General features: G+C 36.3%; 4 protein-coding genes and 1 non-coding gene across 5 annotated transcripts; 1 reads left to right on the forward strand and 4 right to left on the reverse strand.

Moving 5' to 3' along the window:
- Positions 1 to 22,103: 22,103 nt before the first annotated feature.
- LOC107759160 (large ribosomal subunit protein eL21x/eL21w) lies at positions 22,104 to 23,747 on the forward strand. Its single transcript, XM_016577031.2, has 2 exons — positions 22,104 to 22,423; positions 23,322 to 23,747. The coding sequence occupies exons 1-2, from the start codon at positions 22,187 to 22,189 to the stop codon at positions 23,577 to 23,579; spliced, it is 495 nt and encodes a 164-aa protein (XP_016432517.1). The 5' UTR covers positions 22,104 to 22,186; the 3' UTR covers positions 23,580 to 23,747.
- A 618-nt stretch (positions 23,748 to 24,365) lies between these two features.
- On the reverse strand, positions 24,366 to 27,942 carry LOC107759162 (putative protein kinase At2g41970). The gene is made up of 8 exons (XM_016577034.2): positions 27,701 to 27,942; positions 27,226 to 27,434; positions 26,367 to 26,617; positions 26,157 to 26,283; positions 25,739 to 26,012; positions 25,254 to 25,386; positions 25,088 to 25,174; positions 24,366 to 24,952 (listed from the first exon to the last, which is right to left on the reverse strand). Exons 2-8 carry the CDS (start codon positions 27,323 to 27,325, stop codon positions 24,827 to 24,829), a joined length of 1,098 nt encoding a protein of 365 aa, XP_016432520.1. The 5' UTR covers positions 27,326 to 27,434; positions 27,701 to 27,942; the 3' UTR covers positions 24,366 to 24,826.
- A 5,917-nt stretch (positions 27,943 to 33,859) lies between these two features.
- On the reverse strand, positions 33,860 to 37,950 carry LOC107759158 (E3 ubiquitin-protein ligase SINAT2-like). The gene is made up of 3 exons (XM_016577029.2): positions 37,600 to 37,950; positions 34,922 to 35,308; positions 33,860 to 34,379 (listed from the first exon to the last, which is right to left on the reverse strand). Exons 1-3 carry the CDS (start codon positions 37,798 to 37,800, stop codon positions 34,056 to 34,058), a joined length of 912 nt encoding a protein of 303 aa, XP_016432515.2. The 5' UTR covers positions 37,801 to 37,950; the 3' UTR covers positions 33,860 to 34,055.
- A 3,123-nt stretch (positions 37,951 to 41,073) lies between these two features.
- On the reverse strand, positions 41,074 to 47,499 carry LOC107759159 (DNA-3-methyladenine glycosylase). Its single transcript, XM_075253865.1, has 6 exons — positions 47,067 to 47,499; positions 46,845 to 46,916; positions 45,998 to 46,121; positions 43,300 to 43,370; positions 41,562 to 41,619; positions 41,074 to 41,493 (listed from the first exon to the last, which is right to left on the reverse strand). Exons 1-6 carry the CDS (start codon positions 47,382 to 47,384, stop codon positions 41,330 to 41,332), a joined length of 807 nt encoding a protein of 268 aa, XP_075109966.1. The 5' UTR covers positions 47,385 to 47,499; the 3' UTR covers positions 41,074 to 41,329.
- Positions 47,500 to 52,715: 5,216 nt separating this feature from the next.
- On the reverse strand, positions 52,716 to 52,797 carry TRNAS-GCU (transfer RNA serine (anticodon GCU)). Its single transcript has one exon. It is a non-coding gene; the product is annotated as a tRNA-Ser (tRNA).
- Between the last annotated feature and the right edge of the window lie 19,292 nt (positions 52,798 to 72,089).

A 72,089-nucleotide genomic window follows, 5' to 3' on the forward strand; every position in this document is an offset into this window, starting at 1 on the left:
CCTCTACCCCTTGTAGGAGCTGCCACTGGGGGCTCTGGTTGTTGCGCAGCTAAAGATATGGTGTGTGTTCTCGCCATATGTGAGAGAACATAATAGAAGTGTCCAATTAGCAATGATAGAATAAAATCGCATGTGTTATGCCCCGCAATATTACGCCGATATTATGACTTGCAGTGTTACATTACGATAATGTTACACTTCATAATATTACATTACGACGATGTTACACCCTGTAGTATTATACGTGGAATTGTCGTAAGATAATTGACCTCAGTTCAAGGACAAGATTATTTTGAGATTATAAGCATTATGTTATTTCAAAAAAGTGATGAGTAAATTCGTGAAGGTGAGAGGGTAAGTAAATCGAAGAAAATGAACTTTCGTCAAAGCTTGGCAATTTGGGATAAAATACGGTCTGAGCTATAATACTCGATATTTAAAGATTAGTACCATACAAGGTACTACATGACCATAATAGTAAGATGTACAAGGTATGTTAAAAATGAGTAGCATTTTAAGTAATTTGAGATAATTCTTAATTATGTGGGTGATTGGTTAATTATTGAATAATGGGATATTACCCCATTAATTAAGGAATTATATTGGATAGAGATTAAGGGCATGAGGTGGCAGCCTCCCATGCAAATTGAAATGACTCATGATACAAAATGAAAGGTGGCATCTAAAGTATCATACTAATAACACTTATGTAAAGACTACGAAGACATTAAAAGTTTAGATTGTGGTCTTCATTGGCCTTAAATTAATCAAGGTAAGCTTATAAGTTTTCTTCCTAAATCCAAACATATACAAGAACAGAAGTTAATCTCACTCCAACAATAACGGACATTAATCTTGAAACAAAACAATTTCGACGAGATTTCTTAGTACCGTAGCAACGTGAAATTTTGTGATTCTAAAGGAGTATGACGCAACCTTTTCCAAGAATATCATACGAATTTTTCCCTACTCTAGGTATGTTAAGGCTATCCCTTCTTTCCTTTTGGCATGATCTATAAGACACAAACGAAACGAGCAAATGCACAACTTTCATAAATGAATCTATTCATAGAAGTATTAGAGGTGCCTATGTTCTTGAATTCCCATATGTCTTATTGTTCTATCGTCTGTTCATGGGTCTCATAAAATACATAAGTTGAAAAAATTTACTTCATGATATTAATCAGAGGCATAATGGTCTTATGACACTCCGAAAGATTTTATTGACGTACTTCTCATGCATTGTATTCATTTATACATGTACATTGACCCATGACCAGATGGTGTTATTGTGAGCACGTGATTTTTGCCCGACTAAAATATTCCTACAAAATTCATGAAATAGGATTTTTTCTAATTATCTTAATTATTATAGAATTGTAGGAATTTCTGATTGTTTGCATTTAGTTGCATGTTTAACATTCTAAAATCGTGAGAAAATACCAAAACAAATGTTCAACATTTTCATTGCATAGCATTTCTAGATTTTGATTGCATTTAGGACTTAATTGCATGAGTTAATTGCATCAATAAACGAAAAATCAAATATATATTGGTTCGTCCTTGCACTTTAGTTTTAATTGTCGTTTAGTAATTTTTCTTTCATTAGTTTTTAGTTAATTAATTATTTTAATGTTAGAAATAGATAATTATTTTAAATTCTACATATTAGGTTTTATTTAGGACTTAGTTTAGGATTTTAATAAATTCTATGGGTTTTAAATCAAGAAAAATAAAGAAAAAGCGAGAAAGAAGAGGGAAATTCTGTTGGATCCTAAATTTAGGCCAAACAATTTCAGAGCCCAAAAAATTACCCCATCCGCTAGACCCAACTAACCCAAAACCGGTCCAGCTCGCCTCTAATCACCCAAACGACGTCGTTCAGTAGCGCTCTATCAAACTGTATCATCAGAATATTGGCCAATACATCATGTTTACTTTTGTATATGCTAAATGTTCTGCACTTGAGAGGCTGGAATTGTGGGATAATCTGTACTATCTTGCAAGTGATATGGAGTTGCCTTGGGTAGTTGGTGGTGATTTCAATGTTGTGCTACATGAAGACGAGAAGATTGGGAGACTTCTAGGTCACCTTCCAGAGTATGAAAACTTTGCTTTCTATGTGAACTCTTGCGGGCTGTTTGATGTAGGCTACAAAGGAAGTCCATTCACCTGGTGGAATGGTAGACCAAATGCTGAGTGTATTTTCAAGAGGCTGGACAGTGTTTTTGTGAACATACCATTTTAGAATTTATTCCCAGCCATTGATATTGAACATCTTTTTAGGATTGGATCAGATCAGGCTCCTCTATTCATGAGTTGTAGTGACCAAGTTACTAACTTCATCAAGCCTTTTAAGTTTTGAACTTTTGGACAAAACATGAATCATTTAAGGAGGTGGTTAAGCAGAACTAGATTGCTGACTCCATTGGAGATCCTTATCTCATGTTCAAGCAAAAACTGAAGTGGGTGAAGATTGCTCTATCTAAGTGGAGCAAGGAGACATATGGAGACATGTTTAAACAGCTTTCTATTAGGGAAGACATTGTGAGGATGAAGGAGATGTTATTTGAATAAGAACCAACTATGGAGAACAGAATAGTCCTTCAAAAAACACAAGATGAACTGAAGAGATACTTAAGCATTAAGGAACAATATTGGAACTTGAAGGCTAGGATGACATGGTTTTCTGAAGGAGATAGGAATACAAGATATTTTTCACAATCATGTCAATGGCAAGAGATAGAAGTTAGAACTAAAAAGAATACAAAATGGAGAAGGAGCCAAGGTTGAAAGCCAAGATGATATGGTTGTTGCTGCTGTGGAATTCTATTAGAGGCAATTCACCAAAGAAGATGATCTTACTAACTTCACATTACTTGATAATGTTCCTGCCATGGTAATTATGGAATAAATTGTGGAACTATGTAGGTATCCTACTCTTGAAGAAATCAAGGGTGCAGTGTTTGAACTTAGTGGAGATAGTGCTAGTAGTCCTAATGGATTTATTGGAGTTTTCTATCAAGAGTGTTGGGACATCGTTGGCATAGATATTCATAGTATGGTATTGCACTTCTATGGGGAGCTCTACTACCTAAATCTATCACACACACTAATTTAGTGTTATTTCTTAAGAAGCCGATGGTTCAACTTTCTCAAATCTGAGGACTATAAGCTTGAGAAACTTAATTAATAAGGTGATTTATAGAGTACAACATGATATACTAGAGAATTTTTTGCCTTCCTTGATATTCTCCAATCAGTCTGGCTTTGTGAAGGGAAGAAGCGAAATGACCCGACCAGTTGTTTTGAGCTCTAGCGTGTCGTTCAGTGGTTTGAGGTCATGATCAGCTTCACTTCAGGTATTATGACCTGTAGGCATAGTCGGAAATGAAATTCAGGAAGTTCGGAGTTGTTTGGAAAGAAAATTCTCATTTCGGAACTTAAAGTTGGAAGAACCTAACTAAGGGTTGATTTTGAGTAAATGACATCGGAATCAAGATTTGAAGGTTCCAACGGGTTCGTATGATGATTTTGGACTTGGACGTATGTCCGGATTGTGTTTTGGATGGCCCGGGAGCATTTTAGCGCCTATTGTAGAAGTTAGCATTTTGGGAAGACTTTTATGAATTTGGGTTGTAGTGTATTTTAATGTTTTCGATGTGTTTGGGATATAGAGCCTTGGAAAAGCTTCGTATGATGATTCTGTTATTAGGAGCGCATCCGGAAGTGGATTCGGAGGCCCCTAGGTCATTTTGGAGTCATTTGGCTAAGGTTAGAAATTTGAAGATTTTGAGAAGTTTGACCGGAGGTGGACTTTTAATATCGGGGTCGTATTCCAATTTCGGAAGTTAGAGTATGTTTGTTATGTCGAATATGACTTGTGTGTAAAATTTGAGGTCAATCGGACGTGAGTTGATAGATTTCGGCATCGAATGTAGAAGTTTGAAGTTATAAAGTTCATTAAGCTTGAATTGGGGTGAAATTCATGATTTTGATGTTGTTTGATGTGATTTGAGGCCTCGAGCAGGTCTGTATTATGTTATGGGACTCGTTTGTATGATTGGATGGGGTCCCGGGGGCCTCGGGTGTGTTTCGGGGTGGTTCCGGATCATTTGGAGCTATTTTGGAACTGTTGATTTTGGTGTCTGGTTTTCTTCTTCACGAAGACGAAGGAAGTCCCGCGTTCGTGAAGAGGAAATTATTGGTCTGTTGGGTTTGGTCTTCGCGAATGCAAGCTAGTAGAAGCGAACGCGAGTCAAGAGCTGGACAAGCCTTCGCGAACGTGGCCAAGGCGACGCGAACGCGGAGAAGAAAGGAGGGAGTTGGACCTAAGGCCATTTGGCCTATGCGTTCAGGGAACGCGAACGCGAAGGGGCGGGTCAGCTGGCCTTCGCGAGCGCGATCAAAAGGTCACGAACATGAAGAGAGAATTTTGGGCGCAAGGTTATAGAGCTTCAAGAACGCAAGGGTTGTGCCGCATTCACGAAGAAGGTCGCCTGGGCAGTGTATAAGTTTGCAAAAAATAGGTTTTGGCTCATTTTATCTCAAATCTTTCATGGGAGCGGAGCTAATGGCGATTTTGGAGGAGTTTCTTCATTACCCATCACTAGGTAAGTTATTTCTTCCCATTTGCGAGTTAAATACAAGAATTATACATGGATTAGAACATCAAAATTAGTAGAAATTTGGGGTTTTGGTGGAAAAAACTAGAATTGGTATTTTTGGATTTTGACCATGAAATTGGACATGGAATTTGGAATAAATCATATATTTGAGTTCATGGGATTATGGGTAAAGTTTATCTTCGAAAATTTTCGAAATCCAGGCACGTGGGCCCAAGGGTTATTTTTATCGACTTTTTGATCGGGGTTAGAAATTATTATAAATTGGATTATAATGAGCATTTGAGTATATATTAATAGGTTTGCATAAATATTAGCTAGTTTTGGAGCGTTAAGCATCGATTCGAGTTGTTTGAAGGGCTCGGAAGCCGGTTATGGAACTTTGGAGCGAGGTAAATCTCCTTTCTAACCTTGTAAGAGGGAATTTAGCCCATAGCTGAAATAAATCAATATGTGCTCCTATTTGTATGGGCTGTGTACGCATGAGGTGATGAGACTCTGTGCATAGCTACTATTATGCTTAAGTTCAGGTAGTCTAGGACCCAAAATCATGCTTTACTAGTAATATTTGCAATCTTGTTGTCAATTTAAAATGTTTAAATCATATCGAACTTTGTAAATAAATTTCCAAAAGGATAGACATTGTTTTCTTGATTTTTAAAAGAGAAATTGCATTTTCCTTGGATAATGGCCCCTTGATGAATTCTTGATTGACTGATTGAATGTGTCTATCTTTTGTGGAATGGGTCAAACACCTAGGTAGATTAAATAGATGTATCTATGGTTCGCGTCATTCGACCTTTTGGCAGTGCACAGTTTAAATATTATGTTGGATCGGGTCGTACGACCTCAACATGATTTGTGCATGCTTGTATTGCTTGCCTTGAAATTTATAAATAATAATATTGCCTCCCTGGTCTGAGATAATTGATAAATGATGAAATATGAATTTGTAAATCTCTTATTACCAAAAATATTGCTTACTCGCTTCATGATTTCTTTGAGTTTACTGTTGTTTTTAATAAATCCACGACTAATTATATTATTGATGGCCATAGTAAGTGTCAGAGTCGACCTCTCGTTACTACTTCTTCGAGATTAGACTGGGTACGCGTTGTGTTCGTACTCATACTACACTTGCTGTATATTTTGTTGTACAGGCACATGTATGTTCAGTGGCCTTGTGGGCGCAGCGGCATGATTGATACGGGGACTTAGGTGGGTTGCATCTTATGAGATGATCCGTAGCTAGCAGAGTCTGCTTCCGAGTATTTGTTCTTTCTTTGCTATCCAATTTGTATTCCGAATAGTTATTGTATTTCATTTTATTTCCTAGTAATTGCTCATGCACTTGTGACATCGGGTTATGGGATGATTATGGGATATTCAGTATTGCAATTGTAAACACTTTTATTTATTCTGTAAAGATTATATTTTTACTTATTACATTGAAGGAAATTTACGATTTGAGAAATATTAAAATGAGAATTTAATTAACTATTTAGTATTGGCTAGCCTGACAGAGGTATCCAGTGCCATCACGACCTTTAATGGATTTGGGGTCTTGACAACATGGTATATGAGCACTAGGTTCACTTAGGTTTCACGAGTCATGAACAATTCTAGTAGAGTCTCGCAAATCGGTGCGGAGACGTCTGTACTTATCTTTGAGAGGCTAAAGGGATGTTAGGAGCACTTTCCTTCTTGATTCTCATCGTGCGATTTGATTCCTTTGAGGCTTATGCCTTCATTTCCTTCCCATTCAATCTATGCGACGTGAAACGCTGGTTATAAATCGGGAATTGAGGAATTGTAATGGTACTACAGATGTGGTGCGGGATGTTTCTCCCTACACAGTTGGCTGGGCTATTGTCGTCGCCTTGCGGAAGGATATTTTATCATTTCAGCTCAGTAGTTGTACTTCTGAGAGCTTTGAGTCTATGCATAGGTTACTATGATGCTCATGAGTTCTAATCGCACGGTATTGATGTGATGGTAGGATACTTGCCTATGTGTCGGGGCAGTGAATGACTTGGAAGGAGATTTACTCAGTGCATGATTTAGTATGAATGTTCAGGTTTGGGTTAATAGAGCAACGAGACTTGGTATTTTCGAGCGTGGTGGAATTTTCATCTGTGATATGGTGTCGTCACCCTTGGTTGAATGTGTTAAGTTTGTCGGTGTTATGGTCTTCTTCAATTTTGCCTTCGGGGCAGGGTATTGTGAAATGGTGCTTGAGATGCGGTTGTTAGAGATAACGGAGTGTAGCAATTTCGAAATCGAATTGGCACTTCTAGTATTGATGGCTAGAGAAAGATTAACTTCTAAGAGGTTTAAAGTTAGTAGCGATCTGTTGCTTCAAGTGCTATAGAGATAGATTTTTACTTAAGCAACCACTGGGCAGCGAAGGATGAGGAAGTACATGTGGGAGGTGCCTTGCGGTGGTTAGATTTTCTAAAAGGACAAGAGTGAGGAACGGGAGTCAAATGGTTGCTTAAAGGAGTGAGTTTGACCAAAGTGGGAGAGTGACAGAGTAGCATATGGGTTTTGCGGTAGGATGACTATACACCCTAAGAAAAGTCTATAGTGATTTGGGATTCAGGGTGGACAGTGACGCGGTATGCAGACTCAATTTAGAATATTGGCTACTAGGCGGCAGGAGATTTGATGCGACAGAAAGGAGTTACTGATATGAAGAAGGATACAACATGACTTAGGTTTGGAAGATATTGTCGCATATTTAGTTGATGTCCATGAGGAGTGAATAGACTTGTGCAGTTGGTGAATGAGCACAGAGTCAGGAAGGGTTACCAACTTTGAAGTGATTGTACCCCGTGCAGCGATATTGGAAGATGTCGGTATGTAATCTTTATAGATGGGTTATCTCCTATGAGCAGGTCAGCGATCGCGTGGTTAACGAAGCTTTGCGAAGAATTCTACTTGCTATCCGATAAGAGGTCGAATATGTGAATGTGGTTAGTGATTCAGAGTGTTCATGGAGGGTCAAATAGAAGGAATTCGAGGAATTTGGCCAGTTGGTTGTGCAAGATCAGTTCAATGATGGATAAAGAATCTTGGCGGGTTCCAGAGTTATGTAACAGTAGCTTCAAGTTAAAGTGGGAGTGTTCCACCACCTACGGTTGGATTGCATGGTCGTCTATTTGTGAGATTTCTAGTTATCAGCATATTGGTGGGATATTATGACTAAGGAAGAGGGTCATCAGTGGTGATTTGGGCAAAGAATTTGAGGGATGTGTGTTATAATTGGCCTTATCAAGTATGTTCAAGCTTGGGGAAGGTTCAGGATTTATGCTTCATGTAGATGTGAGTTACAAGGAAAGTGATTCGACCGGGTGCTTCGTTGAGAGGGTGTTCATGTGCTAGAAGAGCCTTAGAGTTGATTATATTCGGGGCCAATCCAGAGTGGGTGACTCTCAACAACGGTCCTAGTGGATTCAAAAGTTAAAGTATGGTGCCTGTGGATTTCGAGTCCGTAGTATGGTTGAGTATCGAGCTTTTGCAGCTGATTATGAAAAAGGGGCTTGGAGTGTTCTGTGTTATCTCTTCTATGGTGTAACATGAGAGGAATTGGAGAAAATGACTTTGGATTCATAGAGGGATTATCAGAATGGGTGTACCAGTTAAAGATGCAAATATGCGCATAAAAAGAGTATGAGATGGGTTGTGGGTTTTGAGACAATGTGGTCTCGTGAAATGGGGTCACTCAGGACGAGTGTGGATTGAGTTCGCTATGTTATGAATGGAGCCGTTATTATTTCTAAGTCAAGTTAAGAATAAATTGGGAGAAAACGGGTCGACTAGAAATGGTTGATTTGACATGATGATGGCAATGATTAGTTCCTTCAGTGCATTGAGTTATGCATGCAATTTTGGAAGTACGTGCAAGGCTTGATGGTCGCGGTAATTGATTTTATTTGGAGGCATTTAGGTATTATGGTATGTTATGTGTAGATGGATCCCAGAAGGATCATAGGGGTTTAGACCGCTGCCTGAGAATATTATTTTCTGCGGTTATAGAAGTTCAGTCACGTGTTGTAATGATTCTCCTAAAATGAGTTAAGTGAAAGGTTTCTATATGACAAAGTGTTCAATCTATTAGTGGTTCAGTGGTTATGATGAAATCCTTGTACTATCGCATATGGGCATTTTAGGTGCAGTGTGCAGCATGAAATTTGAAAGTTGAGGATCAAGGTTGCGGTTCGGTGTTGACAAGGATGTCACAAGCTCAGATGAGCAGGAAAAGAATTTAGAAGTTTAGAGTAAGCTGGTATTGTCTTCAGCGTCACCTGAGATCGGTGTCTTGTGTAAGAGGCTTTGCGTACTAGTTGCGGATTCTTGATTTGCTTTACAGCATTAGTGCGGCTGGTGGTATGGATGTGCAGACTTGTTACCTGGTGCGGAAGTTCGTAGGAGCGTGTCCCACAAGAAGATTGTATAAGTATGACATGTAGTCACTTGATTGATTGAAGATTGAAACCAAGTATATCACTAATTTGAGAATTTATGCTTGGAGGGTGCTTGGTTCATTTGGTTGTGGACTGTGGAAGTTTGTTTTGGTTATGATGGTTGTTCTTGTGTGTCATGTGGGAAAGGGTTATTATGGACCCTTGAAAGGTTATTAGCCTAGTACGATGCGATCAGAATCAGCTTGAGGTCTGTGGATGGATTCAAATATGAATATAGGCCCTATATTAGGCCAGATGTGTTCATTTCAACATAGCACTCCTTGTGGAGGAGTATTCGGGCGTTGGATGTTATTTCATCATCGGCTATTTCATGTAATACTACATTGTGCCGTGTTTGTTGTGAAACAGCTTGATAAATTTCTTATGTGTTAAGGTTCCATGTAGTGATGGTGTTATGTGAGCAGGATGGCTCTTGAGATTCAAATCATATATCGCACCTTAGTTGTGCTTGAGTTTTGGAGCGTACGGTGCTATTTGTCTCCCCAAGGATGGTATTATGCACTTTGTGCTTGTGGCTGATATTCAGATATTTTGCAGTAATGAGCATTCTAGCTTGGTAAGTATCTCCTTATATAGATTTTATATATGGATCGGGTGGCACACCGCCACAGGTATGTTGTTTGGATCGGGTTGCATGCCGCAACAGTGTGATGTTGAGTACAGTTCCCTATATCTATTTTTGTGTGTTTTGCTTCCCATTTTCTGAAGAAGGTTTATGACATCCTTTAGGTTGTTCAATTAGTTACGTGGGTCGAGTGGCTCTTCCAGAGTTCGTTTTCCCTATGTATCACATTTGAGTTTGTAGGTTGTTGGCACATTATGGCAACATATGAGACTTTTGGCAATGTCTGAAGTAGTTTATTACCTGAGCAGCTTGTAGGGGTGAGACGAGATTATTGGGTCTGGGATCAATGCGATCAAATTTTTGTATGACGTATATTAAAGAGCAAATATAGTTATATGGTTCATAATGAGGCAAAGGTTCTTGTCAAGAGGAGGAACTATATGAATTATTGACTCAGTAGTAGGTCATGAATTTCTACACATCTCTTCCGTCATGGCAGTATCGCAAGAGTTGGAACAGGACTTATATGAGTCACGAGGTATGTTGTGAGCATTAGATTCGTGAAAATTCGGCTATTGTTATCAGAGGATATTATTATAGTCATGTGAGTTATGCAGTGCATAGTGTGGATTCAAAGGTATGCAATCATGTAATAGTGCATCGTGTAGTGATTGATACGGTTATCGGATGATGGAAACAGGCCTGGCAGAAAATTCTGGATGTTCGAATATGGCTCTAAGGCTAATTTGACTAAACAAAAGGGAGAATCTTCATATTTGTTCGAGCAAATGTGCACAATCGAGTTGTGGTAGTACAGGTAGGTGCACAAGGTGTTAAGCAGTGATTTCAGACAACTCCAATGCAATTATTAGCACGTTCAAGGACGAAAGTATGTTTAAGTGGGAGAGAATGTAACGACACGACCGGTCATTTTGAGCTCTAGCGCGTCGTTCAGCGGTTTGAGACCATGAGCAGCTTCACTTTAGGTATTATGACCTGTATGCGTAGTCGGAATTGAAATTCGGGGAGTTCGGAGGTGTTTGGAAAGAGAATTCTCATTTCGGAAGCTTAAAGTTGGAAGAATCGAACTAAGGGTTGATTTTGAGTAAATGACCTCGGAATCTAGATTTGAAGTTTCCAACAGGTTTGTATGATGATTTCGGACTTGGGCGTATGTCCGAATTGGGTTTTGGATGGCTCGGGAGCATTTCGGCGCCTATTGTGAAAGTTAGCATTTTGGAAAGAATTTCATGAATTTGGTTTGCAATGTATTTTAATGTTTTTGATGTTCGTTTGGGATTTCGAGCCTAGGAATAGCTCCATATGGTGATTCAGGTATTGGGAGTGCGTCCGGAAGGGGATTCGGAGGCCAGTGGTTCATTTTGGAGTCATTTGGCTAAAGTTAGAAATTTGAAGGTTTTAAGAAGTTTGACCGGAGGTGGACTTTTTAATATCAGGGTCGGATTTCGATTTTGGAAGTTGGAAGTGGTGCGTAACGTCGAATATGACTTGTGTGCAAAACTTGAGGTCAATCGGATGTGAGTTGATAGGTTTCGGCATCGAATGTAGAAGCTTGAAGTTCTAAAGTTCATTAAGCTTTAAATGGGGTGCGATTCATGATTTTGATGTTGTTTGATGTGATTAGAAGCCTCGAGCAGGTCGGCATTATGTTATGGGACTGGTTTTTGTGATTCGACAGGGTCCCGAGGGCCTTGGGTATGTTTCGGGGTGGTTTCAGATCATTTGGAGCTGTTTTGGAACTGCTGATTCTAGTGTCTGGTTTCCTTCTTCGCGAACACGAAAGAAGTCCCGCGTTCGCGAAGAGGAAATTATGAGGCTGTTGGGTTTGGCCTTCGTGAATGCGAGCCAGTAGATGTGAACGCGAGGCAAGATCTAGACAAGCCTTCGCGAATGCAGCCATTTGGCCTACGCGAACGCATATGAGGAAATGCGAACGCGAAGGGGCGGGTCAGCTGGCCTTCGCGAATGCGATCAATGGGTCGCGAACGCGAAGAGAAAATTCTGGGCGCGAGGTTGTAGAGCTTCGCGAACGCAAGGGTTGTGCCGCATTCACGAAGAAGGTCGCCTGGGTAGTGTATAAGTTTGCAAAAAATGGGTTTTGGCTCATTTTATCTCAAATCTTTCATGGGAGCCGAGCTTAGGGCAGTTTTGGAGGAGTTTCTTCGTTACCCATCACTAGGTAAGTGATTTCTTCCCATTTGTGAGTTAAATACATGAATGATACATGGATTGGAACATGAAAATTAGTAGAAATTTGGAATTTTGGTGGAAAAACTTAGAATTTGTATTTTTGAATTTTGACCACGAAATTGGACATGAAATTTGGAATAAATCATATATTTGAGTTCGTGGGGTTATGGGTAAAGTTTATCTTCGAAAATTTCTGAAATCCGAGCACGTGGGCCCAAGGGTGATTATTATCAACTTTTTGATCGGGGTTAGAAATTGTTATAAATTGGATTATAATGAGCATTTGAGTATATATTAATGGGTTTGCATAATTATTGGCTAGTTTTGGAGCGTTGAGCATCGATTCAAGTTGTTTGAAGGGCTCGAAAGCCGGTTATGGAACTTCGGAGTGAGGTAAGTCTTCTTTCTAATCTTGTAAGAGGGAATTTACCCCATAGGTGAAATAAATCAATATGTGCTCCTATTTGTGGGGGCTACGTATGCACGAGGTGACAAGAGTCCGTGCGTAGCTACTATTATGCTTAAGTTCGGGTAGTCTAGGACCCAAAAATAGGCTTTACTAGTAATATTTGCAATCTTGTTGTCAATTTAAAATGTTTAAATCATATCGAACTTTGTAAATAAATTTCTAAAAGGCTAGACTTTATTTTCTTGACTTTTAAAAGAGAAATTGCTTTTTCCTTGGATAAGTGCCCCTTGATGAATTCTTGATTGACTGATTGAATGTGTTTATCTTTTGTGGAACGAGTCGAACGCCTCGATAAATTAAATAGATGCATCTATGGTTCGCGCCATTCGACCCTCTGGCAGTGCGCAGTTTAAATATTATGTTAGATCGGGTCGTACGACCTCGGCATGATTTGTGCATGCTTGTATTGCTTGCCTTGAAATTTATAAATAATGATATTGCCTCCTTGGTCTGAGGTAAACTGATAAATGATGAAATATGAATTTGGAAATCTCTTATTACCAAAAGGATTGTTTACTCTCTTCATGATTTCTTTGAGCTTACTGCCATTTTTAATAAATCCACGACTAATTATATTATTGATGGCCATAGTAAGTGTCGAATTCGACCTCTCGCCACTACTTCTTCGAGATTAGACTGGATACTTACTGGGTACGCATTATTTTCGTACTCATACTACATTTGTTGTACATTTTGTTGTACAAGCACATGTATGTTCAGTGGCCTTGTGGGCGCAATAGCGTGATTGATACGGGTACTTAGGTGGGTTGCACCTTATAAGACGATCTGCAGCTAGCAGAGTCTCCTTTAGAGTATTTGTGTTTTCTTTTCATTCCAATTTGTATTCCGGACAGTTATTGTATTTCATTTTATTTCCTTATAATTGCTCATGCATTTGTGACACCGGGTTCTGAGATGATTTTGGGATATTCAGTATTGCAATTGTAAACATTTTTATTTATTCTATAAAGATTATCTTTTACTAGTTACATTGAAGGAAATTTACGTTTTCAAAAATATTAAAAATGAAAATTTAATTAACTATTTAGTGTTGGCTAGCCTACCAGAGGTGTCCGGCGCCATCACGACCTTTAATAGATTTGGGTTCGTGACAAGAAGTATATTTGAAAACATTCTCCTCACTCAGGAGATTGTTACTGACATTAAGTTAAGGGGCAAGCCAACAAATGTTGTGATAAAATTGGTAGGGTGTCTTGAAAATACTTGCTTCACGTGTTAAGGAAGATGGGATTTGCTGAGCATTTTATCACCATGATTTGGAATTTGTTGTTTAATAATTGGTACTCAATCTTGGTGAATGGACAATCTTTGGGCTTCTTTCAGTCTACTAGAGGGGTGAAGCAAGGATATCTATTATCTCCTGCATTATTCATACTGTCAGCAGAAGTGTTATCTAGATCATTGAACAAATTGTTTGATGAAAAATGTTTTAGGGGCTTTGGGATGCCAAAGTGGATTGATCCATTGAACCATCTTGCTTATGCTGATGAGACAATAATCTTTGCCTCAGGTCACCCAAAATCATTGAAGAAGATCACGGCAGTGTTGAGTGGGTATGAGAAGATTTCTGGCCAGCTAATCAATAAAGCAAAAAGTTCTTATTATATGCATTCTAAGGTGTCCAGTGCTCTCTTCCTCGTAGTTGGGAATATCACAATCTTTTCTAGAGGTGAATTTCCTTTCACTTATCTAGGCTGTCCAGTTTTCTACACTAGAAGGAGGAAAGACTACTATGAAGATCGCTTCCAAAAGGTGAAGGCTAAGCTACACTTATGAAAAGGAAAGTTATTATCTTATGGTCGTAAGACTACATTAATTAGTAGTGTTCTTCAGAGTATGCCAGTTCACTTGCTATCAATTCTGGACCCTCCCAATAATATCTTGGAACATTTGCATAAGTTATTTGCAAGGTTCTTCTGGAGTACTAAAGAAGAAGGGAGGAGCAGACATTGGTCATTATGGCAGAAGCTTTGTCTACCAAAAGAGGAAGGAAGACTAGGTTTTAGATCGTTGTTTGAAATATCTAGGGCATTATTTGTCAAGATGTGGTGGAGATTCAGAACCACAAATTCCTTGTGGTCAAACTTTATGTGGAACAAAGATACAAAAAGAACTGCCAACTATGGTGCGGTTTAGGGAGGGATCACATGTGTGGAGGAAAATGTTTAATGCTAGGCAAGATGTTGAACATGAAATCTGGTGGGAGATGAAGAGTGGTACTACTAATGTTTGGCATGAAAACTGGACAGGTTTAGGTGCATTATATCATTTAGTGCCACATGATTTTGATATCAATGAAGACTTGTAAGAAGTAGCAGAATTGAGGTAAGGAGAGGACTGGAATGAGATGTTGATTGATCAATCTTTTCTTGAAGGCATTGCAGATCATATTAAACAACAAGTGCAATATGAAGGCAGTGAAGGTCACTGGGATAAACCTTGGTGGAAACCTACAGCTTCAAGTAAGTTTTCTGTGAGTAGTGCTTGTAACTTGTAAGGCATAGGGCAAACCCTAATCCATAATTCAAAAACATGTGGATTAAAAGTGTGTCATTCAAGATTTCATTCTTTCTTTGGAGGGTATGGAGGTTCAAAGTGCCAACAGATGAGATGTGGAGAAGGAAAGGTTACATATATGTCTCTAGGTGTTGGCGTTGTCAAACTACTCAGGAGGAATCCTTTGATCATTTGTTCTTGACTGGCACCACTACTACAAGAGTTTGGAAAATATTCTTAAATGCAACAGGGATTAATACTCAACTAGTACAGGAACATCAAGTAATTAGATCATGGTGGACAACCAAATGTTGTCCTAAGCTAAAGCCATTGTTCCACCCTAGCACCTGCTATTATTGCTTGGAAGTTGTGGAAAATGAGAAACACTAATAGGAATGGAGGTTCAATGTCAGTTCCTAGGGTGATTCATGAGACCAATAAGACATTGTACTTCTTGGCAAGGGTGAGATACAATTGGCTTCCTTATATTCCTTATCTTTGGCCGGACATAATCAAGTTTTTTTAATAATACAAGCCAATTCTAGTGACTAGGAGGGCAACTTGGTCATTTCCTCATATGGGATGGTATAAGTGCAATACATATGGAGCTTCAAAAGGTAATCCTGGTCCTGCTTCTTTTGAATTTTGTGTGAGAGAGACTGTGGAGGTGATCTGGTGTATGCAAAGGCACAACAACTAAAGGAAACAACCAATATTATGGCTGAGGCAAAGGCAATAGAAGAAGGGCTAGCATACTGTATGGCTCATGATCTACACCCTCTCATATTGGAGACAGATTCACTGGGATGAAGAATATAATTGAAGGTGAATGGGATCCACCATGGTGTATTGTGACTGAAGTTAAGAGGATTAAGGAAATGAATGGGCACTTCAATGTGCTATTCCAGCATGTGCAAAGGGAAGGCAACACACTGGCGAATTGTTTTAGCTAACCTAGTTTTTTCTTTTGCAAGTACAATCCAGTTTAATGCTTTCTCTGAACTGCCACGTGCAGGGAGGAGACTACTTAACATTGACAAGGCTCAAATACATAATCTTAGGGTTAGGCTAGCAAAAAGAAAAGCTTATGACTATGATAGATTCTAGCATTATGCTGCCTATTGTTGCAATTCACTTCTGTGTCTGTAGTTTCTGTATATGGTTGGGTTGTTTGCCAGTGGTATCATCATGGTTTTATGCTCAGTCGGGTGGCAGCTCAACTATGTATAGAACATCTAGTGCAAGCAGGCAGGGTACTTCTTTTTCACATGTAAGCTACCATGTTATGTTTCTGCTATATCCTAAGGAATGCTTCTGGAAACTTTATCAAGAAGTCTGGATATACTTAATCATACTGATGATGTCTTATATGCACCTCCAAGAGTGCACTGCATTGCACAATTCTACATGTGTTGGACTACTAATAAAGAGATTACTGCCAAGGGTTCTTGGTGCTTGTATAGAGTCATGCTTCTCTCCAGTGGTATTAGCATGGTTTCATGCTCATTCTGGAAGAGGTGTGGCAATATATGGGTGTTTCTGGCAGTTATGTATCCATGTTACATGGCAGCTTGCAGGTGAACTTGCTACAGGATCAAGGGATACTCAGTAGCTGCATTTGTGCTTAAGGTCAGCTAGAGGCTGGAATCTGCTATTTAGAGTTCGATGGTGCTGCAAATCCACAAAATTTCATGACTACATGCTGCACACACAGTGTTAAGGATTACTGGATGACTTCTAAGGAATCGTGTATTTGGAGGAGATTCACATTTGCCTTTGGAATGCGAAATCCGGTGGCTGGTGAGAGTTTTATAGGTGCTACCGTAAAGGTTTTGCACTTGGCTTGTAGATACACCTACACCATTTTCCTACGGAAGTGCACATCTGCTGCTTATGTAATAGCTAGTTTAATATTTACTAGCATTTTAATAGATTGTAGTTATTTACTTCATGTAGTAGTAGCTAGCCATTTTTGTAAGATTTAACCCTATTTGGGATGTTTATATATATATATATTAAAAGCACGAAGGCCTTTAGCGAAATGTCGTTCGTCTTTTTTACCCTTTTAAAAATAGCTTTCACGCTAGACAAAATTGTCATTTAGTTATTTTCCTTAAATTTAGGAATAGTCATTTAATTGTTAAGATTTCAAAATCAACTAAATTTATATATTGAATTCTTCCTTATTTAAATTATATCATATATTGTAACATATTTGTAAAGGCAAAATAATAACAATAAAAAAAATTCTTATTAAACCATGTAGGAAGGCTTAATATTTAAAACATCAACTAAGACTTTTCCTAATATTGTCCGCTATCTTTTGGCTTAACTTGGGCATCAATCTGCACGTGCATTTCTCATAATCTGTATGCAGTTATTATTTACATGCAAAGTTCAACAAGGAAACTTTAGAATTTTGAAATTAATAAAATATTTGTCATTTAATTATTTTTTTAATATTAACTAAGACTTTTCCTACTATTGTCCGCTATCTTTTGGCTTAACTTGGGCAACAATCTGCACGTGCATTTCTCATAATTTGTATGCGGTTATTATTTACATGCAAAGTTCAATAAGGAAACTTTAGAACTTTGAAATTAATAAAATATTTGTCATTTAATTATTTTTTAATGTTAAGACTTTAAAATTTAAAAAATTATTAATAAATCTTTTATCTAAACTACGTAAGAACTTCTAATATTTAAAATTTTAAAACTGAGTAAGAATTTGTTTGTAAAAATTATTTCGTTATATACAATGCACAAAGTAATTATAGTTTGTCAATCTATAAGGTAGAATTAAAATAGAATCATCTTATTAATCTTGTTAGGAGTGGAATAACTTGTCCAAGACTATACCTTTTAGGATTAAGATCAACTAGGAAATGTTTAAGGCCTGTTTGGAAAGCCACCAGATAATTAAAATTGGTGTAATTACTAGAGTAGTAATTATACAATATTGTAATTATGAGACCTGTTTGTTTGTCATAGTGTAGTTATTGTATAATTACAAGTGTATTGTTTGGTTGCACAAGCGTAATTACATAGTTAGATTAAATTTTAAATATAAAGTTAATTATCAAAAATTGAAAGCTATATTTAACAAATATATGCATTTATAAATAATATTAAATTTGACATTTAAGATAAATATTATTTCTTGAAAGTATATTAATGATAATCATATATTTATAACTAATATTTTTAAAATAATTCATATATATATATATATATATATTAAATTAATAATATTTTATTTTAATCAATTATAAAATTTAAAATTACATATTATGTAAGAACGTCATGGACTACATGATTGATAAAACAATTAATATTTATAAATATAATATCGTAACATTGCTCAAATATTTTACGAAAAAAATAATTTATCAATTCTAACTGAAAAGAATGGCATGCAATCTGAATTAATAAGTAAATACTAAAGCAAATAAAATGTAAGTGAAAATATAACATAAATTCAAAATCAAAAAAAAAAACATTAACATAATACTCTTATGTAAAATTAAAACATAACATAAAATAAGTTTCAACATAATATAAGTAAATATAATTCGAAAGAAAATGAAAACATAAGTCTATAACCTCATTCAACAATGATTCTACTTTAATGACATCACTCATTATATGCTAAGTTTATTAATGATTCATTACTTTTAATATTAGGAGGAGTAGTTTCAAAACTAGAATAATAGCACAATTATGCTAAATGAAGAAAATAAAATAAAAAATATGTGCAACTACATGGAATCACAAAAATAAAGGTTGAATATTATTTAAATATTAAAAAAGTAATCTATCATTTTAACGTAGTTAAGTTTGCATATAACCTGATCCAATAATAAAGTTCAACTTTAATGATATCACTCATTATAAGTCAAGTTTGTGGATGACTTATTCTTTCAAAACTTACGAGGTATAATTTTGTGAAAAAATTAGAATAATAACATAGTTAAGTGTAATAAAAAAATAAAGCAAAATAATTAAGAAAGAAACAAAATATGAGAAGTTATATAGACGAAATTTTTTAAGATTACATACTCATTTATACAGGGTACACGCACAAAACGCGCGTACCCTAAGACTAGTATATATATATATATTATCCATTAGGCATCATGCTTAGTGGTATATTTGCTATAAAAAAGTATTTTACACTTCATATATATATATATATATATATATATATATATATATATATATATATATATATATATATATATATATATATATATATATAGAGAGAATATTTACAAGATATCCAGTAGGTATGTACATTGTATACCTTCGGGGTATATAATTACATACAAAATCATGTTGTGTAATTTATTAATGAGTGAATTTTATAAATGGTTAGAGGCTGGTAATTTGTTTCTCCAAGATAGTCTTGTAAAAATATATTTCTAGAAAAAATAACTGGGACGATGACCTTTTGGGCCACCTATTAGAGTTTAGCCACTATTTAATGCGGAAAAAAAAATTTGGACAAAAATTTCTTCACCTAAAATACATAAAACTCCAGCATAGTATACTGGAGTTTGAATTTTTGAAGTCCGGGAACAAATCATGGAGTTTGAACTAGTAAATATTCAAACTCTAGTAGTCGTTTCTAGAGTTATGAACTCCCGCATACGATGTTGGGGTTTCACATATAGGGAAATTTCAAACTCTAAGAATAATTCCCGAAGCTTGATCTTATAAATATTCAAAGTCTAGGAGCTGCTACTCGAGTTCTCCATATTTTAGCTTGGGGTATTTTTGTCCAAATATTTATTGTGTAAAAAGAGTAGCTAAATGCTAATAGCTTTTTAAATACTAACTAAACTCTAATAGCGGGGGGTTAATTAGCCATTTTCCAATTGAAATTTTTTTCCTTCCTATACACTATTTGAAATTTTATTACCCTCTCTACTCAAGTTTCAATTTAATTATATAGGCATATACAGTTTACCAATTATATACATTTTAGAAATTAAATGAGTATCCCTTTATATTAGGAATTGAATAAGGAATCAATTATTTCTCATCCTTATTTTCTCTCCCTCCTGCACTCTCTCTCTCTCTCTTCATCTCTCTCAATCTCTCATTCTCTATTCTTTCCCCAATTTTTCTTCATCTGATGTTCTCTATTTTTTATCCTTTCATGTTGTATATTTTTTTGGATGGAATTCATCAATGGATATCAATCGTTTTACTATAGAGTTTTAACTTAGCAATTTTCTTTCATGTTGCACAACTGGTGTTCAAATTGAAATTGTTAACCTATAATTTTGAAGGTGTTTGACTCTCCACCATTGACAGCCATTAAAAAGTTTTGAATTTGAATTTGGGTTTTCAAAAACTATTATTTGTTTGGATTGGGTGTTGTTGCAAATAGTTGAAAATATTGTTTAGAGTTTATATCTCAATTTTGAGGGTATTTGGTGAAGATTGGACTTGATTTTGGCTGAATTTAAGATTGTAACTCGAAGAAGAAGAAGATATGACATACAATATACTTACGAAATTGTAGTAAAGTTGTATGAAAGATGAAAAATAGTTGTATAATGTATGAATTATTGTATAAATTTTGTATTTAAGTTATCAATACTATTTTTTTACATAAAATTATTGATATGTATCAAAATTGTATTAAAATAGAAAGTTTTGATTGGAATTTTAGAGAGGAAGAAACACACACCACATACAAAATATATACAAATCAGATACAACATATACAAAAGACATATTGTATAAAATTTGTATGAAAATTATATTTAAATTGTATGATATTGTAGGTATATTTTAACTGGGTAAAAATAATGTATGAAAGTTATAGATAAGTTGTAAATAAGTGTATACTAAATAATTAGTTGTATGAAATTTATTTTTAGTATGCATGTTGTTGTAGATATATCAATTTGTATTAAATTTGTACGAAATTTATTTTTAAATTTGTATGTTGGTGTACCATCAAATTGTTATATTAATTTTAAGTACGATGTATCCATTTTAGTGCTGATTTAAATAGGTTTCTATTAATTTGTGATAGATTAGTGTATTGGGTAAGTTAATCAATCAAGTGAGGCAGAATTCTTTACTGGCTCCGCACGATAGTTATTAACCTCGTAAAATCTTTGGACAAATTTTGATATATATCAACAACTTTATGTAAAAAGATAGTATTGATAACTTAAATACAAATTTTATACGGGATTTATACATTATACAATAATTTTTCAACTTTCATACAACATTCAAATAAAAAATATATATACAACTACAACAGAATACAATTTACATACAATTATACTACAACTTTACTACAATTTTGTAAGTATATTGTATGTCATGTGTTCTTCTTCTTCTTCTTCGAGTTTCAATTTGAAATTCAGTCAAAACCAAGTCTAATCTTCACCAAACACCCTCAAAATTGAGATATAAACTCCAAACAATATTCTCAATTACTTACAATAACACTCAATCCAAACAAATAATGGTTTTTGAAAACACAAATTCGAATTCAAAGCTTTATGATAGATTAGTGTTCGAATCTTCAATTCCTACGACCTTCTTACTAAGTGTTGAATTCATCTCTTGAAAAAGACTATCAAACTGCAGGATAATCCGATTTTCAAGAGAGCACAATATAAACCGAAGTATCACAAGTTTGAATTCAATAACATTCTTGTACAGGGAAGTTCCATACTTAGTGGGCAATGTAAAATAGAAAAGGGCAAACCAGTGATAAACTGGAGGTTACTTCAATAGGTTGATTGACAAAAGACAACTTTTAGGCTTACCTTATTGAGAGAGAAAGACGGTGAGAGGAAGTGATGAAGAAAGAAAGAAAAATTGATGAGAGAGACGGCAGTGAGGAAAGAGGAGAGGAGAGAAAAAAAGGAAAAAGATGTAACTAAATTCCCTAATTTAAGACGCTAATAATAGATTGTATATAATTTGTAAGTAATCCTTGTTTAGAATGGGTAATATACCAAACTAGGACAATTTTGATAAATAAGTTTGAAATAGTATATAGAAAGGAAAAAATAACTTTCCAATTTCTTCCATTTTTCTAGCCTAGCATGAGATTCTGAGATTCTGAAAAGTCAAATTGGACTACGCTTTCCAACAATCCCAATTAAATAAAAGCCCAAATTACCAATTCAAGGGCCCACACATAATCCAGCCCAAACCCATCCAAAACCCTAAATCCACTATATACATTCATCTCTTTAATTTGCCAAGTAGGGTTTCACTTACTCTCTGCACACACACACACACACACACAGAGCGGAGAGAGGCGGAGGAAAATGCCGGCCGGTCATGGATTGAGGTCGCGTACGAGAGATTCATTCTCTCGTGCATTCAGAAAGAAGGGTACCATCCCACTTTCAACCTACTTGAGGACATTCAAAATCGGGGACTATGTTGATGTCAAAGTTAACGGTGCTATTCACAAGGGAATGCCTCACAAGTTCTATCATGGTCGTACTGGCCGTATCTGGAACGTCACCAAACGCGCCGTCGGTGTCGAAGTTAACAAGCAGGTCCTCTCTCTCGCACACACACACATTAATACAAATATGTTTACTCTTCAATTGTTTGTTGATTTGTAGCTTAAAGTAGTTTACTTTATTGATTGCATCTACTTGTGTATGGAGATCTGTTAACAATTTTTAGGGTCTGAAGTAGAATGAGTTTTTTTTATGATTAAAATCAATGAATGAGGATTCATATTGCTGACCATGACTAGTTCGGGAAGTTTGGAATGAGTCATAGTTTTGTTATAAAATTGATGAGAATGTAATAACTGATATTGCATACTAAGCTAATGTGAAACCTCAGCCTTTGTCAATAGAATGCTAAACGGCTGACAATTATTTGGATGCAATTGTTAATAGCGGGAACTAAAATATTTTGAACAGCTCGAGTTATTCATGCTTGAATTCATTTCTTAACAATCCCGTCTTCTTACATAAATAATTTCCAGCATCAAAGAGAAGTTATCAAATGTCAATCAACCAACTATGTTTGATTTCATTTCTAAAAGAATGTAAGTATTATTTTTTAAATTGTGTCCAATGTCGATCAATCAACTATCTTACAACCCCAAACAAATTGGGGTTGATTGTATGAATTCACTGGTTGTGAATGTAATAATGCAAATGGTTGAGATACATATTTTCATTTGATCATGAAAGCGACTTGGTTTTCTCTCCTTTACTAGTGCATTTGCCAGGATAATCAAAGATGTGCTATTTATTTCTGTATTCCTCTTTTTTGGGTATGTGGTTGTGGGGAGTGTGGATATTTATTTACTTGATTTACTAAATTGGAAGTTTAATGGACTGAGGGTATCTTGGATGTCTGCTCTCCTTGTTTTTGTTTTTTACGCTTATGCATTGTGCCTATTTTAAATTTTTTCCTGCTTGTTCTGGATCTCAGGTTCGTAACAAAATCTTAAGAAAGAGAATCCATGTGAGGATTGAACATGTTCAGCTATCCCGATGCACTGAAGAAGTCAAAGAAAGGATTAAGAGGAATGACCAGCTAAAGGCTGAGGCCAAGGCTAGAGGAGAAGTTATCAGCACGAAAAGGCAACCCCTGGGACCCAAACCAGGTTTCATGGTTGAAGGTGCTACATTGGAGACTGTTACCCCCATACCATATGATGTGGTTAACGATTTGAAGGGAGGCTATTGATTTTTCTCTGTTTATGAGCTGGTGATTGTTTGTGCTTTATGAAGTTTAAAGACAGGATTAGTTTTTGGTGTCCCTGCTTTTTAGTTATAAGTTTTGTTTACAATATCAGTTGAGGACTTCATTGAACTTGTTGGCTCTAAATGGAAGTGCAGAATTATCTATTACTACTAGATTTCTATGCATGGACTTGTGTGTTTTCAGTTCAGCTTTTGAACTAATTTGAATTACGCAAAGCGTTGCCTAATATTCATCTAATGAGTATATGAAGCAGATTTGTATGGTTTTCCAGCCTGAGTTAATGTCAAACAAAACCTTTTCCGTAAGCAGCAGAGTATTGCATTGTCTTTTACAGTGTCAGTTTTCTTGTGTTGACTGGTTGTTGTCCTGGCTATAAGGTGACAAACTATGAATTGATTTTTTGCACGAGTTGTAGAGTTCCATTTCAAACAGTGATGATACTTCATAAGCTCTGTTGCAGCCGCCAAGCAGCAACTCTTTGTGAGATTCACATAATTTGTGCTCCTCAAATACCAAACTAATGTATGATCGCCCATCTCCTTTAGGACACTCAAACTTGGGGAAAAATTTCAACGATGTTAGCTCTAATGAATTTTATTGCTAACATTTGAGCCGCTTCAAGTTAGTTATTACTGGCAGTTAAAGATAAATGGAGATTGCAGTATGGGGCAGGTCCCTAAGTGTTTGGATGGTGAATGTGAGTTTAAAAAAATTCTTTGATGAACTATTCAAACTCCAATTGTGCTGCACATGGAAGAAATAGTGAGCTGAAACAAAAGCATGAGGACATGGGATAATTATTCAACAATTATAAGTTCTTCTGTCGTTCTCTTTTCTAATTTACACCATGTTTTCCTTTAGTTGCCATTGCGATGAAAATGGTTGTAGTTGATCAATTAACAACTGATACATTTGAATCATAAATATCGGCCCCTCAGCGTTCAAACTCATTAAAGATAAACTTACTGGTATATAACCAGTAACATGTCACATATAACCTGCTCATGAGAATTTAGACTAGACACAAAAGTTTCAAACTTTTACCCACGCTTCTATCTGTAGAAGCAGAGAGGATGCACTGTGCGAAACCTTAATGCTTCTGCTACGGTTAGGAGGATAGCTCAAGAATATCCTTTTTTCAGAGTTCAAGAACGTCAATCATGCATAGTTTGTCACAGATTTGTTGAGACTCAGAAATATTTGTTCTGCCAATTTTAAGCAGACAGTTCTTATGTATTAGACTCTGGTCCTGCTGGTTTTGCATTGAGAAGTGGTTGCAGTGCCTTGACGACTATTGTCATATTTGGCCGAAAATCTGCCTCATATTGAACACAAAGTGCTGCAACAGCTGCCATCTGAGAGGAAAGTATACATAAAAGCTATAAGTGGAATGAACAGTTAGACAAATATAACATTAAAGATTAATGGATATCCAATACCTCTTTGAACTAGTTTTACTAAGTAATACTAGCAAAGATCAGTAAGAAAACCTTAGCAATTGCTTTTGCAGGATAGTCATTATTTAGCTTTGGATCAACACACTGCTTCACTTTGTCTTCACTCAGTCTTGGAGTTGCCTGCAGAAAATTTTAGAATGAATCAGTAGATTTGTGGCATGAATAAAGTTAATGAGAAAGAGGTAGAATAATAAGGTACCCATGTGACAAGACTCTGTTGTCCTTTGGGCATTGTATGATCTACTGGCTTCCTTCCTGTCAAGAGTTCTAAGAGAACAACTCCAAAACTATAGACATCACTTTTCTGTGTTATCTGTCCTGTCATGGCATACCTGCACAAGGGCATGGTCTTTATATCGATGATCTACTGCTTGTAACAAGTGCTTTAAGTATATTATTATCGTGGTTTTTATCGATAGGAAATTTTCCTTATTAAAGGTAGGGGTAAGTTCTGCGCACACACTACCCTCTCAGACCCTACTACTCCACTTGTGGGATTACAGGGTCTGTTGTTGTTGTTGTTGTTGTTATTGTTGTTGTTGTTGTTGTTGTCGATAGGAAATTTCTTTGTATTTACGATAATGATGAGTTATTTTATAAAGCTTGGTAAACAGAAAGTCTATGTTGAGAAAATAAGGAGGGGTGCGATTGCAAGTTAGAACAAACTCAGAATGCAAGGCTTACTCTGGAGCATGGTAGCCAAATGTCCCCAAAACTCTAGTGGAATGCAGACGAGCTGCTGTATCGGAAGACTGGTTTGTCAAGTTGAAATCAGCAATTTTTGCTGTAAAATCATCAAAGAGAAGTACATTGCTGGATCTGACATCACGATGAACAATAGGTGGCTGAACTTTTTCGTGTAAGTACTCGAGGCCTTTTGCTGCACCATAAGCAATTTTAACTCTCTGATTCCAGGTAAGAACTGGACCTGGCTCAGCACCTTGTACACCTTTTCTACCTACAACAAAACATCCAACAATCAACTATGATCTTGCACACATTTGATGCCTTTTGTATCTAAAGCATTAGTCGTTTGTGCAGCGTACTATTAGTGAAGTTCCGCAATCATGTAAAGTAATTTTAACAGTTCAGTTTGACATACCATGTAATACATCATGTAGAGAGCCCATAGCTGCAAACTCGTATACCAAGATACGATTGTTTGCTTCTAGACAATACCCCATAAGAGTCGCAAAATGCTCATGCTTAAGTCTTGAAACCATTGATAACTGCATAGATAGAAAAAGTAAATTGCATGTAGTATGTCCTTGCCACAAAAAGAAGAGAGAAATGCCATTATTAGGAAATTCACCTGGGCTGTAAAGTCAGAATCTGGTTCTGATGAAGAACTAGTATCCAACTTTTTAATTGCTGCTTGCTGCCCATAGCTTAATTTAGCAAAAAATACGCGTCCATAAGATCCCTCTCCAATCAAAGCTTTCTGACCAAAATTACCAGTCAATTTATTTAGCTCATCCAATGGCACAACCGGTATCTCAATTGGTAAAACTTTCTGCGCAGTTCCAGTTTTTGCACCACCCCTTGGCTCTCCTCTATCACTGGCTACAACACCAAAAAAGCTAAACTTTGATATACAAAATACTGGTTTTAGGAGAAGAAAGGGATGGTTCTTCTTTCAAGCAAAAAGGTCAGCCCGGTGCACTAAGCTCCTGCTATGCGCGGGGTCCGGGGAAAGGTCGGACCATAAGGGTCTATTATACACAACCTTACCCTGTATTTCTGCAAGAGACTTTTTTCACAGCTCGAACCCGTGACCTCCTGGTCACAGTGCAGCAAATTCATGATATCCTGCTAGTTCATGTAGATAAGGCACAAACTTGCATAACAAACAATGTGATGCTATATCTATTTTTTCTAAAGTAATATTCTAGCTTAATATAGGCAGTTTGATCCCAAAACCATAAAGCTATATATAGCTAAGATAATTCTTTCAAGCATATAAAAAGAGAGGGTAGGAGAGCAAATAACATACCCCTACCTGGTGTTTAAATTAAACCTAAATAGTTTAATAGTTGCAAACTAAAATGAGAATATATATCACTTAACCATGATTAAATGATAAAAGTGTATATACAAGATGCATGTCTTTGTAGTTATTGATTTGGAGTAAACATTGGGTCCAGGTAAAAAAAATTCGAGTAGGAGCATACCACCACCGTAGGGATTGCCGGCTCCAGGAGGGGCTGTATTTTGGTTAGACGGCGGACCACCGCTGTATACGTCTTCTTCTCCACCTCCACAACACGACATTGTCGTTCAATTATGGAAGGCACAATCTCTCTTCCCAAATGCTGCTTTTATTAATCCATATAAATTGCAATGCTTCCGTGTAAAATATTATATGCTACGCAGCAATTTCCTATGAAAAATTTAAAAACATATTGTTTAAAATACAGTTCCAACAATTAAAAAAAAATATATGTAACAAAAAACCAATAAGACATATGGAGTATTTAGTCGTTGAAAGCTGACAATCACGAAAGGGAAGCACCGGAGAAAAGAAAATCGTTGTGCTTTATCCCGTTGAACCAAACATGTTAATTTGTTTTAGGTGTTTTACTAACTAATTTACAGAATAATTATAAGGAAAATATTAAAATGATAAATAGGAGAAATATTACGTACCAAATTTTTTATGGAAAACACCAATCTATCTTGGAAAATGAATCTGGAAAAGGGGGAGACGGAAAGGAGATGGAAGATTGAAAAACAAAGAAAAAGGAGAAGGGAGTTGCTTTTCATGGCTGCATTTTTTTTTTTTTTTTTTTTTTTTTTTTTTTTTTTTTTGTTGCTAAATTTCTCTGTTTCTACTATATTATGGATCTTTGGTAGATTTCAAAAAAGGATTTTTCTGTTTTAAACGGGAAAGTCGCATGGACTCATTTAACCGCTAAAAACTAACACATTTCTACATACATACATGAAGTTTTTCCTTTTCCCCTTACTTTTTCGTATTCAAACTATAACAAATGTATTGACAAGGTAAATTACAGTGTTATTTGTAACGATCTGGTCGCTCGTTCTGAGAGTTATAGCCCAATTTTTCCCATCTATGCTTATTTATGTGTTGTTCAGCTGTATTGAATTGTATCGAGTTGGTAGGTTTGGGTTCGGAGTAGTTTTCGAGTGAAATGAACACTTAGTTTCTTAGTTAGAAAGCTAAGTTACAAAAGTCAACCGGAAGTTGACTTATGAGTAAACGAATTCAGATTTGGATTTTTATGATTCGATTAGCTTCGTTGGGTGATTTTAGACTTAGGAGTATGTCCATAATATAATTTGGAGGTCCGTGGTAGAATTAGGCTTGAATTGGCGAAAGTTGGAAGTTTAGAAGTTCTTAGGCTTGAATCCGAGATTGATTTGGTGTTTTGATGTTGTTTTGGGTTTTTCGAAGGTTTGACTAAGTTCGGGTAGTGATATATGACTTGTTGGAATTATTTTTTGAGGTCCCGAGGGCCTTGAGTGAGTTCCGGATAGGTTTGGGTTGTGTCGCGCTCGTTTTTTTTTGTTTTGATGTCGTTTCTTCAAGCATAAATGATATCATATTGAACAAATGAGCTCTGATTTCTGTTTTTGATTGAAGCATTAGATCTGTATCGTAATTACGTACCCGTAGCAACAAAGAATCATCGAATTTGGACATCATATGAGGATTTTATGGTCATTTTACTAAGAATTAGGTTGCCAGATTTTTCAGATTAATTACGAAATTACTATTGACAGCGTATTTAAAAATATGCACTATTTGCAAATATAAAAACCTACATATCTCATTCATTATAAAGTCAAATTGAGTGATTCAAAAGCCTAACTTGGCTAGAATTTCACAAGAAATCCATTAGAGGCATAAAATACGAGTTTCGGGATTGTTTGGCAGGAGAAACGAGTCAAAATAACTGGCAAAAAAATTAGGGGTTGCTCATTCGGTCATATTTTGAGTTGGGGAGCTCGGATTTGGGCGATTTTCACCATAGGGATTGGGATAAGTGTTCTTTACTCGGTTTTAGTTATATTTCATGAATCCATCTTCATTTTTGGGATTTGATTGATGATTTCAAAGTGAAATTGAGGGAGTTAGGGCTTGAGTTTTTGAGAGTTTTAGGTAGGGATTTGAGGGACCAAACGGAGTCCAATTTTGATAAATTTTATATGGATAGACTCGGGAGAGGATGAGGTTTATTATTTTGCCATTTTTGACTGATTCTGAGATGTGGGCCCGAGGCCAAGTTTTGGCCGATTTCGAATTTTTGGCCTATTTTTGTAGTTTTTATTGTGGAATTCGATTCTCTAGCCATGTTGATAATTTTATTCTGATTATAGTTAGATTCGGAGTTTTTAAAGACCGAGTCCAGAGACGAGGGCATCCCAGAGTAGGATTTTACGTTGTTGAGGTAAGTAACAGTTTTAACTCTGGCTTTGAGGGTATAAACCCGGAGAATTTTATATCATGTGATTGTGTGGAGGTAATACCCATGCTAGGTTACGGCCGTGTAGGTGTACACCGCGAGTGATTGAGACTTGGTCCGTCCCGTGAGGCTGTGAGGCCTGATGGCTATCATTTGTGGTTATGTGTTTACTTGTTATTGAACTTGATTGTCTTCATGTTAGCGATCATGCTTAGGCTTTATTCATGCTCACATTATTTGTACTCAGTCATAGAAATTATTGTATATATTTACCTCAGTCTCTATTATTTGCTATATATGTTGTGATACTTGATGTGGGTTGTGTTTCCTTATTTGTTGATGATGGTGAGGCTAGTGAGGTACATGATTGAGTAAGTCCGAGGGCCTGGTTATGCGGATATTGATACCATAGCGCGTGAGTTGTCCGCGTAGCACGTTAGTTGACTGTGCGGGTCCAAGTATTGATACCATAGCGTGTGAGTTATCCGCATAGCGCGTGAGTTGTTCGCGTAGCACGTGAGTTGACCGTGCGGATCTAGGTATTGATATGATGGCACGTGAGTTGTCTGTGCTTAGCGCTTGGGTTTTGGGAGCCCCTCCGGAGTCTATACACACCCCCAATGAGCGCAGAGTATTGAGTGTATTGAGTGTTGAGTGTTGAGTGCTGAGTGCGAGTGCTGAGTGATGGAGTGACTTTGCTGTGAAGTTGCATTTACTTTTGTTATTGCTGCATTTATCTGTTAAATTTTTTGTGCTATTTACTGAGATATGGAATTTACCTGTTTATTCATGTTTATTTTTTTAAAATTGTGAAAATAAATAATGGGACTGTTTTTCTTAGCTTGTCACTACTGCTTAGTTCCTTAGTTATTTCTGTTACTTCTGAGTCAGTTATACCCATACTACACCTTGCACTTTATGTGCAGATTCAGGTGAGTTAGAGTGCGGCGATCGTTGATTTCAGGTCGGCTATCTATGGAGATTGCAAGGTAGCTGTCAGCGTCCGCAGGACCTTGTTACTCCTTTTGTCATTTCTTCTTTTGGACAGTTAGATAGTTTATATATCTTAATTTATAATTTTAAACGCTCATGACTTAGTGACACCCGGATGTTTGGGGCTCGTTTCTGTATTTTTCTATATTATATTTAGAGATGATTTAGTTTATGAGAAATTTAAATGTTGAAATATTTTATTAATTTCTTATAATCGATTTAGTAGTAGTATTTTGGGAAGTAGGCCTTAAAAATCACTTTCAGCATCACCTTGATTTGTGTGCGCAGTCCGGACGCGTAGCCGGAAAGCCATTATGTCAAAAATTTTGAAAAATGATGAATTTTGACTTTAAAATGAATTTAAGTTGACTTTGGTTAATATTATGGCTAAAAGGACCCGGACCCGTGATTTGACGGCCCTGGAGGATCCGTAGGAAAATATGGGACTTGGGCATATGCCGGGAATCGAATTCTGAGGTTCCAAGCCCGAGAAATGATTTTTTTAAAGAAAATTATTTTCTAGAATATTTATGAGTTTTTGAAAATGAAATGTGTTTAAAACTTGATGGTATCGCGCCCGTATTTTGGTTCTAATGCCCGGTACAGGTCTTATATGTGGTTTAAGATAAGTCTATGAAATTTGGTAATAAACGGACTTGAGATGACGTGAATCGGATCGTATTTGAGAAAATTAAAAAATTGGAAGTTCTTAAGAAATTTCATCATTTTGATGTTAAATTCATAGTTGTTGATGTTATTTCAGTGATTTGAATGCACGAGCAAGTCCGTATGATGTTTTTAGGGTGGTGGGCATGTTTGGTTTGGAGCCCCGAGGGCTCAGTTGAGTTTTGGATAGGCCACGGAGTAGAATTGGACTTGGAAAAAATAGCAGGTTTCAGTTGTTCTATTGCAAGCCTACAGGCTTCTCGCAAATGCGAGGGCTGGGTCGCAAATGCGAACTAGCCCAGGCTAGCATTCCCTCGCAAATGCGAGTTTTCCATCGCAAATGCGATGCACCCCCAGTTACTGCTGTATCGCAAATGCGACTTCGCATTTGCGAGAGGTCTATCGCAAATGCGACATTTTGTTCGCAAATGCGAAGGTCTCAGAATTCTGAAGGAATTGCGACATTAGAGACCTGTAAACTCATAACTTAGACAAATTTCAATCATTTTTCACACTCTTTCAAAACCAAAACACCCTAGGTCGATTTTTCAAAGGCAACTTCTTCTCCAAATCAATTGTAAGTCAATTTTAACTTGTTTTCTTCAATCATTAACATCTTAACAACTTTTCACATGATTTCAACTCAAAAATCAATGATTTTCATGGGGGAAATTGAGTGTTTTGGGTGGGACCTAGGCTTTTTAAAAATTGGGGATTTGGACCTCGATTTGAGGTCCGATTTCAAAACAAATTATATATTTGAGTTTGTGGGGGAATGAGTAATCGGGTTTTGGTTCGAACCTCGGGTTTTGACCATGTGGGTCCGGGGGCGATTTTTGACTTTTTGGATAAAACTTTAGAAAACTTATTTTCATGCATTAGAATTGATTCATTTAACGTTTATTGATGTCATTAAGTAACTTGTGGCTAGATACGAGCGAATTAGTGGTGGAATTAAGAGGTAAAACGATAGTAGAGACTTGAATTGTGTTCGTGGCATCGAGGTAAGTGTTTGGTCTAATCTTAGCTTGAGGGATTAAGAGTCGAGTTCTATTTGCTATGTGGTATTTGTCGAGTATGACGTATAGGCATGGTGACGAGTATCTATACGTTGGTGTAAAGCATGCCCGTGAGTCTTATATTGTGATTATTCTGACTTTGTTGTATTATTCATGCTTTGTTGATGATTTCTATTGTTGGGCAAAGTTTGTGGAAATAATTGTGACATTTGAACATTGAGGAACGTTGGATCAAGTTGTATAATAAAATGTGAAAGTATAAGTGGTAATTGAATCTTTTGGAGCATTGGCTCAAGTTGTGAAGTGAGTTGTGAGGTAAAAGTGAGGAAAAGAAGAGAATTATTACGCGGCCTCCCTTGCCGGGATATTGTTGCCATTGATGTTATCTCCCTTGCCGGGATGTTGATGTTCCTTTTGATGTTGTTCCCTTACTAGGACTTGATTGTTGAACTATTGTTTCCTTGTCGGAATTCTTATTGTAATTTCATTTATGCCCTTGCCCTATTATTTGTGATTGTTGTTTGGGTGAGAAAGAGTGTCAAAGTACGCAGGGTGATGTCGTGTATTGTTTTGGTAAGAGTGTGTTAAAGCACGAAGGGTGATGCCGTATATGATTTGTGAGGAAAGAGTGTAAAGCACGAAGGGTGATTTCGTGCCGCATGATGTACCATTCTTTGCCGATTATATTGATTATATGGTGAGGACGAGAGTAAAAGCACGAAGGGTGATGCCGTGCACATTTTCATTACTTGATTGCTTTGGTGAGGACGAGAGTAAAAGCACGAAGGGTGATGTCGTGCACTTATTGATTTCTGATTCTTTATTGATATCTGAGATATGTTGTTTCTTTCAATTACCTGATGTCTTTCTATTCTAAGTTGATAGTTCCCCCGCAGCATGTTACCCCTCACATACTTGACTGTATATTAATGTTCTTCTTTTTCGCTGTATTTAGTTAAATTGCACAGGTTTATTTGGTAGCACTGTGTGCAGATCCCGGAGCAGCGGCTTTTGGACCGTAGATTGGGTGGCTACCTTCAGTCCACGCGGAGATCCAAGGTAGTTCTGCAGGCGTCCGCAGACCCTGGCGTCTCCCTCTATCCCTTTACTTATGTTTCATTTACTTAGTTCAGAAACAGTGTATCTTTTATCTTTTAGACTTTGTATGTAGTATTCTTAGATCGTCTGTGAAACTGTGACACCAGTTCTGAGTGGTCGAGGCTCAAACAGTTGTATGAGATTCATATTTTAGATAGTTTACTGTATTTCTTCCACTTATCGTAATTTCCGCTGTCTATACGTTATTGCTTTATAATTGTTAAAGAATATAAACTGGAAAAAGGGTAATTTGTTCAAACAGTCGGCTTGCCTAGCTCACATTAGTAGGCGTCATCACGACTCCCGATGGTGGAAAATCCGGATCGTGACAGTAGGCTTGTCTTGTAACGCGATAGGCACCATCACGACCATGGTTAGATTTTGGGTCGTGACATTAAAATACATATTTCTTGCCATCAAGCGACAAACAGCTTTTCCAAATCTTGCTTTTAGTCTATCCCACTCTAAAATTTTCATTATCTTCTTAGCTAACACTGATAAATATCCGTTAAAAATAGATTGTCACCACAAGTCCATAACAAATCAGAATCATTCTCAGCGGGTTCATTTTTTCCTATTAATTGGTAAGAAATAACCCAAAGAAGAATAAATTAACTTTATTTCATGCAAATTAGGTAGTGTATACCTTTTACATCAGAGTAGAGTATGACTTATATGCTATCTTCATAAGAGATCCTGAGCTGATATATGATACACAACATATGCAAAAAGGCAAAGGATAACATACTTAAGAGCTCACTGTACAATTAATTGCCTAGGCACTACTAATTAACTTCTCTAATGCTCCTTCCATATACGACCTGTGACTTTCAATGTAAGCTCTTGTCCATTATTCCCACCAGAAAAGAAAAGTGCCAAGCTTCTTGGAATAATAAGTCCATCTTGACAGTCGCGAACTTTTCTGTGGCTGTCTCGGATACTCCTAGGAATACCTTGCCATGTCAATTTACGCCCAAAACCACCAACTTCTAGACTATACTTGAACATTTTGGCTTCATTGTCCTCGCCCATAAATCGTAGAAAGGCCATGTAAACTGGTGTCATACCAAGTGAAAATGCCTCAAAGTGCAAGCAGAACTGTTTTCCATAACAGTCGAAAACCTGCATTGTGTAAAAGATGTCATTGTGCAATCTGGGAGTCGTAACATAGAAATGTAAGGCTTTTATAATGACTCAGGCTCAACTATCAAGGTATTGTCGCTCCGACCTAGCCTTTGAGGCCTCAGTGTTTTGTCCCCTTGGAAGTTAACGCAAAGGGTGCCTCAACTGTTAAATTCCTAAACTCACCCTTTTTAGGCTCCTAACTTTTCCCTCTCATTCCAATGTGGAATTTGCCTAAGGCAAGCTTCACAAATCACAACGGACCCCCTCGAGTTCAACCATTAGCACTCCTTTGGGCTGTTATAGTCTTTCTTTAAACACGAATACAAACATTCACCAACAAATCCATAAAAAGAGAAATAGTCTATTTTCCCCTGAGAGATGAAAGGTGCCAATCTTTTTTAAACTGACTAATAAGGAAATAGTGCTAATCTTTTTGAAACAGAGGGAGTAGCATTTTGAACATCATCAGTTGGAAAACAAGGCATTTGATACATTAAAACAGCATTTACCACTAACTGTTAAAAGTAGCAGAGACTTACTGTGAGCATCCATATTGCATTGTCAACTTCCTCTGGATTTGATTTGACATATCGATGATTGAAGGTACATCCAGTATGCATGTCAACCTTGTGGTCCTCCTTAAGATGTAACATGAGTGTTGGAATGTCCCCTTTTATGGAGCACTCTGATCCAGCATATGGACAATGGTAAGGCCGAAATTTACAACGTTGTTCATGTTTGAGCTTCCGATAGTAGGGTAATATTTTGTGACAGCCAAGATTTTGATGTCTGCAGGGCAATTCCAATGATTCTGCCACTTTCTCCAAGGCTAAACACCTTATGTTTCCAAGTTCAACTTGGCAAGTAGGGCAGAAATTATGTGCTCCAGTCTTGCAGTTGGTGCATAGCGTATGGCCATTTGGACACTACATGGATTATATAATATGAGATACAAAGATTGGAATACAAAATACAAGTGCTTATCTATCAGCAAATAAAGCTATATTTATAGGTCTTCTACAAGCAATCTGTTGTAGAAGTAAGAAACTTCCTCATTATAGGTGATATCTAGAGTTTGTTCAACAGTTACAACATGTTTAGAGCTTATGTCTATACCAGTAGTAAAATACTCCCTTGTGAACTTATTCGCTTTTGGTCCTTGCCAAAAAAGAATGACCATTTTTCATATTTGGAAATAATTTACCTTTATGGAATAATTTATAGTCACACAAAATATATGTGCCTTATTTTTATTACTTCTTAAACTCTGTACCTAGTCAAGTAGGTTACATAAATTGAACAGAAGGAGTATATATGTTTGTCAGTTGGAAATTCAACAAAGAAACAGAGTTTCAAAATTTACCGCTTCCGCACTCAGGTGGATACTTTGGAAAGAAAGAAATTGGAGAAATCTTGCAAATTCTTATTTTAGCCACATATAAACACTCTTTTGTATGCTCTTGGATTACACTTAGTATCCTACTTGTATATGGAGACAGGATTTCAAGTTTATGATTCGGGATTCTAATCGTTTTAAGTTAGTGGATTTTAAATTAATAATTTAAATATGTTTCAATGAATTTTTTAAGACAAATACAAAGTTGGAACCAAAGCTACTAAGTTCGGCCGAACCCGCTCCCCGTACTCTAGCTCCGCCCCTGACTGTATAGATGACCGGGTTCTGTACAGCTATAGTATCTTAATGTGATGTGTTAACCCCAGAATATCCATACTATGCCACAACTATTGTTATAAACCTAATGTGCAGTTTCATAGTGTAACTTCAAATTGTTAGGTGTTTGCTATAATTTTCTTATCATATTTGATTTTCTTATTTGTTGAAGGAAAGAGCAATATAATTACCTTAATTGGGTTTTCCTTTTTGTAGAAGGAAATTATAATTCTCCTATACTTGGCTAGTCTTTTTTCTTGTAGGAAAAGGTTTGGAGTTCTATAAATTGAAGATTCGTCCTTCTCATTCAGTAGCATCCACAATGTAGTCATAGGGGCTTGAGAGTAGTATTTAGGGGGAGAACTTTACGGGACAAGTGTTAGTGTGTCACTTGTGTTTGCCTCTTCGTGAGGTTGTTCTCTCGATATTTTGTACTCTCTTTTTATATAGTGGATTGCTCATCTCCGCGGTGGACGTAGGTTAATTGACCGAACCACGTTAAATGTTTGTGTCTCTTTTGGTATATTTCTCCTTTGTTGTATGATTTATCGTCGTTCAAGGTTTGCTTTGCTAGCTTCCGCATGACACCTGCTTTTTACGGTCCTAACAAGTGGTATTAGAGCGAGGTTCAAGACAGGTTCATCTTGGCGGGTTCAGTTCTAGCCGCAACATATTTGACGATAATCGTGATTTTTGTCTGAGAAATTTGACGGGTGTGCTACGCACGTTGAGACAAACTTTGTGGTGGAGATTTGGAGATGCAACCTGTTGAAGGCTTTGTGAAGAAGATGGATCAAATTTATTTTGTCAAAAAATTCCGGCCAAGGGAGAGAATTGTTAGGTGCTTGCCATAATTTTCTTACCATATTTGATTTTTCTATTTGTTGAAGGAAAGGACAATATAATTACCTTAATTGGGTTTTCCTTTTTGTAGAAGGAAATTATAATTCTCCTATACTTGGCTAGTACTTTTTCTTGTAGGAAAAGGTTTGGAGTTCTATAAATTGAAGATCCGTCCTTCTCATTCAGTAGCATCCACAATGTAGCTATAGGGGCTTGAGAGTAGTATTTAGGGGGAGAACTTTACGGGACAAGTGTTAGTGTGTCACTTGTGTTTGCCTCTTCGTAAGGTTGTTCTCTCGATATTTTGTACTCTCTTTTTATATAGTGGATTGCTCATCTTCGCGGTGGACGTAGGTCAGTTGACCGAACCACGTTAAATGTTTGTGTCTCTTTTGGTATATTTCTCCTTTGTTGTATGATTTATCGTCATTCAAGGTTTGCTTTGCTAGCTTCCGCATGACACCTGCTTTTTACGGTCCTAACACAAATTGCAACCCAAATTTTTCTAGGGGAAGTCAGCAAAAGCAACCCCTTGTAAGTTACTATGTTGAGTCATTCATCTGCCTAAGCCTTGGTCGACAAAGTCACCCGGCAACTGTACAGGTGTGAGACTAGACGTTAAAACAGTCTAGGTGTGCGCAAGTTAGTCCAGACACAACCGTTATAAGAAAAGAAAAGAACAACCACATAAAGAGTACTAACCTGGTAAACTGGAGGATACAAGGACCTTGTGCAGATTGGGCACTCAAGCAACTCATGAACACCATGAATTGAAGACTTTCGAAACTTTTCACCTAGAAATGTGATACTTTTCTCTAGCTGTGTATTTGTTGTGTCACAACTTGTAAAATTTGGCCATGTTTCTATAATTTCCTTGCGACTAGCACCACCTCCAGGAGCCATTCTAAACTTGGATGATATACTTGTATTTGCACTACTTAAATAGCCAAAGATTAAACACTGTAAGTTGCTGACTTGGTGAGTCTAGTCTCTGGTCTCTATAGACACAGTTGAAAGACTAGAAAATCAAAGGGAGGAAGCAACGTTAAAATTACGCTAAGAATACCATATATACTGGTGCAAGTTCAGATGCCCATTTTGACTTAGTTTTTTTGTGGAAAAGACAAAAAGAGAGAAACAGTGAACCAGTAATTATTGAGTGGGGACTTTAGTCTGCTATTTTTTTAATTAGCTCGACATGTAATTTCTCATCCTTCTTGTTTTTTCTCATTTGGGTAGATGAGGTAGGTACAACTTTGAACTAATTTAGACCAAATAGATTCTTTCAACAACCTAATCACAAAATAAAAAATGAGCTTTTTAGATTATTGATTATCTCAAACTCAAAGAAACAACAAATGACCAAACACAAACTCCAAAGTATACAACAACACACCCAGTATTATTCCATACCATAAGGTCTGGAGAGGATAATGTGTACGCAGACCTTACCCCTATCTTGTGAGGACCGAGAGACAAACTCCAAAGTATATTAGCTCAAAAAGTATTTTAGATGCATTCATCTGTATACACTTAATACCTCCACTCGGCAAAAAATGTTTTCAGAATAAGAAGACTTGAACCAGGCCTAAGGAGGCAAAATTTAATGTTGTAGAGTAAATTATTTAGCAGCCGGATTCAGAATTTGAAGTTTATGAATTCCTATAGGCCATAACGATCTTAAGTTAATATACAATAATTACTGGATTTACAGTCAAATATATATAAACATTTAATGGATTTCTTAATATATATACAAGGTTTGAGCAAAAAAAGCTATTGGGTTAATATTAACCCATAAGTTACTAGCTACATCCGCTTCTGCTCTCTGCTTGCTACCTCCACCAAGCGCAGGTTTCGGTGTACTTTGAAAATGCTGATTTCTTATGATTTTAAACTACTTTATTAACTGCTAGACCACACGTTTGAGTGCATTTTTTTTTCTTTTCTTTTTTTAATTTTTATTTCTTTTTTGATCTATGAAGTAAGAACATCAGAACTCCATACTTGTTGGGTACCACAAAAACTATAATAATAAAACTGTCATATAAAGACATATACTATATTCACACAGAGACAATTCAATGAATTGATAGCCCAACCAGCAATCATCAGGACCACCCTTTCCTGCTTTCCTTAATCTAAAATTTAGTGTTTTAAATGAAATCAACCAAAAGGACGAAAACTAAAAGGTCCTTTAGATTATTAAGTATTATTTTTTTTTGCTATCTATCGTATGTCCCCTAGGGACCCTTTATTAGTTTTATTTTGTCATCATGCACCTTTCTTTCAATCAACCAATCCTTTTCAATTTTCATGTTTAAAGTTTAAACTCAAAATGGTTTTTTTTGCAGAAAGCTCAGTTGCTTATTCACAACACGCCAATGTGTGTATGTGTGTGTATATATATATTTTTATTTTTTTACTCTTTTTTTTTTTTTTGAAAGAGCAAATAAATAAATGGCACAACTTGATACCTCGAGTGCAAATTTGGAGTTGAGCCGACGGAAGCGGGAGTTGAAGTGAGGCTTGACTCTCAAGTCATTCCCAAGAGGGGTAGTTTCAAGTACCTTGGATCGGTTATTCAGGGGATCGGGAGATTGACGAGGATGTCACACACCGTATAGGGGTGGGGTGGATGAAGTGGAGGTTAGCGTCGGGAGTCTTGTGTGACAAGAAAGTATCACCGTTACTAAAAGGTAAGTTTTATAGAGCAGTGGTTAGGCCTGCCATGTTATATGGAACTGAATGTTGGCCGGTAAAGAACTCACACATCCAGAAGATGAAAGTAGCAGAGATGAGGATGTTGAGGTGGATGTGTGGGCATACAAGGATGGATAAGATTATGAATGAAGATATTCGAGAGAAGGTGGGTATGGCCCCCATGGAGGACAAGATGCGGGAAGTAAGACTCAGATGGTTCGGGCACATTCATAGGAGGAGCACTGATGCACCGGTGAGGAGGTGTGAGCGACTGGCTGTAGTGGGCACGCGGAGAGGTAGAGGGCGACCTAAGAAGTATTGGGGAGAGGTGATCAGACAGGACATGGCGCGACTTAGGATTACTGAGGACATGGCCCTTGACAGGGAATTATGGAGGTCGAGCATTAAGGTTGTAGGTTAGAGGAAACTTGTGAATATTTTACAGCACAATAGAGTGAGACTAGCTAGTTAGGAGTTAGACTAAGAATGTCATTGGTCGTCTATTGATGCAGGGCTTTACCTGCTAGTTTTACTATACCAGCCATATATTTCGTATTTCGTATTCTGTATTTTATATCTCTTATATTGCTATTATTTTATTATGCATTTTTATGGTACTAACATATCGGCTCCTGTTGCTTTTCTTTTTGAGTCGAGGGTCTCCTGGAAACAGTCTCTCTACCCTTCGGGGTAGGGGTAAGGTCTGCGTACATATTACCCTCCCCAGACCCCACTTGTGGGATTATACTGGGTCGTCGTTGATGTTGTTGTTGTTGTGATAAGTACGTGAACGCTATCATGCATAAATACATTGAGAGAAATGAAAAGGTGAACGAATGCTTGTGATAGACTTCCAAAGAAATTGGGATCCTTACCCAAATAGACAGTATACGTAAATTATCCATTAATTATATACGATTACAAATATTTATACATAAATTAAACATATGATATACATCTTTAGGATTTTTTTAGGGCGGCGATTTAAGTTAGTCCGTCAAAAGGGAAAAAGAAATGTTATAATCTAACTACGAACTAAGAGCTAAAGAAAGATTTTGATGTATGGATCGAACGGTATACACTACACCTAGCTGGATAACCGACTTATTACAGAGTTGATTAAAAGATCAATTTTAGTGTTTTTTTTTTTTTTGGGTTTCAGAAATTTTAGTTGGTTATTGACTAACAGAAATGATTTCTTTTTCGTGCATTCACCAACAAGAAGCCTAGTGAAATTTCACAAGTGGGGCATTAACCAAAACAATTATCAATGTAAAATAATTAACTTGATAACTTATTAAGTAAAACCATCCAACACAATATTTGCATGCCACATAACCAAGAACATGGTTTTAATAGGCCTCATGGCTTTTGTCTAGTGGTAAGAACGCAACACATAATGTGTGAATTAATCACTTGTCATGAATTTGGATGCTGCAACAGACAAAAGTCGGGTTTTTAAGTGGAGAAGAGTAAAGGGGCAAACTCACTATATATCGATTTTAAAACCATGCACCAACTGGCCATCGGGGATTTCTGGATTATCAAAAAAAACAAAAAATATGATTGTGATAGACCAAGTAAACCCAAATATACACAGAAAGGGGGTAAAAACTGGTAGAAGGGTTTATGAATTCTCTACAATTATAAACAACAGCTCCATTACGTTCTCCATCTTTTTCCTTTTTCCTGCTCTTTTGGGAGGCTATTCAGGGAGCCTGTTGGTGCACTAAAGACGTCTGAGAGTGTTTTTAGGGGCACTGATCCATGAAGAACCGGCAACTGCAAATCTCCACAATGCATTAACATGCTCTGGCAAAGCATATTCTATACCAACTCTTGGACCAACTAGTATATGTTCTGGTTCTGGCCCATCTAAGAGTTCTAAACCGCCTGTCATCATGTGCGGGAGTTTCAGTTAGTAGCTAAAAATTTGAAAGATGGAATCATAGAATGCTTACCGGCAGTATATAGAGCATGGCTAGACCATTCTGTTGATAGCCCTAATGCCTGACCAACCTACAAAAAGACCCCAATTACGCTATCATGTAAGTTTGTGATGACTGCAAATCATTCTATAGGGAAATGAAACATATTCAAGTGATCTCTATTGTTTATGAGTTACAGCCTGGGTCATGATTATAATACTCTTCTTTCAAACGCTTCAACTACTTTACGATACTATATTACTTTTTCTCCTTCTTCTTTTCTCCTTTTTGTGTGAAAGTGCTTCCTCCCAGTACTCATCGCCAGAACACAATTTCTTTTTTGATAAGATCATTGCCAGAACATAATAAAATGTTTTAAGGGCAATCAATGTGGTACTTTCAGCAAGTCAAAAGTCAGAATGATGCTTATCTTCTAATGCAAGTTTGTTCATCCTTGAAACTGTAAATGCTCATGGCAAAATGACCTTAAGGAGTTCAAAGCCTGATATTTTGGTAAACCCCTTTAAGTCACCAGTCTAGACAGGAACCATGTTTCACCTATTACGGGTCCTTATATGCTATTTTCCTATACGAACCAAAGTTGAATCTTAACAAACCTAGCAATAGAACTTACATTTTCCAGGTGTCTTTTTGCACAATTCACTAGAGCTTCTCAAATTGCTCATAATACTACTATGTCTAAGATACGAATTTCTCTCCAGCAGGATACCACCTAGCATCCAGAAATACAGGCAGCGTCTTATTCTGAGAAGTTTGAATTTTGTTTATCTAAATGCAAGAAATGGGTTAAATTCACATGATGAAAAATAGTAGACACATTTTCTCTTCACCATTCTACCAAAATGAAACAGAATAAATCATAGTTTATAAACAAGGGCTGTACGCTTTCATAGATCATTTTCACAGTTGAGATTCACAACAAAGCCCTCCCTTCAATATAGAAAGCTCATGAAAAAAATTCATAACTTGAAAGTCCTGGTCTACCCATCCTGGAGTACCACTTGAGTTGTATTTTAGTTATTAAGCATTTCTTAAGGTTGCATTTCAATTTTACACTTCGCAACTGTAAATTTCAGGTAAAATTTGATTCTACAGAAGATTTGACATACGTAAGTTCTTAGCTAGAGCAAAGTTAGAATTGTTAACAGATATGTTTAGGTTACAATCGGTTGTACAGAGCACTTGACAATAAAGGAAGGCAAATGATACTTATATGATTGCAATTCATTGGACAAGAATATGCAGAATGTCTAATTCAAAAGTTTCATTTGAAACTCGAATTACTCTAAGCTAGTAAATGTTTTCCAGTACAAATCCAACATAGGCTCAAAGTACAGTAAATATGAAGTCCATGCCAACAACAATGCAAAAGGAAGGTTCAGCCAAAGACCTTCAAGACATGTTAGAAGCAGAGGTTTCATGTTAAGGCATAACGTTTTGTTAGCCATGACACATGCAGCGGAACTCTAGAAAAAACAGTCGTACTCGATATCACTTGTACTACTTTTATACATACAGAAGTTTCCAGGGATGCCTGGAGAAGGCAGACCAGTGAATAACAGAGAGACATCAGATAAGAGTCCTTGAAGCAAATAAAATAATCACATTCAAAATAAAATCCAACACAAAGCCAAACTCTTCTGAGGGACTTAAATCAAGTAAACTTTCAGGTAACATTTGCAAAGACATGATCAAGACAATGACATTTAACAAACAGCTTGGTTTAATACTCAAAAAGGTCATAGATTACCTTTCCAGGTCCTGCAAGAAGAATAGGCTTCTCAGTTTCTAAACCCCGCCGCCGCTTAATTGTAGCCAAACCTGCAATGCTTACTCCATTATTAATTAAAACAAAACCCTAAAATAGCATTTCAATCGTTGCTAGTTTGACGAGTAGGGATGTCAAACGGTGCGGTGCGGTTGCGGGGTAAACCCGCATAAACCCGCGAAGATTTCAACCTGTCCTGCCCCCGATCATATAATTTGTTGTTTTCAACCCGCCGCGCATAAACCCGCACCCACCCTGCACCGCTTAAAATTTCTTTATTTTTTTTTTTTTTTTGAATGAATTTGATAGTAAAAATTAAGATTCATAAACTTCTTTTTCATTTTTTCTGAACTAGTATTAATTTAATTTAAACCCAAATCCTATACAAGCACCTCCCTAACAAAACTAAAGTAACAGTGTCTTGACAACTCTATGTATAGGTTGCTACACAGATTTGTATTAGAGGCTCTTGGCTCGTGACACTAGATCGGTGGGATTTATATTGATATTTTATGGATTTTCCGTATTGTTTATCTATTGATACAGAGTTATAATCATGTTAATTTGGCATTAAATCCTATTAATTGTTAATGAATTCTACATAAGGGATTGTGAGTGATGAATTGGTCAGGCTTGCCTAGCATCGTGTTGGGCGCCATCACGACCGGGGATTGGGGTCGTGACAAGTTGTTATCAGAGCCTAGGTTACTAGGTCTCGCGAGTCTTGAGTCGGTTTAGTAGAGTCTCTCATGACAGGTTTTTTGGCTCACTTACCCATGATAGTATGATAATAAAGACATGTTACGTTGGTACTCGGTCGAGTAAGGCACCGGGTGCCTGTCGCGGCCCTTCGGTTTGGGTCGTGACACAAACGCTGCGAGCCTCAATTTAGGCATAATAACCTTTCATGGGATTGAATTAAGGTCCAGATTTGTTGCCTAACCCGCAACTACATAATAACATATATTAATAGTTGGTCATTCATTTTAGATTTCATAGATTAGAAGCACGATTTGGGTACTAATGTTTCTTTGTGTTACCATGTGATAAATCTGTTAATTTGACTCCTGACTCCATGATCAATGTTGTATTTAAGTCCCCACATGCTGTATTTTCGGAATTAGTATTAAGCTGTGCATAAGAGGTGAATTGGGCCAGACCTATAAATGACCCAAATAGGGTCGTGCATATGAGTCTGGATACGTCAGGACATGGGCCATAGAGTATGACCCAATGAAGTTCATATGGACCAACATTTGCTAGCCTTTAATTTTACCATATCAAGTCTTGGTTTATCCTTTTTTTTTCACTATTTGTTTGCAATGTAGGAAGACAAGAGGGGTTGCTCCGATGGTAAGCAACCTCCACTTCCAACCAAGAGGTTGTGAGTTCGAGTCTCCCCAAGAGCAAGGTGGGAAGTTCTTGGAGGGAAGGATGCCGGGGGTCTATTTGGAAACAGCCTCTCTACCTCAGGGTAGGGGTAAGGTCTGCGTACACACTACCCTCCCCAGACCCCACTAAATGGGATTTTACTGGGTTGTTGTTGTTGTTGTTGTTGTTTGCAATGTAGGAAGACTTTTCTAAATTAATGAGTTTTCTGTTTTAGTTTTTGTCTTTTTTAATTACAATTGCTATAAGCTTGGTTGTTTTAACATTATTCCTGTTGCAATGAGTCGTTTGAAAGCTGAAACTTCAATCCCCAAAGCATCAAGAAAGAAAAAGTACAAATAGCTCTGAGTCCATCTTATTTATAAAGGTGAGAAACCATATAATCTAATAAGTAAAATAATATATAGTACAACACTAGTAGACTGTTATAAGCGTCAATGTAAAATTTTGAATCAGTATGTGTTTCATGGCCAAACCCGCAGCCATACCCGCACCCGCCCCGCAACCACAAGTTTTTTTAATTAAAAAATTCAACCCGCCCCGCACCCGCACTGTCACAAACCCGCCCCGCCCCGCCCCGCTTAGGTTCAAACCCGCTCGCACCGCTCCATTGCGACGAATATACTAGTCCAAGAGCATAGAACTTGAAAGGAAGGAATGTCAATGTGACAGTATATCCTTGTTTTCATTTATTACCCAGGCATTAACTCTTGAAACTCCAACGCATGAACCAAATTCAAGACTACTTTTTTAGTGATCATTTGAGGAGCGTCATGGTAAACAGAGGATATTCAAACAGTTACATCCGTTTTTTTCATTCCATTACCATAGCTCTGACTATCTTGATATCACATGATATCAATTAAAATAGACAATTTTTAGTTAATTATTTCAGAAGAAGCAGAGTTATAAAAAATACTAGCTGCTCCAGTAACATTTCACTGGATGCATGTTTTGCTATAACTTTGATATCACCTGATCCGAGAGGAGTATCGACACAAAAAATGCAGAACTGGGTTTGTGGTTTTTTTTTTTTTTTTTTTTGGGGGGGGGGGGGGGGGGGGTGCTGATGCTTCAAAGAGTGAGAAACTGAGGATGCCTCTAGGGAAAATGGAGTACTTAGAGAACTGCATGCTTTGGCTGGCAGCAGGACTAAAGAAATCACATGGAAAATTTAAACTATAAAACATTGGAGTAATTCGGGTTGATCCACTATGAAACAGGAATGGAAAATTTAATAAAAAGAAAAACATAGTATTAAAAACATGAAGTGACATGTAATTCAATTTACCGCTGATGGGAGCACAAGAACGGATCAAAACAGCTGCTCCAACTCCCTCCTTGTCTGCGACAACATTTAGCATCATGTGGAGACCGTAGCAGAGGTACACATATGCATGACCACCAGGACCAAACTATCAATCGCAAGTTATTAGAAAATCTAGAAGACATTCTTCCATATGTTTTGAAATATACTCAAACTCTGATTCAGTTACTAAAGGACAATCTGAAAAGTTTCACATGGTATACTAAATGATGTCTCCAACGCAAGGTCTATTGTGTCCTCCAAATCATGTAGCACCAGACATATCGATTAACAATGTTGTTTTTGCGCAACAGAATTTACGACATTCATAATATCATATCACATGATAAACTGTGACTGCCTGCATCTACTTTACAAATTTGACATACGTGAGAGATAACTTTCAGACGTTCTTATGCAAGACAGAAAGTGTAACTACCAAAGCTCTTTCAACTTGTCCTGTCTTTGGATAAGTATTGTGGCTAAGTTAGTTAACAAGATAAGAGTTGGAAAATTGAAATAAGAACTGTCAAGTGATTCTTGAATGCTTCTACTTATGTAGATTGCATCCAGTACGCTACTATATATACTTAAAATTCCTGAGACAATATCGGGAGTACCCATCTTATGTGATATGTAACTAGATCGTCAAACTATTTCCCGTTATACCCAGCCGATTCTCAAGGACAAAAGGTATAGCATTATATTTTAACAGATAGATGAAAGCTAAGTCTCTACTCCTTCTTTATGAGGAAGAAAGGCCTTGTTATCATCTAGATCGACGTATAATGTAAAGCAAATGACTGAGAAATGTCAGCTTTAAAAATCTTACAACAGGGGCAGTCCTAGCTGTTTTGCCAAATCTACCATGACAAGCTGAATCATCTGGCCTATAAGCTTCCACCTATTAAACAAGTCACCATTTAACAACAAAAACAACCCCATCAATCCTTTTCAAAAAAAAAAAAAAAACCCATCAATGAAAAGACCAAATTCAAGAACCATTAAAGCAGGCCAAACACATTAAATGAAGAATAGCAATAACATTAAGAACCTCAGTTATCTGAAGAACAACATCATCTCTCCTAAGGAACTTGCCAAGCAAACGAGGGGCAAGATCAAGTGCATCAATTTGGTAAAAATCTTGGGTCAAGATTGGATTTTTATCCAAGAAAGCTATAAGGGTATTACTAATTTGAGGGATTGGGTGGTTTTCTTGAGATTCTGAGTTGGGTTTTGAATCTTTTGATTTGTGCTGCTTTTTTACTTTAATGGTTGTGGTTTTGGATGTTGAAGCTCTTGTTTTGGTGGGGAATTTTTGGACAGTAATTTTGTGATTTGTATCATTTTTTAGGCGATGGAGTTTCTTCATTGTATTAACTGGAGAAAGAAATGGCAGACGAACGGGCAGCTTTAAGGAGAACCATTGTATAGGGGCGTTTGCTGGGCGGAAAGAACTTGTCAATTCTCTAATTGGGGTTTTAAAATATTACTACTAATACAAAGTAAACACTTCAATTTTATAATTATATTTTATTTAAGTAATTAAGAAATGGCTGTTGTCTGTTGACTTAGAAGTTAGAAACAGACTTCTGTTTGATCTTTTACATTTATAATTGAGTTAAGTGATAGAGTACATAATAGGAAGAAATTAAAAAATAACCAGATTTACGAGTGATCATTGAAAAATAGCCACAGTTTCAAAAATAATCGAAATTTAGTCATTTTTCATGTAAATATAAATCTGAACGAAAATATTATTCAAAATTCAGAAAATATTCCAGCATAATATACTGGAATTCCAGTATAATATACTGAAGTTATACTGGAGTTTCAGTATATTATACTAGACCTCCGGTATATTATATTGGAGTTTATACTAGAACTCTAGTATATTATACTGGAGTCCCAGTATAATATACTGGACTTCCAGCATAATATATTGGAGTTCCAGTATAATATACCGATCCAGCATAATATGCTGGAAATTCATCCACATGTGCTCCAATCTCCAGTATATTATGTTGGAACTTTCCGTGTGTTGGAGTTCCAGCATAATGTGTTGGAGTTTCAGCATAATATGCTGGAAGTTCATATACAGGTGCATTGATCTCCAGTATACTATGCTGAAACTTTTCGTGTTGCAGCAAAATAATGGCTATTTTTTAATAACTTAGCAAACACTGACTATTTTCAATTACTAATCCGAAAAATGACAAGCCCGTGCTATTTTTACGTACATAACATCCAAATAATAGAAAGAGATCTAAATAAGAGAACTATCTGACTTTTACCTGCAACCCGATCTAAACATTACAATTCACATGGAAATATTCATCGTCCCAAAATGCTCATACCCACCAAAAGTTCAACATATACAACCTCGAAAGCACCAAGCAATGACTCTTCCCACAAGGCAGAAACGAAACACACTGAATAACACAAGGTACCATAACCAAATATAATTATATTGCGGCGTGCAACCCGATCCGACATCATATCGTTACGGCGCACAACCCGATTCAGACATTACAATTCACATGAAAATATTCATCGAGCCAGAATGCTCATACCCACCAAAAACATGTGCATCAAGAAGAAGCATGTATAGTGCATAACCATAAACACAGGGAGACGAATAACATAACGTGCTACAAGAAAAGCAAGCACAATTACGGTGCAATAAGCAAGCCAACATCTCTATATATATATATATATATATATATATATATATATATATATATATATATATATATATATATATATATATATATATACACACACACACACACACTCGAAATAGGACCACTACAGATGTATGAGTAATCACGTGGCCTCACAACTCATCATAGCATAAGAAAGTAACATATGAAGATGATCGAGGCAGGAATAACATCCATTCCGCCCAATAACTCACCCGCTAAAATGCTGCAGAAGAGTAAGAAAACCCGATCTGATGTAGAATACATATTCTCATTAGGCCTACCGATAAACCCAAATCTCATTAGACTACATAAATTTTTTAATGTATCCATATTATAATAACATTAATGTTAGAACCCGCGCGATGCGCGGATAATTTGACAGAATATTAATCTTATAAAATTATCATCTAATATGTCATATTAACTTAATAAATATTAATTGTATTTTATTATTTAATATAGTGTGCAGAAATATAACAAAATCTATACAAAATCAAAGGATACGCATCATATAGTAATCAAATAAATTGATTGTTCCTTATTTATTTTTATTATTAAATTAGCAAGTACTTAGTACTATACATTTACTGATGTGACTTTTCATTAACTTGTCAATTGGCTTAATATTTTGATACTACTTCTCGTTTAATATAATATAGATATATGTTTTCTTACTCTGAAAATATTTTTCTTTTTAAACTTATGTTATAATGTTCAAAATTCTTCAATTGTTTGAATTTATTGATAATTGTTTGAGTGTTATTTATTTATATTTTATTTTTAATTTATCAAAAAATAAATATCATAAAGTTATCTTTATTCCCCTATTTTCATACACTCTTTTCCACTTTAACATTTGATTAGTTTTCTCATTTTGTAGTTTACTGAAAATTTAAATAATATAAGTAATATTTATTTTTACTAAATTATAATTTTGAATTCATCAAAAGTATAAATAGATAAGTTTTTATTATATTTATAAGAAAAACCAATATTTAAATAATTATTAATTTGTGTAATATATACAATATGCTTATCTTATGTATAATATCTTAATAGTATCCTTATATTTTTTATATTTTTTATTATGAAATTATGAGTTATATTTATTGACTAAAATTTCCTACATGAGAAATTTAATTAGTATATACATTTTTACGCTATCGCTTGTAATTCTTTCCTTTTTAGTATTCTTCCCTTATAAATATTTGTTTATTATGATTCTAGTTATGTGTATAGATGCCACTTTTCTCATCATAATTCTAATTATAAGTTTTATATTTTATATTTTTCACAAATTTATAATTTATATCTTTTTTCCCTTGCTTATCTAATTGTATTATCTATTCCTTAATATTATTAAATTGTCATATGGATTGTTAATAAATTACCATTTTAAAATAATAAATTGAATATAGTTTTGTATTACTCTTGAAATTTAACTTGACTTTATCTTGTATGACTTTCTCGTAATTATTTCGATATTTAAATTTATCAGTAATATTTCGAGTATTATTTATTTATTTAATTTTATTAAATAAATTTAAAGTGAGTATAGAATCACATTATATCTATTCTCCTCTTTATACATTAATTTTTGTTCTGTAATATTTTGATATTTTTCATTCTATTTATCTATAATACGAATATTATTGTATTATTTTTTTAAATGGATGGTGTTGAATTAGTTCAAAGGTTAAACAAATATCTTTTAATATATGTCATAAATCTTATACTTTTATTCTATTTTTCAGAATTATTTTATTTTTTAAAATTATCAATAATATTTTTGAGTATTATTTTGATACTTTATTCTATTTCTTAAGGTAATTTATAGTATGATTAGCCTCAAACTATCTCTATTTTTCTCTTTTTATGTATACTCCCAAATTTGAATTGAAAGTTTTTTATTCTTTATTTTTATTTTTTATTTTAAAATATTTTTAAAACCACTCCCAATTTGAATGAGTAGTTTATTTTTTTATATTTTAAATTTTTATAGATAATTATAATAGATTTATATTTATTAATTCAAGTAGAGTAACAATTAATTTAAAATTTAAAATTCAAAAAAACAAATAGTTAGAAAGGTAATTTATTTTGTCACTTGGCTTTTTGTAATTATACCACTTGGGTTAATATAGTGCTTTTGCTTCTCCTATTCTATATAGAAGATTACCATTTTAAAATAATAAATTGAATATAGTTTTGTATTACTCTTGAAATTTAACTTGACTTTATCTTGTATGACTTTCTCGTAATTATTTCGATATTTAAATTTATCAGTAATATTTCGAGTATTATTTATTTATTTAATTTTATTAAATAAATTTAAAGTGAGTATAGAATCACATTATATCTATTCTCCTCTTTATACATTAATTTTTGTTCTGTAATATTTTGATATTTTTCATTCTATTTATCTATAATACGAATATTATTGTATTATTTTTTTAAATGGATGGTGTTGAATTAGTTCAAAGGTTAAACAAATATCTTTTAATATATGTCATAAATCTTATACTTTTATTCTATTTTTCAGAATTATTTTATTTTTTAAAATTATCAATAATATTTTTGAGTATTATTTTGATACTTTATTCTATTTCTTAAGGTAATTTATAGTATGATTAGCCTCAAACTATCTCTATTTTTCTCTTTTTATATATACTCCCAAATTTGAATTGAAAGTTTTTTATTCTTTATTTTTATTTTTTATTTTAAAATATTTTTAAAACCACTCCCAATTTGAATGAGTAGTTTATTTTTTTATATTTTAAATTTTTATAGATAATTATAATAGATTTATATTTATTAATTCAAGTAGAGTAACAATTAATTTAAAATTTAAAATTCAAAAAACAAATAGTTAGAAAGGTAATTTATTTTGTCACTTGGCTTTTTGTAATTATACCACTTGGGTTAATATAGTGCTTTTGCTTCTCCTATTCTATATAGAAGATTACCATTTTAAAATAATAAATTGAATATAGTTTTGTATTACTCTTGAAATTTAACTTGACTTTATCTTGTATGACTTTCTCGTAATTATTTCGATATTTAAATTTATCAGTAATATTTCGAGTATTATTTATTTATTTAATTTTATTAAATAAATTTAAAGTGAGTATAGAATCACATTATATCTATTCTCCTCTTTATACATTAATTTTTGTTCTGTAATATTTTGATATTTTTCATTCTATTTATCTATAATACGAATATTATTGTATTATTTTTTTAAATGGATGGTGTTGAATTAGTTCAAAGGTTAAACAAATATCTTTTAATATATGTCATAAATCTTATACTTTTATTCTATTTTTCAGAATTATTTTATTTTTTAAAATTATCAATAATATTTTTGAGTATTATTTTGATACTTTATTCTATTTCTTAAGGTAATTTATAGTATGATTAGCCTCAAACTATCTCTATTTTTCTCTTTTTATATATACTCCCAAATTTGAATTGAAAGTTTTTTATTCTTTATTTTTTATTTTAAAATGTTTTTAAAACTACTCCCAATTTGAATGAGTAGTTTATTTTTTTATATTTTAAATTTTTATAGATAATTATAAGAGATTTATATTTATTAATTCAAGTAGAGTAACAATTAATTTAAAATTTAAAATTCAAAAAAAAAATAGTTAGAAAGGTAATTTATTTTGTCACTTGGCTTTTTGTAATTATGCCACTTGGGTTAATATAGTGCTTTTGCTTCTCCTATTCGATATAGAAGATAGAATAGATATATTAGAGTACATAATAAGTTTGGATAAACACTATACAAGGAAGTAACTAAAATCAAAAGAAATAGTAGAATGAGGTGAGCGTTGACATTCTTGGCACTGCCCGAAACTATGAATAGGGGGTGAAACTCATCAGACAGGAGTGTCGTCATTCACTTGCATAACACGCAACAATATATATCGTCAAATCCTGCAGAGATCAACCGACAAGTTCAATATTTGATTAACCAAAACAAAAAGGAATTACGTCGCCTGAGGGATTCGAACTCTCGCGGGGTAACCCCACGTACTTAGCAGGCACACGCCTTAACCACTCGGCCAAAGCGACGGATGTTACTCGAAACGGAAACTATTTTAACTAGTCTGCTATCTCAAACAGTCAAAACTTCCAGGGAAATTCATTTCTTCTTTCATTTTTCTTTTCTGCATCTTTCTTTCTATTCATACGTGGCTTCACACAAATAAAATCTTTGCCGGTTAAGATTGGTGCCTCTTGGGATAACCTTTCAGTGGGCTGTTTCTTGTTTTTGTATTTTTTTCATCCAATAATTAGACTGTGTGAGAAAATCTTCGTTTTCGATCTTTGAAATTGCTATTGTCGAGAAATTTCAATATTGAGACATTTTTCCTTCCGAATTGTCACTATCACCCTCTTGTGTTTCTATGTACTTAGACAACATTTGCACATTTAAAATGTATCTCTTTGCATATGATGCCTAGTATTGATCAGTATTTTAAAAAGCTTTTTCGAGACTCGTCTCGGGGCTCGCCCCGGGCGGGCACTAGAAAAACGTCTTAAGGCTCACGTGTGGAGCTTAGTTCTACGAGGCTTATGTCCTAGGCACCCGATTATGCGCCTGAAACACACCCAATGCTCAATACTCGGGGCTCGCCTAACAGTTCCTAACACAAATCATGCGTCGAATTCTCTAATTGGCATTGTCGACACTCAAAATTCCTTAACAAATGAACGACTAAAGTTCTATTCATCCATTTAAATATGAAGATTGAGAGTAATTCAATTTAAGGAGCCATAGTATTACATATTTACGTGTAAGTAGGGTGAATATGAAATGAATATTTCTTCTGAAAATAAATAGCCCAAATTTATATTTTCATTAATTGTAGCTTGTCATATCTTAGTTCTATGTCTTTCAAAATTATCAAACTTTTATTATTTTTTTATTTGTAAGCAATTTTATATTTACTCATAATAAGTAATAATTTAAGTTACAGTACTAATGAAGTTTCCTAATTATTAACTTTAGGGACGTAAACTATGTAGTTTGATAATATTTTTTGTTGTAATATTTTAATTGATTGAAAGATAAGATGTTATAGTTTATTTTCAATCTCATAATAACATTAACACTTGTATTTTTTATAATTATAAAAAAATGCTAGATATTTTATTTTTTATGAGTTATTCTAATCTTTTTAAATTTTTTAAACTTTTAATGTACTTTATATTATGCTATCTATAAATTTATAAATTAAAAATGTCATGACCCGCATTTTCCACCTTCGGGAGTCGTGATGGTACTTACTAATGAAAGTTAGGCAAGCCAATTATTCTGATTACTTAACCTTTTTTATTTTTAAATCCCTTAACAGTGGAGAATAAACATCATATAAACAACAAAAATGATAAAGCGGAAGACTGAAATGTAACAAGTTAATGATAATTCCGATACAGATCTATAACAAAACTACCCAAAATTGGTGTCACAATCTTACAGATTGTCTAGGAGTACTACAAATAAGGGTCCGAAAGATAAATACAACGTTGTCTCTGAAATACATAAAAGAAACAGAATGGAAAGATAGAAGGAGACGCCAAGGCCGGCGGACGCTTGCAGGACTACCTCGGGTCGCCTGAATGGACTGAAGGCAGCAACCTCACTGCGGTCCAAAAGCTGCAGCACCGGGATTTGCACACAGTGCAGAGTGTAGTATTAGCACAACCGATCCCATGTGCTGGTAAGTGCCTAGCCTAAGTGACGAGGCTAGGACCAGACTACCAAATAAACCTGTGTAGTTAAATCATATACAGCGGAAAAATAAAAATAGATATTTACAGTTAAAGATGGGAGGGGAAAAGCATGCTGCGGGGAGTATCAGATAACAACAGAATACCAAAAGAGGAATGTAAAGAAAAAAACCATAATTCAATTGCCAACAAGAATAAGGAAAACAAACACAATATTCACTTTCATTTCCTTCTTGTTGCGGTGTGCAACCCGATCCCAAATCATGTAATTCCGTTGCGGCGTGCAACCCGATCCTATTTCATATAATACCGTTGCAGCGTGCAACTTGATCCCATTTCATATAAACTGTTGCGGCGTGCAACCCGATCCCTTTTCATAGAATACCGTTGCGGCCTGCAACCCGATCCCATTTCATATAATATCGTTACGGCGTGCAACCCGATCCCATTTCATATAATACTATTGCGGTATACAACCCGATCCCATATACAAATCAACATCAATCATAAAAGAATCTCGGCAAGGGAACAAGAGTATAACAACAACATCCCGGCAAGGGAGACAATATCATAAATAATAACATCCCGGCAAGGAAGAAAATATCATAAATAATAACATCCCGGTAAGGGAGAGAATATCATAAATAATAATATCCCGGCAAGGGAACCAACAATGATAATAATCATATTAAGCATGAATAAATCACAACGGAGTCACAACAATTAAAATACGAGACTCACGAGCATGCTTGACACCGACGTATAGATACTAGTCACCATGCCTATACGTCGTGCTCCACAATTAACACATAGCAAATAAGATACAACTCCTAATCCCTCAAGCTAAAGTTAGGCCAAACACTTACCTCGATGGCACGAACACAATTCAAGCCTCAACTACCGCTTTACCTCTTGTTTCCACCACCAATTCGCTTGTATCTAGCCACAAGTTACTTAACTATATCAATAAATGCTAAATGAATTAATTCTAATGCATGAAAATAGGTTTTCCAATGATTTTTCCCAAAAAGTAAAAAATTGACCCCGGGCCTACATGGTCAAAATCCGAGGTTTGAACCAAAACCCAATTACCCATTCACCCACGAGCCCAAATATATAATTTATTTTGAAATCGGACCTCAAATCGAAGTCCAAATCTCCAAAATTTGAAAATCCTAAGTTCTACCCAAAACACCCAATTTCCCCCATGAAAACCCTTGATTTTGAGTTGAAATCATGAAAAAGATGTTATAGATTAAATAAAATGAGTTAGAAATGACTTACCATCGATTTGGAGAAGAACTTTTCTTTAGAAAATCGCCTAAGAGAGTTTAGGTTTTGAAAAAGTTGTAAAAATGGTTGAAATCCCGTCTGAAATTCATTTAGCAGGTCTCTGATGTTGCAATTGCGACCAGGGTTCGCAATTGCGAACCCTTAAGAAACATGCTTCCTTAGCATTTGCGAAGGTATTGTCGCATTTGTGATATCGCAATTGCGATAAAGGTGTCGCATTTGCGACTTCTAACATGTACTGAAGACTTCGCATTTGCGAAGTATACCTCGCATTTGTGAGGTAATGCTGGCCCTGGGTTCTTCGCATTTGCGACAAAATCCTCGCATTTGCGAACCCTGCTTGCATCGTAATTGCGATGCCTGATCTCGCAAATGCGAGATAAGAGGCCAGCTACACACCTGCAACACACCAACAATTCTCCCAAGTCCAATTTCACTCCGTGGCCTATCCAAAACTCACCCGAGCCCTCGGGGCTCCAAACCAAACATGCACCCTAACCTAAAAATATCATACGGACTTGCTCGCGCAATCAAATATCAAAATAACCTCAACAATTACAAGTTTAGCATCAAAATCAAAGGAAATCTCAAGAACTTTCAAAGTTTCAAATTTTACAGCTAAGGTACCGAATCACGTCATATGACCTCCGTTTCTTACCAAATTTTACAGGCTCAACTTAAATGCCATATAAGACTTGTATCGGGCTCCAAAACCAAAATATGGGACAGATACCATCAAATTCAAACATATTCAAATTTCTAAAAACTCTTATAATTTCAGTTAAATATTTTTTTCAAAAATTTATTTCTCGGGCTTGGGACCTCGGAATTCAATTCCGGGCATACGTCCAAGTCCCATATTTTCCTACAGACCCTCCGGGACATTCGAATCACTGGTCCGGGTCCGTTTACCCAAAATATTGACCGAAGTCAACTTAAATTTATTTTAAAAGTAAAATTTATCATTTTTCAATGATTTTCACATAATGGCTTTCCGAATACACGTCCGGACTGTGCACGTAAATCGAGGTAAGATAAAAAGGAGGTTTTAAGGCCTCGGAACACAGAATTTATTTCCAAAATAAGTGATGACCTTTAGGGTCATCACAGAAAAATTAAAGATCCATGGGGATTACGCCCTATGCCTCGGGGCTTACGCCTTGCCCCATGTTAAGTAAAATACCTCGCCTCACGTTCCCTCCTTTTAAAACACTGGTATTGATAGAAAACCAGCTAAAGAAAGTGTATTTTGTAACAAATTAAGGAAGATGAGGAAGGTGTCTCTATACGACTAAAACCGAGCACACTGAGAACCTCGGTTTCCCGGTGAGACAAATGGAGTAGAAGCGTGACCGTAAGGAGTCGGAGTCAGACCAAGGAGCCTCTCGTATTAGGGCTCTATCAAAACACCTGCCTTCGGGGGCATCGGGACCACGTCTCCTAGGACCGATTTGAACCTCAAGACCTCGGAGAGCATTACCAGGCAACCGCACACGACTGACAAAGGGCCGTGATGTCCATGCCCAACCCTATATCACAACGTGAATCTCGACCCATATAGCTAGAAAAATAGTGATTAGCGAAATGGAATTTTTTTACCTTTCTTAGGATTTTACTTAGGATAAAACTCTCCTACTATATAAAAGGAGGCTTAATATTCATTAGACACATTGTAACACGCATACCAAGGCAATCGAGCCCACTAAGAACCTCGGTTTACCGGTGAGGAAAATGGAGCAGGAGCATGACCGCAAGGAGTCAGAGTCAAACCAAGGAGCCTCTCGTATTAGGGCTCGAGAAAAAACACCTGCCTTCAGGGGCATCGAGACCACGCCCCCTAGGACAGGTTCGAACCTCAAGACCTCGGATAGCATTACCAGACAACCACACATGACTAACAAAGGGTCGTGATGTTCATGCCCAACTGGATATCACGGCGTGAATTTCGGTATGTATAGGTAGAAAAATAGTGTTTAGCGAAATGGAAGAGTTTTACCTTTCTTAGGATTGTACTTAGGGTAAAACTCCCCTACTATATAAAGAGGAGGCTTAATATTCATCACACACATTGTAACACGCATACCAAGGCAACTTACCTCTATTCTCTCTGTTATTCAAAGTTCTTATTTTTGTTCATCAGTTCTTCATAAGTGCAAGCTTGAGATCGAAGGCAGATCCTTTATTGAGCCATTAACCGAGCCTGGGATCACTCTTATCATTAGTTTGGAAATTTATTACGTCTTTTATTTGCTTAAGACTATGTGGATTATAATTAGGCAAGATAACTAAAGAGAGCAAGGGTCAAAGGAATTTATTATAACACAATGAGAAATAAGGAATACAAGGATATAACTATAACGGTCTATATTAGATGACTAAATGTATAAAGAAGAGGGGGTCCTAAGTTTTTTATACTAAAGGATCACCCCATGCAACATAAATAATACTTCGCAACTCCCTTAAGGTAGGGAATTACTCATATTATTCAGCGGGCACGGGCTATCATCTTATGCTATCCGATTAATATGTTAAAGTTATTTACCTATAATCGCTCTAATTCAATTCTAAGTCGTACCCTATGCGTGCACTACCCGTACCATGCCTATAGTCTAGGAGGCATTGGAACTCTATTTAGGGTGATTCTAGACTTTACTTAGGCCGCTCAGAATGATAAAACTAGACGACATACAAAATATGTAGGACTTCATGTAAATGCAGTTAAGGGTTCAAGTTAGCCTCCACACTGAGACAACAAATGCACACAAACAGATTCTCACATCCGGTGTTAGACATTTTCAGAATTGAGGCAAATTAAAGTCATTAATCCCTATAGACATGGTTTCTATGTGACCTTGGATTCAAATGTGCATGCAGTTTCAGATACAAGGTGCCACTTTAAACTTATAGACATGATTTCCAAACAACTATACAGTTTAGGAGTATTTGGTATTGCATGCTGATTACAGGTCATAAGTTATTAAACCTATAGACATGATCTCTAAGTGATTTACGTAGTAGGGGCAGTTAAACCATTGGAAATACTCAGAATTACTCATGTTTGATCCTATGGGCATGCTTTCTAAGCGAGTAGCAACGTTTATAGCTATGTTCCAACAATTGCCAAATTTATCGATTATTCCTATAGACATGCTATCTAAGTGAGCAATAGATATAACAACAGCTAATTAATTAATTAAGCCCTATGAACATGATAAACTAGTATAATCTTATAGGCATGGTATCTAACGGATATTCTGTAGTTATGCAAATTGAAAGAATGATTATTGACATTTATTTCCTATAGGCATGCTGTCTAGTAACACATAGCAGTAGACATATGAATAAATAAAACACTTATGCTTTGATAGTAGACAAGTTGTGTGACTGTGTGATTCTCCTAATGGCATGATTTCTACCAGTGTACATGGAAATTGAATAGCATATATGACAGGTTGGATAAAATAACAAGTAGATCATACGAACCTATAGACATGTTTTCTACTCTTTCATGCAAACATTAGAGTATGCCCATTTTTCAAATTTCACTAACACCCCAATTATTTATTACAAAATTATTACAAACCAGATGATAAATATAAGTACAAATATTACACAAAAGATAATAATAGGCCTACATTAAGATCAAAAGGAGGTACCCAGTATTGACTGGGCCTTCAACAAACTCTTTCTTCACCAAATAGCATACCCAGATCTCAACAAGGGACTATATTCATCAGCACAACCCAAAAACTATAGAGGAACTCAAGCTAAACCAAACATCTACAGATTGACCATATGACCCAAACTAGGGGTGTTCATAAAAACCCGAAAACCAAACCAAACCAAAAATCAAACCAAACCGATACAAAAAACTGATACTTTTTGGTTTGGTTTTGGTTTTGGTTTTGAATTTTAAAAACCGATCAAATTTGGTTTGGTTTTAGTTTTAATCAGAAAAAAATCGAAAAACGAGCCAAACCGATTATAGGAGTAGCTATTTCAAATTTATTATTACACCTACATATAATATATATATATATATATATATATATATATATATATATATATATATATATATATATATATATATATATATATATGTGTGTGTGTGTGTGTGTGTGTGTGTGTGTGTGTGTGTTACACAAAGTCTCAAAATTTTAATGGTAAATGTTAATAGTTTGCACTTTTAGTATAGTTCTTTACCTTTATAATCTAGTTTGATTGGTAGTTTTCTTTTGTTAAGTATAAGAAACCATTTCGTGTTAAAAAAAATATATTTAATTGAGTCCTTTAATTATTTATCACTATTTGATTCAATTATCATCAATATATCTTGATAAATAATAGATTTCTCAAAGGGCAATTGATTTGTTAGTGTTACGTCGAAAATATGGTCGCCGGAACATGTGTTTGGTAGTGTATGTCTTATATTTAAGAAAAAACCAAAAAATAACCGAAACACTGACAAACCCCCACATAAACCGAATCGAGAAAAAACCGACTTAATTGGTTTGGTTTGGTTCTAATATTTGAAAAATCGACTTACTTGGTTTGTTTTTTTTAGTGTAAAACCAATCCAAACCGAACCATGAACACCCCTAACCCAAACATTGAATTACACATAAATTACTTAAACAACCCAGTTTGCAGATTCAGTAGATAGAATGAGGAAAGAACTGAGTGTCAGAGATAGCTCAGATCTCAGTAGAAAAGAGAGTGGCCAAAAGACCCACGATCCTAGTGTGTTAGAGTTCACAAGAGTCTCAGATTGACCCTGAGCAGTGCTCACACTAGGGAGGTCAATAAAGAGTTTTGGTGGCCTTGGCTTTCAGCCGACCAAGGGTGGCAGATTCAGAATAGTGTAGGTAAAAAATGAGTGTGATAGAACAATTACCAAATGACATAATTTGAATAGATGCACTTACAGTTTTAAAAGCAGACATGACAGGGGTGACATACAAGCAAAGAGAATCAACAAAACTCAAAGAACGGGTTGTTAACACAAGTTCAAAAACTTAGCATATTGGGCATAAATATTTGGTAAAAGGCAAGGGCATCAAGGTTTCTGAGATTACAAGATTGACATACAAAGGTGCATAATACCAAACGAGTCTGAAGTAAAGCACTAACTTAAAGTATTTTAAAACCTAGGGGTCCAAATTATGTTAAGTATCCATCACAATATCAAAAGATAGATATGCTAACTTACAGTATCAAACATGGTAAGGAAACACAAGTTGAGATAACTACTCTAAAGTCTAAAATAATCACTAAAGGATATAGAATCAAGCAAACCAAAGACATGCTGAATGACACAATAGCAGGGGAACAAGTCATATTATAGATGCGAGTCAGTCATTACAGGAATTCAGAACATAGTAGGAAAGCAAACTCATGTCAAACAGTAAATGTAGATATTTAGGTACCAACACATTACGCTAAATGAACTTAAGAAGGTCTAAATTATTTAGGTAAAGCATATTCAAATAACATATCTCAAAACTGGAAATTTTAGATAAAAATCAAATGCTAAAGAGGTTTAGATCATGAAATAGGTTCAATGCCAACAAAGTTGCATACAGAGATGGTCTGGAAACACATTACGTGAGGAATTTCAGAGGTAAGAATATGCAAGTCATGAACATAGAAGAGCAAAATTGTAAAAGCCAAGAGACTTACTAGTTATCAGTTGAATAAATAGACAACAAGAAAGAACAAACTCCACAATACTCTGAATGTCAACAAAGAGCAAGAACCCAGAATCTAATTGCGTCAGAGTTCTCAAGGGCATCAAATGAACTTCGGGTAGTGCTCGCACCAAGAAAAGTTGAAAAATCGAATTCCGGTGGCCTTGGCTTTCACCCGGCTAAGAACCAAAGTATAGAACAAGAGAATAATAGAACAATAACTTCAATTTTTAGTGAATCTCGTGATTGAAAGTCTCTTTCAAAAGGGAAATGGGAAGAGATTTATATAGCAGTACAAATATAGTAAACAAATACAGGAAATACTGTAAAATCAATAAAAATAAGGAAATAATAACATGCAGAATCAACAAAAATTGGATTAGGGAAAATTAGATAAACCCTATTTGACAAAAATCGAAAACTGGTTGGAGATCTTGGCTAATCGGACCCATATAGCCTTGATATAAACGTATCTAGACGAAATATTATCTGAATCCCAACGATTAAAATTGATTCTCTTTGATTCGAAGATTTGTACTTACCAAAATAGAGCAAGTACTATGTAATACTATAAAGAGGCAACCAGTGGAGAAAGAACATGAATATGGTAAAATAAATAATAAATGAATCGCATTGGATTTGTCTCTAGGGTTTGGGGTATTGGGGATATAAGGAAAGTGAGGGGAGCGTTGTGAGCCATTGATCGCTTTTGATCAACGACTGGGATTTGAGAAGAGCTGGGTCGGGTTTTCGGACTAGGTTGGGGATTAAAGGGCCATTTGGATTGGGCTTAGGGATTTGGGGCTTGTTTGGTCCGAAATTAATCCCAATTTTGGGCTAGATTTTAAAATAGAAAATTAAGGGAAAATAATTTAGTAAAATAGTTAAATAAGTTAAAAAATTGCTATTTATACAGATTAATACTTTAAAATAATAGTAGAAGATTATAAAAATATAAGATATTATTTTGACCTTGAATAAAATGACAAATGCAATAAAATTATAAAATATAAGCTATTATTGCAAGATTGTGCAAATAGCTTTAAGAATATTAATGTAATTATATAAAATAAAATAAAATATTTAAAACCTGTATTATATAAGCAAATAATAATTTTATGTAACTAAGTCATCACAAAATAATCGTAAGGAGTAATTAAAAAATATTCAAGTAATTTAAATGCAGGAAAATCAATTTTGAAGTTCTAAAAATTTTAAATAATGCTTGTATAGATTTTTTAAACTAAATAATGATATAAAATGATATAAAATGATATTTTGAAAGTATATATACTATTTGAAAAATATGAGGGCAAAATTGGGTATCAACAGCTGCCCCTCTTTACCCGGGAATGATGAAAGAGTTGTCGGATAAAGAAAATGATGACCAATTTTGGCCGATTTGAGTGAGGAATGATGTGATTAAAAAATAGAGGCCGAACCCTGGTTCTTGAATTGCTTACATATCCCTAGTGTTATGGGAATCAGGTCGTTTGCACTTCTGGATCCAACAGTGAATAAAATCGATGGAGTTGTTATAGGAATGGTCGTATGTTTCGGAAAGGGTTCTTTTGGGTAGGATAGTATCGAATGAACTTATGCAGAGTCATGAATGTGAATTTGAAACGTTATAGATGTATCACAGAGTAGATACCTTAACGGTCATAGAGTAAAAGGTAGGCAGTTATTGGTGGTCAGTTACACTTGAAACGATTGAAGGATGTGAATGTTATGAACGGAAACCAGAGAAAAGATTGCTCCTGTTTGCAGAACGGTTACCTCCTGGATTACCTACAAAACTAGAACACGGTGCATGCAAATATATATGGGTTATTGCAAAATTTTAAACGTGGTGCAGATTCCCTTTGGACCATGAAGTTTGTCTTTGAACGGTGAGGATGATATCCTTAGACCATGACGTCCTGGGCCATGAAGCGTATGATAAGGGATTCACGAGCCATGAGGATGGTGCCTCCGGACGATGATGCCTTTGAATAATGATGTACAATTTTGGGAGATCCTCAAGCCATGTAATGGTGTCTCCTGGCTATGAGGATGATGCCTTCAGACTATGATGCCTTTGGACAAAATGACGATGTTTCAGCCTATCAAATGCAAAGATAGGATGCTTGGTCATATGTGAGGACGAGACAAGACAAGGCATAGCCTTGTATAAGATGAGGGCAGTGCTTAGCCCTAGGTGAACAAAGGATAGTGCTAGGTTTTAGGTAGTGTAGTGGAGGCAGTATTTAATCTTATGCAAGGAAAAGGCAATGCTTAGCCTTATGCCAAAAGGGGAGACAATTCTTAGTCTCGTGCGGGGAGAAGCAGTGCTTAGACTTATACAATTAGGGAGGCAATGCTTAGCCTTATGCAAGAAGAGGAGACAATACCTAGTCTCATACATGGAAATGCAATGCTTAGCCTTATACAATTAGGGAGGCAATGCTTAGCCTCATGCAAGAATAGGAGACAATGCTTAGTCTCATGCAGGGAAAGGTAGTGCTTAACCTTATGCAATTAGGGAGGCAGTGCTTAACCTTATGCAAGAAGAGGAGACAATGTTTAGTCTTATGCAAGCAAAGGCAGTGCTTAGCCTTATGTAATTAGGGAGATAGTGCTTAGCCTTATGCAAAGAGGGAGGCAGTGCTTAGCCTCATGCGAAGATGGGAGACAACGCTTAGTCTCATGCAATTAGGAGAGACAATGCTTAGTCTCATGCAATTAGGGGAGACAATGCTTAGTCTCATGCAATTAGGGGAGACAATGCTTAGTCTTATGCAAAGAAGAGAGACAATGCTTAGTCCCATGCCATTAGGGGAGACAATGCTTAGTCTCATGCAAAGAAGGGAGATAATGCTTAGTCTCATGCAATAGGGGAGACAATGCTTAGTCTCATGCAATTAGGGGAAACAATGCTTAGTCTCATGCAATTAGGGGAGACAATGCTTATCTCATGCAAAGAAAGGCAATGCTTAGCCTTATTCAAGAAAATGATGAATTACAGTGAGAAAGTAAAGTATTTCTTAGCTGGAGGTGTTTGCGCTAGGTAATCTGTTGTCATAAAGGTATTGACTTGATATATTTGTGAATATTGTTCTCTTATTGTGCCTGCATCCAAAGAAAAAATCATGAGTTTTGTGGGGGGAAGGTTGGTTCGTGCTCCTGACTCTTTCTTTGCCTTCATTCTCGTCTTGAGACCCTGTTTGAGTTACCCTGGACAACATCTGGCTGTTATAGAAACAAAGTTTTCGAAAAATATGCATGCATTTGATAAATTGTATGAAAAATATAGTTATTTGAAATGTAGTAGTATGCAATATCAAATAATTTAGATGAACCGGTGACTGTGACACATTTTAGAGACATTGTGCCCAGTTTAAATGCATACTTCTGACAATACTTTTTTGGTTGTTCTGCATATAACGAAGTTGGCTGAACTTGCGATCTTGCCCAAATTTCTGATCATGGGGAAAATGAAGATTTTTTTAAGATGTGACCGAACCCACAGGGCTGCTTAAGTATCCCCTCTTAAATAGGAATCGGGTCAAGCGTAGTTCAGTTATATCAAGTGAAGAAATGTAAACAATCCTAAACACAATATTTCTTGATTGCGTCTGAGTTGATAGGCTTTGGCCAAATATCTCCATCCATTTCTGCAAGTATGAGTGCTCATACTGTTAGTACTTGATGAACCATGTAGGGACCTTACCATTTAGGTGAGAACTTCCCCTTGGCTTCATCCTGATGTGGGAAGATCTGCTTTAGCACCAACTACCCCGGTATGAATTTTCTTGGTCTGACCTTTTTGTTGAAAGCTCTTGACATTCTATTCTGGTAGAGTTGACCGTGGCACGCTGTATTCTTTTTTTCCCCATCAATGAGAGCCAATTGTTCATATCAGCTCTGTATCCATTCTGCGTCGCTGAGCTTAGCTTCTTGTATAATTCTTAAAGAAAGGATTTCTACCTCGGCAGGAAACCGCTTCGGTACCATAAACCAATAGATAGGGAGTTGCCCCAGTGGATGTGTGAACTGTGGTACGATAACCAAGTAAAGCAAATGGCAGCTTCTTGTGCCATTGCCTGTAATTGTCTACCATTCTTCTTAGTATCTTTTGATGTTCTTGTTGGTGGCTTCTACAACTCCGTTCATTTGCGGCTTGTATGCTATGGAATTCTTATGCTTGATCTTGAAAGTTTCACAAATGACCTTCATTAAATCACTGTTGAGATTGGCGGAATTATCGGTAATGAATGACTCTGGCACTCCGAACCGGCAAATAATGCGATCTCGAACAAAATCTGCGACGACCTTCTTAGTTACAACTTTGTAAGATGCATCCTCGACCCATTTCGTGAAATAGTCTATGGCCACCAGAATGAACCTATGCCCATTTAAAACAGCGGGTTCAATTGGACTGATGACATCCATACCCCAAGCGGAGAAAGGCCAGGGTGCACTTGTTGCATTGAGTTCATTGGGTGGTACTCATATCATATCAGTATGTATCTGGCAGTGGTGACATTTATGAACATACTTGATGCAGTCTGTTTCCATAGTCATCAAGAAATATCCCGCTCTTAGTATTTTCTTGGATAAAACAAAGCCATTCATGTGCGGTCCGCAGGTTCCAGCATGTATTTCCTCGAGCATTCTGGATGCTTCCTTGGCATCGACACACCAAATAATCCCAGGTCTGGAGTCCTTCTGTACAGAATTCCTTCGCTTTGAAAGAAATGGTTGGCTACCCTTCGGAGTGTGCGCTTCTGAGTATGAGTTGCGTGTTCCGGGTACTCTCCCTTTGCCATGTATTCCTTGATGTTGTGGAACAATGGATTTCCATCACTTTCTTCTTCAACATGAGCACAATAAGATGGCTGCTTATGAATTCCTATTGGGATAGGAATGATGAAGTTCTTGTCTAGGTGTTGTATCATGGAAGATAAAGTGGCCAATGCATCTACACACTCGTTCGGAATCCTCGGAACATGTTAGAATTCTATCTTTGGGAATCTCTTGATCAGTTCTTATACACAGTAGAAATATGGCAATATTTTGGTGTTCTTTGTAGCCCATTCTCCTAGAACCTCATGCATCAAAAGATCGAAATCTCCAATCACCAGCAACTCCTGAACATTCATGTCAATGGCCAACCTGAGTCCCAAGATGAAAGCCTCATATTCTGCCATATTGTTGGTGTCTTGCAGATACTGGATAGTGTTGGCCGGTTTTGATACTAAGATAGCTCTGATACCCACTCCTTTGAAGTTTGCAGCTCCGTCAAAGAACATTCTCCAACCGTCGTATGCCTCGGTGATATCTTCTCCTACAAATGATACCTTCTCATTGGAAAAATACATTTTCAATGGTTCATATTCTCCATCCCCAGGATTTTCTACTAAATGATCTGCCAACGCTTTCCCTTTGACTGCCTTCTAAGTTACCCAGGTGATGACGAACTCACTCAGCAATGTATGCCATTTTGCTAACTTTCCCGTAGGCATGGGTTTATGGAAGATGTACTTCAACGGGTCCATATTTGATATGAGATATGTGGTGTATGCACAGAAATAATGCCTCAACTTTTGAGCTATCCATGTCAAAGCATAGCGGTGCGCTCCAGCAAAGAGTATCGGGCTTTGTAAGGTGTGAATTTCTTACTCAGATAATATATTGCCTGATCCTTTCTTGCAGTCTCATCATGTTGTTCCAGAATGCAACCAAAATCTCCATCTAGTACGGATAAATAAAGCAGCAAAGGTCTTCCTGGTTCTGATGGGACAAGAACAAGTGGTTTAGATAAATACTCATTGATTTTGTCAAAGGCTTTCTGGCATTCTTCAGTCCAGCTTGTTGCAACATCTTTCTTCAACATTTTGAAGATCGGCTCACAGATCATGGTTGATTGTGCTATGAAACGGCTGATGTAGTTGAGACACCCTAAAAAGCTCATCACATCTTTCTTATTCTTTGGAGGTGGCAAGTCCAGGATAGTTTTGACCATTAACGTGTCTAATTCAATCCCTCTGCGATTGACGATGAATCCTAGCAATTTTCCGGCAGGAACTCCGAAGGCACACTTTGCAGGATTCAGTTTCAGATTGTACCTTCGAAGTCGATCAAAGAATTTCCTCAAGTGTGCTATATGATCTGTTCTTCTTCTAGATTTGATGATGACGTTATCCACACACACCTCTATTTCCTTGTGTATCATGTCATGGTAAATATTTGTCATGGCTCTCATGTAAGTGGCTCCAGCATTCTTCAAACCAAATGGCATCATTTAATAACAGTACATCCCTCATGGCGTGATATAGGCTGCCTTTTCGGCATCCTCTTCATCCATCCAGATATGATGATACCCCGTGAAGCAATTCACAAAGGATTGGAGTTCATGCTTGGCACAATTGTCGATCAATATGTGTATATTGGGCAACATGAAATCATCTTTAGGACTTGCCCTGTTTAAATCTCGATAATCAACACACACTCTAACTTTTCCATCTTTCTTTGGAATCAGCACGATGTTGGCCAACCAAGTCGGATATTCAACCACTCTAAGAACTTTGGCTTTAATTTGCTTGGTGACCTCCTCTTTTATCTTCAAAATCATATTCGGCTTGAAATTTCTGAGCTTCTGTTTTACCGGTGGACACATGGGATTGGTAGGTAGCTTGTGAGTTACTATGGATGTACTCAAACCAGTAATATCGTCGCAAGACCATGCAAAGATATCTTCATATTCTTTTAGGAATCTGACATGCTCTTCCTTTTTGACGGTGACAGGTGAATGCTTATGCGTGTTTTCTTGACCATTTTGGAATCCCGTAAGTTAACTGTCTCAGTTTCGTCTAAATTAGACGTAGGCTTGTTGTCAAAGTTTTCCACTTCTCTGACAATTTCCTCAGGTATTATATCATCTTCTAGATCCTCTGAATTACTATCCATATGTTGTGTTGTCTCATTACATGTCATAGTCGTAGGTTCATTGGGATAGGTAATAATAATGATGTAGAGAGAAAAATGTAAAGAATAATAATAAATACTAAAAATAGCAATGCATTAATAAAATATTAAAAATGTCAACAAGTACGGCTCGATGACTCGAGCAATTATTTCAAAACAAAATACTGAAAATGTCTTAGATGCTCAAAAATTTGCTTAAAAAAATAATTGATGCTAATTGCCAAGCTACCCAGGAACTCGACGAGCCCGGGATGATGCAACAGTCCAATTCTTGAGAACAACTCCTTTTTCCACGATTTGAACGGTAAGGTCTTCCTCCTCCCCCTCCTCAACTATCACACTACAATCCATATCTTCATTATCTAGAAACAACTTCCTCATGCCAACTAAGACTTCATCTTCCTCAGACCCCTACATCATGTCAGCTTGATGAAATGTCTGGTGCAAATGTAGTATTGGTTGTTCAAGCGGATAATAAGGACCACACCATGGCGACGACTAATTCTGGTATTCGAGCCAACTATATTCATACCCAAGCCCAAAAGTTGTACCATGACACTTTGGTTGTACTAGTTTGGTGATCCATTGGAGATTCTTACCGAGACCTTTGCCAGGTTCATACCCTGTCCATAGCAGTATGCTTTCTATCTTGTTGCTCCATCATTTGTCCTTTTCAATTGCATTGACGTGCTCAATGCGATGGTATGTTTCTCCACCTAACTTCTTCCCATTCTCGATGACTGGAACATTCTGATTGGTATAAATGGGATTACTTCCATCTCCATAGATGATCACTTCTTGATAGTTCTATTCAAACTTCACAGCCTGATGCAGAGTAGAGGCCGCTGCCCCAGCGGCATGTATCCAGGGCCGTCCTAACAATAAATTATGGGTAGGAGATATATCCAGCACTTGAAACTCAACATCAAACTAGGGTGGGCCCATCTATAGGATGAGGTTGATTTCTCTGATTATGGATCTTTTAGATCCACCAAACACCTTCACATTTAAGCTTCCTGCTCATATCTCGTGCAGTCCTTTACCCAACCTCTTCAGAGTATTCAGTGGACATATATTAAGACTTGAACCCCCATCTATCAGGACCCTGGCGATGAACTTATCCTCAAATTACACTGTGATATGTAGTGCCCTGTTGTAACTTAGTCCCTCTGGAAGCTCGTCTTCATAAAAGGTGATTTTGTGGCTTTCCAATACCTGCTCGATCATGTTGGCCATCTCCCCACTAGTGTTGTCGGTGGGTACATGAGCTTCACTCAGCACTTTCATCAAGGCATTCTTGTGTGTCTCAGAGTTTTGCAGCAGTGACAAGATGGATATCTGAGTGGGAGTTTTGTTCAAATGGTCAACCACAAAGTATTTTCTTGCTTGCACTTTTCTCTAAAGGTCGTCGGGGCCAGTCTCAACAACAGGCAGCTTAGATGAAGCTTCTTTGCTTGTTCATCCCAAGTGCTCAGGTGTATAAACCCTGCCAGTTCTAGTCATGCCTTGTGCTGTACCTGTTTCCTCCATTTTTGCTTTTCCTTTCCTCTTTGCTTCCGCGACATAATCCCATGGGATAACATTAGACTCGTAAGATGGCGTGGGATCTACCATCACAGTGAAGGGTGTGGTTACCTCGACTTCAAATAGTGCTGGTGCGGTTATCTCGACTTCAAGCGATGCTTGGGTTTGTACCACAATGGGTGTGAGGGTGACTGGAGATGTTCTAGGATTATCCCCCTCCCGAATGAGTCCATTGACCCCTCTGGATCCCATTCCTCATCGGTATCTATCACATTTACTCCCTTACCTCTGTGATTTGGGAAAGGATTATTACGAACATTTGGTGTAGCTTCCTTTGTCTGTATGACTTTGGTGTTGATCAATGTCTGAATCTTGTCCTTCAGCGTGTGACATGCATCAATGGTATACCCCTTCATGCCTGGGTGATAGGCGCATGTCTTGTTTGGGTTAATCTATTGAGAAGAGTTTTCCATAGCAATGATAGGAATGAGAGTGACATAACCAACAACCTTTAGTCTCTCATATAGTTGGTCTATAGGTTCAACAATTGGAGTGTATTGTCTGGGTGATCTGCGGTTGAAGTTTGGTCTTGGTTTTTCATAATTTTGGCGGGCAGGTGGTGGTGAGTGATAATATGCGGGTTAGGTATTATAGGCGTGGTAGGTGGTAGCAGGTTGTTGGTATCTGAGGGGTGAAGGCTGGTATGTGGGTGGAAGTGTTTGGTATGTGAGAAGAGACTTAGGACCTTGGGCTACCATTATAGCACCCACCTCTTTCTTCTTCGAGATACCTCCTGACTGCAAGGCTTTATTCGTGGCCTGTGATGCTTCGAAATTTGTCACCATTCCACTCTTAATTACTTCTTCTATTATTTCTCCTGGCTCGATGATGTCAGAGAATTTATGGTTTTCAATAACCATTAGCCTTTCATAGTACTGCGGGTCTTGAGCTCTAACAAAGAACTTATTCATTTGGTCTTATTCAAGTGCTGGTCTTACTTTCGTAGCTTCGGACCTCCACCGAGTTGCATACCTGCGGAAGATTTCCGTTGGTTTCTTCTTGAGATTCTGAATGTAGAAAATGTCTGGTACATTTTCTATGTTGAACCTGAAACTGTCCATGAAATCTGACGCCATGTTCACCAAATTAACCCACTTCTTCTGGTTCTGACTGATGTACCAAGACAAAGCATCTCATGATAGTCTTCTCATGAACAGTTTTACGGATTCGTTCATCTTTTCCCGCTCCTACAAGTTTGTCACAATTTGAACTTGGGAGGTTTGTAACCCTCCGACATTTCTGCATCTGGTTGAATACACAAGTCCTCATAGTTCAAACCTTCAATGCCATTACAACCTTCGACACTCTGAACTCTTCCAGTGAGCTTCTTGAGTTCTTTCGCCATATTCTTGATGAGCAGGTCCTTCTCGGTTGATTCCGGTATATATAGGGTTTGTTATGGGGTATGGGGTAAAGTTTTCACGCATATGAGATTGCTTTGATGAACTCCGAGAATCTGGGCATAAGGGTGGTCATTGGTTGAGTTTTAGGGATCAGGAGTAGGTCGCGATACATTCTGAGGAGTGTGATAAGTGGTGTTCTGTGGGTATTGAGTTGGATGATGATGGTGTTGTTGAGGAGTAGGTACCGGTGAAGGGTTATAGTTCTGAGGAGGTATGGGTTATTGATGTGGTGTGGGAGGATTTGGCGGTGGATTTTGGTTCTGTGTGTTTTGGGATGGAGCTAGGTTTTGGGTATTTGGATTTTGTTGGTTGATATCAGGGATGTTTAGGGTGAGAGAAAGGTTTGCCAAGTTTTGGACCTGCTCAAGTTCTCCTTGTAGCTCCAGGATTTTCTGTTCCAGGAATAAGACCAATTCATTTTGTGCCGGAGTACTTCGACCATCTGAGGTTTTAGTGTTTTTTGCCATAGTAGCGTTGTGTTTTCTGATACCGCTCAAATCATCCATTTTTCATTTTCCTTTGCATCTGCCTTTAGGATCACTTGGTGGAGGAGGAGGTGGAGGACCTCTGGATCTAGTGTGATATGAGGATGATGCCAATATGCACGAACCAACCTTGGGGAATGGAAATAATAATAAAAAAAAACAAACAAAAGGTAACCAAGTCAGTAAGGGATATTGAAAAAATGCTTTGC

The sequence above is a fragment of the Nicotiana tabacum genome, chromosome 5, assembly GCF_000715075.1.
Source record: "Nicotiana tabacum cultivar K326 chromosome 5, ASM71507v2, whole genome shotgun sequence".
Lineage (NCBI taxonomy): Eukaryota > Viridiplantae > Streptophyta > Magnoliopsida > Solanales > Solanaceae > Nicotiana > Nicotiana tabacum.

Bases quoted from the DNA above. Each gene is read 5' to 3' on its own strand.
- LOC107759160 (XM_016577031.2), top strand. From the start codon at position 22,187: ATGCCGGCCGGTCATGGATTGAGGTCGCGTACGAGAGATTCATTCTCT. The intron at 22,424-23,321 runs GTCCTCTCTCTC...TCTGGATCTCAG, and splicing joins GTGTCGAAGTTAACAAGCAG to GTTCGTAACAAAATCTTAAG.
- LOC107759162 (XM_016577034.2), bottom strand. From the start codon at position 27,325: ATGTCGTGTTGTGGAGGTGGAGAAGAAGACGTATACAGCGGTGGTCCG. The intron at 26,013-26,156 runs GTATGTCAAACT...GTTTTGTTGTAG, and splicing joins TCTACATGATGTATTACATG to GTAGAAAAGGTGTACAAGGT. The intron at 24,953-25,087 runs GTTTTCTTACTG...CTTTCCTCTCAG, and splicing joins CTGCAAAAGCAATTGCTAAG to ATGGCAGCTGTTGCAGCACT.
- LOC107759158 (XM_016577029.2), bottom strand. From the start codon at position 37,800: ATGGCTCCTGGAGGTGGTGCTAGTCGCAAGGAAATTATAGAAACATGG. The intron at 35,309-37,599 runs GTTAGTACTCTT...TAATCCATGTAG, and splicing joins TGTATCCTCCAGTTTACCAG to TGTCCAAATGGCCATACGCT. The intron at 34,380-34,921 runs GTAAGTCTCTGC...TACACAATGCAG, and splicing joins ATGCAATATGGATGCTCACA to GTTTTCGACTGTTATGGAAA.
- LOC107759159 (XM_075253865.1), bottom strand. From the start codon at position 47,384: ATGAAGAAACTCCATCGCCTAAAAAATGATACAAATCACAAAATTACT. The intron at 46,917-47,066 runs GTTCTTAATGTT...CTTGTTTAATAG, and splicing joins TTGTTCTTCAGATAACTGAG to GTGGAAGCTTATAGGCCAGA. The intron at 43,371-45,997 runs GTAAATTGAATT...TAAGCATTGCAG, and splicing joins TTCTTGTGCTCCCATCAGCG to GTTTGGCTACAATTAAGCGG.